Below are 72089 nucleotides of genomic sequence, written 5' to 3'. Positions count from 1 at the left end.
AAAGGTGATATGATGTGGCTACAAGGGGTGCCTCAAATCGAGGTTATATAAACGGAGGGTTGAGAGAGATGTAGAAGTGTCTCGCAGGGGTAAATTGGTCATTTCATGCGCGATTTAAATTTTTCCCTTTTAGATTTAGTGGTACAAAATACACTCTTAGTGGTACAAAATATAATTTTAGTGGTATTTTAAAAAAAGTTCAAATGTCTAATTAGACTGTCAAATAATACCATTAGAGCTCAATGGTACAAAATACACTCCCAGTGGTACTCAATGCGGTTTTAGTGGTACTTATAAAAATCCTCAGTGGTACAAAATATACTCTCAGTAGTTGTGGTCCCAATTTTTTTTGTCGTTTTTGCACGTGAAACCATTTCTGAAAAGTTTTAGTGGGGCCCACACCACCTTTTTCACTCTTCCTATCTCTCTCCTTCTTTCTCTCTCTTATTTTTTACTTTTATGTTATTTTAATGGTTGTGAGACATTTACATTTGTCTCACAACACTCCATTTGTACTTCCTCCCTCAAATCATTGGTATACCTTGTGCTTAGTTTGACATGGACTCCTTTTTTTTTTGGTGCAATGCAATGATCATATGTAAGGAAATAAATGCTCATTTTATTAAAAGGGAAAAAGAAAGAATCTACAAAATTAATACAAGGGAAAAGAAAGGTGCCTATGCTAAACTTATTGGGGAAAATGGTAAATAAAAGAAACAAAAAAAGAGGAGGTCACGAAATCCTGTCGTTGAAGCTCGCCTCTTGTCTTGTGTCGTTTGCTTTATCATCATTCGCTCTTCTTGTTAGCTGGAGGCATGGGAAGCTTCTTATTATCGATCAAATGTTGGATAGCCTCCTTTAGCTTCCAACAGCTCTCGGTAGCATGACCCCTACCTTGATGGTACTTGCAGTGTTCATCTGGATTCCAACTTGGATTCCAACTAGGCGATCTCTTTTCAGGTGCAGGATCTTGAATAGGTTCAATGGGAGTAATGAGTCCCTTAGCATGGAGTCGATCGAAGGCATTATCGTAACTCATCCCAATGGGGGTGAAGTCTTTCCTTAGTTTCTTCTTAGATCCTTGGTTATACGTGGCTAAAACTTCACAAGATCAAAGGTACTAACATTGTTACTAGAGTGGGCGTTTTTGGAAGAAGAAGGATTGTCGTTCTTCTTTCCTTTCCAGCCACTGTTGTTGCTATTGTTAGTAGCTTTTTGCTTTGCGAGGTCATCTTCGATCTCGATACCTATGTCATAGACGGCTTTGAAAGTATACAAGTTGTGTTGATATTTTAAGTGCCTTGAATACTTTTCTTGTAAGTTTTTGATGAACATCCTCACAGATTCTTTTTCGGTGGGCACCTCAATCATCTTAGCGGAAGTTTCCCTCCACTTATTGAAGAAAGAAGTAAAGCCTTCGTTCTCTTTTTGTCTTAGCATCTCAAGTTGTCTATAATCGGTTTCAACTTGAATATTACATTTATACCTATTAATGAAAGTGTTTACAATAGCATCCCAAGTAGAGGTTTTCTCTTTATCAAGAGAAAAGAACCATTGTTGACAAACAATTTCAAGAGATAAAGAAAACAAGGAATGAAAGACTTTCCTATCGATGCCCTTAGTGTTCAATATATTTCAAAGGCCCTTAAGTGAAGATAAGGATTATCTGTTGCCTTGAAGTTAGGGATGTCAGTGGCATTGAACTTCTGCGGAAGAAGCTCCTTGTCCACCAAGACCCCTTGTGAACTAAAGCCTTGAAACTTGTAGTCACTAGATAGCTTGCTCAAGCTTTATTGCATAAGGTCCATTTGTTGTTGCTTCATAGGGTCATTGATTTTGAGGGTTAAAGCCTTCAACGCCTCAGTCACGTCAGTCAATTGATTTCTAAGTTCGTTGACTTCTTGCTGAGTTGCCATTATCTTTTTAGCTTTCCTTTTCCAACTCACTGATTTATAGTTTTTAATTTTCTCATTGGTAAATTGACAAAAAAAAATCTTATTATCCTTGGTAAAATTAAATTAGTTATAAGTAAAAAAAAAGGGCCCAATTGAAATTACCACCTCAAGGGTTTTTTTTTTTTTTTTAACACTATAAGGAAAATTTGATAATTACTACCATCTATCGTAGGCAAAATTGAAATTACCACCTTAATTTTTTTTTTTAAAAAAATTAACACTTAGTTTTTTTCCAAAACTTTTTAAACTCTATCCTTTTTGACGAATGACATCATCATGGGGCCTAATTTCGCGTTTTCCCTCTCTCCTCCCTCAAATTCCTCTATTTCCTTGCCCCCCTTCACCCTTTTTTCGAATTCTTCTTTGAAATTCGATTTCAATAAATTAAATTAGGTTTACATTTCTGCAATCTTACTTATTTCGAATTGAATTGAATAGTTTAATTAGGGTTTGGGGGTAATCAATTTGGGGGTTTCGCTAAAATTGATAATTTAGGGTTTATGAAATGAAAATTGGACAATTAAACAAGTACTTGGGACGAAAACACAATTAAATCATGCAATTTGGGCAAGGGAAACAGGCTAATTCGAGGGAGGATAGAGGGAAAGAGAGGGAAAAAGAGGAAAAACGCGAAATTGGGGCCCATGATGACGTCATTCGTCAAACAGGTGGGAGTTTAAAAACTTTTGGAAAAAACTAGGTGGTAATTTTTTTTTTGAAAAAAAAACTTGAGGTGATAAAAAAAAACTTGAGGTGATAATTCCAATTTTGCCTACTATAAATGGTGGTAATTATAAAATTTTCCTAGTTATAATTATTCAATGGTAAACTTAATGAAATTATAAGCTTAACACTAGATAAATAAAGACTTAATAACTAATTTAGCCCTTATCCATAATTCTAGATTTCCCCCTAAAAGACTTCAACTCAAAAAGTACTGCCACCTACCATAGCCGCCGCCATCGCCACCACCACCGTCCAACGATCGACACCACCACCAACAACCGACCCAACTTCCGCTCACCTGAATCGCCCTAAACCCACCCGAAATGACCTACCCTCCATGTAGACACCTAAAAATGTCTCCCCTAAACCAAACCCGATGATGAACAACCTTTCACCGTCATTATTGGTCGAGTTGAGTATTTAATCTAGGATTTCTTAAATCCATATTTTCGTTTCATAAAAACAACCCAAATTCTAGCCCATTTCCTCAAACCATAACTTATTTTCCTCTTTTCGTGCCTTTAAACCCAAAATAATTCATTTCATGTCCTTTTAATAAAAACGTTTAGTCCTGTTTATTTTGGTCCATTATCTGGGTTCATTGATTGAATAGTTGGACGGAGCTTTAAAAGAGATTTCCAACGATATATTATAAGCCCAAATCCGAGTTATAACGAATAAGTTATGGCCAAAATATAAAACTGAGCCCAAACCGAACCTAAGCCCACCTTACCTACGACCCAATGATCATGGGGAGGGTCCAAATTTTTCAATCCCATTCCTAAACCAATTAGGATTAATTAGAAGCTTCTATAAGTTTCTAAAAGATCTTAATTGTCCTTTTTGAAAAGATAAGATTAAAGAGTTTGAAATTGAATAAAACTATTCTTTTTGAAAATCATATTTCTATCCGAATTGAAAGACGTTCAAAGATAGACAGATATTATTTTCGTGCCTCATATTTTTTATCAAAATTTTATATGGTTGGATATACCTTTAAATTATCTTTCCAAAGATATATTATAATATCAATTCCGAGCTATAACGGAAAAGATATGAATAAAATATCAAACTCTATCCAAAACTGACACCGTCTCACTATTTCGGTCATATCTTTTATTATATAAAATATTTTAATCTGATTTCAATTGGGATAGAAATTAGACTTCAAGATATTTCCAACGGTATCTTATTCATCTTATTTTGATTTCTGGATCAAAAGATATGATAAAAACAAAAACCGCAAAAACTGCTGTCTATCGCAAGAGTTTTTATTCTGATTCGAATTCTTATCTTTTCTTGTTTCTTCGACCCACTTTTTTCCTTATAAATAGAGGTCATATCTCCCCTTTTTCAATCATCAAAAATCTTGATCATCAAATCATTCTCTTCTCCCTCTTTAGCCTAAACACTAGCCTCCCTATTCTTCCAAAATACTTCCCTTAAACACTCCAAGGAGTCCATACTTAACCCGAGGTTCCGTCCTTAAACCAAGGCGTGAAAGGTACACATAACTGAGGGTTTGGACCAAATTAACTCTACTTTTATTTAATTTAATTTAATATTCATTTGCTTTATATTTTTATTGAAGTTACTAACAGTTTATTCATGATGTAGCAATTTAAAGGAACGCGCAGAATGTGAGTAATTAATTAATTTAATTACTCTTATTTTATTTTAATATTGCTAATATCGTGATTAGGGTTATTATTTATATTTGATTTGAGTAAAAATTTATTGTTAAATTGCTTCCAATATTAATATTAATTCTATTATATTTTTTATGATCACCATTTTGCATGTTTAAAGGGAATATGTAATTGAAAATCACGCCTAATAAGATAATTTGGACAACTGGTTTAGGTTCCTTTTCAATCTTGTTGTTTAATCAAGTGATCAATTATATTTTAGAATCATATATCGCATTAATATTTAACCAATTTAGCATAATTATAGTTGGGAGCGAATTGAGTATTTTGTTTGTATGCCTTTGATATCGCAGGAATCACTTTTCACTATAAGAATCAAGTAGAGGCCAATACGGACGAATGTGACTCCATGACTCACTTCGTACCATCATCCCCGGTCCTCCTTTTGTGGTTCCGAACCATATGGAGTTAGTAATCTCATGGATTATGAATGGGGTGTAACCTTCACGGGTCAATCGTTGTTGCCTATCGTTGTCGCTTTATCGTGGTTTCCTTTTATGATCCGTGAACGGTTTACAAGTTCCTTAAAAACATGTTGGCGGATCCCTACTTTCCTTGTCCCTAATCGTATATGTCAATTCCCACTTCCTAAGAGTGCTAAGCATATTCACACATGCTTTTACACAGGCGCACTTCGAACGACGCCTACACTCCCTGAAAACCACCAAATCGAAAACCTATCCTCCCTCGTCGGCCATCATAGCCCCTACCCCTCCATCGACGACCGTCTCAACCTCTCCCCCTCCCTCACTGGCCATCCTAACCCCTTCCCCTCCTTCGCCATGTGAGTTTGTCGCTGAAACCTCATTAGGAAAAAAATCCAGAGCTCCGAAGCATTTGCGATGCCCTCGTATTTCAATTGATTATCAACCTAATGTCCCCAAATACAATCACAAGAATCTTATTCAATTTTTTAGATTTGATTGTCTGATTAATTTGTAGGACAATAATTTAGTAATTTACCAAAATTTAACCCCAAGTCCAACACAAAGTAAATTACAACAATTTGAAGGAGGAATTGCAGAAATTGGGGATAATTTGAGCCGAAACACACCGTTTATGGAGGAGAGATTGAGGATTGAGGATTTGAAGGATTGTTTGGGGAGGGGATGGTGGTTCAAAGGGAAGGAGAGACGCGACAGGGGTGGGGGAGGTCGACGCATCGGCAAGGGAGGGCTGAGCGCCAGCGTGGGTGGAGGTGGAGGAGAGGTGGCTGACAGGTGGTGATTTGGTTGGAGCTTGAAAGTGAGAAAGGTAAGGAGGAAGAAAGAGAGGATGATAAAGATGATGATAGGCTGGGTTTGAGTGTATAAGTGAGGATATTTTAGGAATTTTAATTTTTTATTTACTACCTCCGGTTCATTTTAGTTGCAACAATTTCCATTTTGGGGTGGTTCATATTACTTGCAACAAATTTTTTTTCTTCCTTATTTGGTAACTTTTGGCCTGAAAAATTACATATATGCCCTTACTTTTTTCCTAATCTATTTTATTAACACTCCTAATTTCATTTGCTTAGTTTGATGATTTAATTAATTAAATTAACTACTCCCACCAAATTTACCCCCTTCCCCTTTAAATTCCTTCATCTCCCAACCACCTTCATTAAATCTGCATTCAATTCTGGAAAATGGTTGGGAGAATTAAATTCTGGAAATTTTTTCCAGAAATCACACCCCCTCTCAAACCCTACCTCTTTAAATCTCTCTCTCTCGTCCTTTCTTATTCTCTCTCCTCTTCGCCTCCTCTTTCTCCTCAAAAAAACTGGGATCTTTCCCCTTTCTCTCTCTTCATCTTCTGGGTTTTTTACACCGATTCACCCCATTTCACTCTTGAAATGTCTTCTTCTCAACCAAAAATAATAGATCTTGTAAGCCATGAGTCCCTTTCTTCTGGATCCACACGATCCCCACCTAAACCTGAGGCAATCACGTACATACCTCGTCGTGGTTCTGGGGTGATAAAGTCGCTCCGTCGTGCTTCTGTAATTGCTAGGAGGAAGATTGTTGGGGCGAAGCTTGCTGAATACATCTCAAGCGATGAGGATGAGAAGCCGACAAAGGTTTCTGGGTCCAAAAGGCCGGTTCCGCCACCTCACAGCCCAGATCTGAAGGTTGTTTCCACAAAGAAGGTGCATCTGCTGCTGTGATCGCTGTTCCAAACTCTTCACCACCACTAGACGCCTATTTTGAAACCGGGTCTTCTTTGTTCCAGGAGCTGACTGCCGGAGAAGTCCTTCAGCCACTTGCTTCCCATCCCATGATGGGTGGGAGTACTTCTGGGACTAGCGCTGGTACTAAGCGCTTGAGAGGCTTACCTCCAGGGGGGCAGGATCCAGATGACGTACTGGAGGCTTACCTCCAGATCTACTACCCCCAGTAGTCCCTTCCCCCATACTAATTGGGCAGCGTAATTTCTAAAACCCTAATCTTCTTCTTCTGTTCCAATTTATGGTTAATTATGCTATTGATGAGTCCCTTGTTCTTTGTTATGCCTAGTCTGATATTGTTGGTTGATTGGGTATGATTTGATGTGTTTCCTGTTATGTTTGGATATGTTGTTTGGGTATGAATTGTTGGTTGTTTGGGTATGAATTGTTGTTGTTTAAATGAATTGTTGAGTCCCCTGTTATGCTAGGATATGATGTTGGGGTTTGAGTTGTTGGTTGTTTGGATATGAATTGTTGATTTGGATATAAATTGATGAGTCCCCTGTTATGTTTGGCTATTATGCTTGGGTTTGAGATGTTGGTTGTGTGCTTCTGTAATTGTTTATAGAATATGAACTGGTCTGTTAGTTGACTTGAGGAGTTGTGATTGTGTGTTGGTTGGCTTATAGGAAGATTTTGTTGATGAGTCCCCTTTATATGATGCATTGAGTCCCCCCCACCCAAAGCTTGCATCAAATTGAATCTCATCCAAATGATGAAGGGACTCATCTGATAGCTATTTGAGTGTCATGGTTACTCTAGTTACCTCCGATTGAGGTTTCTATTGAGGTACCATAACTCATTGATGCCTTTAAAGAGAATTGTAACCCTTTCTGATGGATAATTAGTACCCAAAAAAGGTTGTGTTTCCATTAATAACAAAAGGTTATGATTTGTACAAAACCAAACTAAAGTAGCATACAAGACTGCCTAAGAATGTTATATGTGGTTATGTGTGGCAGTCTTTGGCTCAGATGGTTTGATTGTGCTTCCTTATATTCTTCAATCTGCATCTACTTCCATTTGAAATTCATTTGCACTTGTACTTGGGATTGTGATTGAATCAAGATAGGAAACAACCTCTGCAATTAATTCCTTGTCAACTTGAAGCAAATCTGGTAGAATACCTTGCCTGTCTAGACTTCTTTTTTTCATGTGTGGTGTTGTGTAGTTATTTCCTCCTTTTCTTGTTAATACCTCAATCATGCATGACTGAAGTGTAATCAACTGTATTTGTTCAACTCTGGATCAAATCCTTTGAATTCTATTTGAACTTCTTTGATAAGACCATCTAAATTCTAAGGGAATGACTGATACTCTAAGGGAATGACTGATACCGCAGTGATTGAATGACATTGAATAGTCCTAAGTCTAGAACATTCATGTCTGGTGATTGAGCTGGTTGAAAAACAAATTGTATGTTGAATCCATATGCTTGACATGCTTCTTGAAATTCTGCATCTTGTGGTATTTGGTGAGGCCTAGCATTGTCCCATTGAATAGTTATGTCCTTGGGAAGTTGTGGTGGCCATTGTTCATGTATTGTTGGCAACACATGATTAAGTAGCATGTCCCTTATTGTTTCCTTGTTAATACTCTGGTTTGCCTTAGCCTCTATGGTTCCCTTGTCTCTGTTTTTACTCTTTTTCTTTGCTTCCTCATACTTGACAAAAGGGAAAAGACCATACTTCCCATCATGTAATAATTGTTTGTTTACATCATATAATGGTTTCCCAATCATGCCCATAAACATAGCCTTTATCTTGAACCTTTTGGACTGTTGTGCTCTGTATGGATTGTCTTTTGCTGGAAGAAGATAGAATGTCCTTGTTTCTGGGTTTATAAAAAACCACTTTTCATCAATGTGTATCCATTTTGCATGTCTTCAAATGAAGGGTCCCCTTCTGCTGGAATTGGGTTATGTGACTTAGAACCCATTTCAATCTTGCTATTTTATGTTGGTTTGTTTGTGCTTGTGTGTGTTCTCAGTCTACCCCTTTTCCTTAACCTGTGAATAGCAGACTTAGACACATGAAGTGCAGCAGTATATCCTCTTTCAGTTTGTCTTTTGTACAAAGGCACTGATGTTAAGAATTCATCAGTGTACTCCTTTTGTTTTCTGCCAACATTACCTATTTTTTTGGTCCTAGCATCTACAGCATTGTCGTCTAACATGTGTTGCTTAATTACCTTAAACCATCTTGTTGTTGTTGATCTATGCACATGATGCTTTCTGGCCAAGCTGGATAAAAATCTTCTTGGCAAAGAGTCCCCCTCCATATTGAGCATGATCTCATCAACTAGTTGGCGCTTTTCTTATACTGTCATTTCTCTGCTTTGTCTGCCATACATATGCAGTGGACCATCTAGTTCACCATCATCATCTGCATCATAACAAGCTTCTTCTTATGAGTTGTTGTTGTCTTCTTCAGTTTCTTCTTCTGTGAAATGATGCCATGCTGCCATTGTCTGCTCCTCATTGTACAGTTGATTTTCATTAAAAAAAAAGAGTTCTTCAAAGAACTCTGTCATGAGTCCCTATCCTTTTTTTTTTCAGGCTGTCTGAAGGTGATGAAGTGGTGGCTGGAATTTTTTGGATGGTCTTCAACGGAGCCTAGAAGAACTGCACATGGATGCTGCTTTTGTTTAACTTAGCACTGTGAATTTAGGCTTATTATAAACTAATTGTAGGCTTTTGTAATTTGTAGGCTGGTGTTTTGTAAACAATGAATTATTCACCCTAAACCCCCCCTAACCCCTCCCTGATATGTCTTTTGGTTGATAAACAAACTGTTTGTGCATTGGAACTTCCCCTTTTTATAAGGGGAATTGATTTGAATTGTTAAGAAAACAGGTTTTAGGGTATTTTGGCATACTTTTTGAATTTCCCTTGAAAATTTGGGAGGGAAACTCATGAGAAACAAAAAAAAGGGAACTCCCTCTTAAATTGGCTGGAAATTCGGGAGGGAATTCTTACCCATGTGAAAAGTCAGTTTTTTTGGGTGGGAAAACTCCACCTCACCAAAATTTCCCACTTGTTTTACTTTATTAAAAAAATGGTACCACATGATTTCCCTCCTTTTTAACTCCCTTAATTACTTAATACTCACATGCATTAAGCCCCATAAAAGTTTTGCCTAGGTTTGCGTAAAGTTGTACTTTATAGCAACTAAAATGAACCGGAGGTAGTATAAAAAATGATAATCATGGTTAGAAATTACATAAAATCATCATTAATATTACCATTGAATTAGTAAAGATAATTAGGATTCACAAATGATAATAAGTCTTTTTTTACCTCTAAAAAATTAATTACGAGTTTACCAAAGAGAATTTCCCTTTAATTTTTAAGTTTAAATTTTAGAGCACACGCAGCGACCCAACTACTATCAATTACACAAATCATATTTTACTAATTTTTTTAATTATATCATACAAATATTCTTTAAAAAGATTTTGGCAAAATTTTACAAGTTTCGAAAACATTAAGGGAAATTCTCTTGGGTAACACTATAGTTTTTTATTTTTCTCAGTGGTAAATTGCAAAAAAAACTTAGTATCTTTGGTAAACTTAAATTAATTACTACCTCTAGTCCAATTTACTCGCAACAAAGGAATATTTTATGTCTCACAAATAATACCCCTTTGTTGTGAGTAAATTGGACGGGAGGTAGTATAATTTGTCAATGATAAACTTAACGAAACAATTTAGTTAATTCTTAACTATAATTAGGTTTTTTTTATAATTTTTTTTAACATTTAAATGATAATTTATTTATTTTTTTTTTGTGAAAAAGTCACCCCCTTCTCCTTATAACCTTCCATCACTCCCCCACTCTAACACAACCCCTTCCCTTGTCGGCCTCCCCCTCCCCTACCGTGGCGGCCTCCCTGCAGTGCCCACTCCACTCCGCCATCCCCCGAGCCACGACCCCACTTCCAAATACCTCGTACAGGAACTCCAATGACGAAGTCGGAGAACACCGTGCGCCATAGCAATAACTCCCACTTCAATCATCTATTTTCTTCTTCTTGCTCAACGGCGAATCCTCCACTCTCATTGTCCTTCAATTTCCCTTCATCTCCTCCAATTAGGGGTAGAACTTAACGCCATTTTCGCCATTATTACTATTTGAAGGAGAAATTGCAGAAATTAAACACCAAATCATTCAAAATTGTAAAAGAAATTAGGCTTTTAGAGGGCCAAATTGGGGAGATTTCAAACTAAATTAAGTGGATTTCATTTGAGGAGGAGAGATTTGTTTGGGGTAATTTTACCTTGACACGTGGTCCAGTCAGAGAGTGACACGTGTCACCTTAGGGTTAGTCCATATAGGACCAATCAATGTTTGACACGTGTCCTCCCAAAGAAATGGGAAAAAGGCGGCCTTTATGGCCCAAATCCCGAGAAAGTCGCAATGCGGCGTAGCCCACCAATGATTAGGGCTTGATGACCTAATAAGGGGCACAATTCCCGAGGACCCTATAAATAGGGAGATTTCCTCCTTTTGGAGACACGTTTTACCATTTATTACACACCTTTACTCTTTGATAGAGACATCTCGAGCTTGGAATCCGAGTAGATCCCCACCTAAATTTCCGCACCTTTTTACTCCTATTCAAGTTACTAACTTGACCGTCGGAGGCGGAGCTCCAACCACCCGGAGTCTCCATTATTTTACAGGTACAGCTCACGCATGACCAGATTTTGTGACGTAACTCTCCCGAGGGACTAAAACACCCAAAACATTTGGCGTCGTCTGTGGGGAGAGTATCTCAAAGATGGTTCAAGAGTCTGTGCCACCTCCTAGCGTCTGGGCGACGACCCAGAAGTTTTCACTGACTAAGAGGATGAAGATCCTCAGGTTGAAACTTATATAGCCGATGATGGCTCCCTGACAACCAAGCGCATCCGGCCCAGAGACACTTTGGAGCGGGGTGCCAGCCAGGCGGGTACAAATCGACCCCCTGGGCAGCTGGAAGGGGAAACCCATACTGCCAGTGGATCAGCTTCCGTCACTCGAGACGAACTCATGAAATTCATGACAAGTTTCAAGGGTGAAATTAAGGATCTGATCACTAAGAGCCAGGTTGGCCCAAGCAAGGGTCAGTCGGCAAAAAAGACTCCTCTTGAGAAGGGGAAGTCAGTCAGAGATCGGCAGCCAACTCCTCATCCAAAGGAGAAAGCAGCCGGGACCATTGATTGGTCCAAGATTCTTATGCCCAAGAGGAATGCCAACAATCCCCGCCGGACTCAACAGCCGGTGGGAAGCAAAAAATCAACTCTTGACGCCCGGGAGATCATCACCCGCAAGAGAAATAAGCAGCTGTTTGAGTCGGCTTCTACGTCAAACTTTCCAGACAGCTTAAACAACACCTCTGCAGGGAATGCACCTTCCTTGCATGAGAGCCAGACAGGCGGTAATACCGTCCATTCTGGTCCTCAGATGATTGGGACTGCACCGTATGTACCTTCTTAGGTCTACGGTCAGTATCCTCCTTATTTCATGCAGCCGGCCTTCTTCGGAGGTCAGGCGGCATACGACAACGTCCAGCCACTGGACTGGCAGCTTCGTCTGCTCCGCCTGGGTGAACAACCTTTTGCGTTCACCCGGGAGATAACCGAGGCGGCGCAGCCGGCCAAGGTTAAAAATGTGTTGGTGGGCACCTATAACGGTACCTCTAACCCGTAAGATCACCTCATGGCTTACACCAACCTCATGTACTTACAAGGGTTAGATGATGCCACTTGGTGTCGATGCTTCTCGGCTACATTGAAGGGCATTGCCCAACAATGGTTTGGCAACTTGCCAGCCGGGTCCATTGATAGTTTCAGGAAGCTTGCCTTCCTGTTTGCTTCCAACTTCTCGATGAACATCCCTGCGAAGAAAACAAGTCTTGACTTGAGCACCATTAAGTAGGGGGAGAGAGAAAGATTGCGCTCCTATGTCCGGCGGTTCAATCTGATTAGAGTTCAGATTCAAGGACTGTCTGACGAGGTAGCTTTTACTGACTTTTTCAAGGGTCTGCGAGACGGGTCGACTTTCAAGTTTGACCTAGTCAGAAAAGGGGCTTTCACTTTACAAGCGGTCCTTAGGGAGGCGGAAAGCTATATTCAAGCAACCGACCTCTGCTCGCCTGGTAACTAGTCGGACTCTAAGAAGTCTGAAAAACAGAAAGACAGCCGACCTACTCAGTCGGCCAAGAAGAAAGAAGAGAGCAAAAAGAGAAAAGAAGTCTGGGCGGTTAGTGACTCTGACCAGCCGACCCAGAAGAAGAAAAAAGAGTTTAAACCGTAAGTCCCCAGGTACGAGTTTAACAAGGACTCCAACTCTATCCTCATGGAGATAAAGGATCGGCTGACCATTGAAAAGCCGAATCCAATGAAGAGTTCCGTCCAGTCACGGAACAAGAATAAATTCTGCCAATACCATGAGGAAGTTGGCCATGACACCAACGACTGCTTCAGCCTTCAACGGGCGTTGGACCATTTGGCTGACAAGGGGATGTTAAAGTCCTATATCTCTAAGTCCAAAGGGACTAATAAGAAGCACCCGGGGCAGTCGTCTAAGATACCCCATCCTGCTAGTAGTTTGGAACTGATAAGGAGCCGATCTACACCATAGCAGGCGGGTTCTCATGCGGTGGCCCTACCATCCGGGGCACGAAGAGCCATCTTCGAAAGATGGACAAAGATGATGATGAGCAAGCGCCTGCTAGCTCCTCCCTCCCAGACGTTCTGATCACTGAGAAGGACAGGGGCAGCGTTCGCCGTCCGCATGACGACCCGGCTGTCATTTAATGTAAGGTTACCAACCAGCTGGTTGGACGAATCCTTATTGACACCGACAGCTCATCGAAAATCATCAGTCTCCAGTGCCTGCAAAAGTTGAAATACAACGTCAGCAGCATGCATCCGGTTACACACTCTCTGGTTGGCTTTGGGGGTGGAATGGTTTACACAGTTGGAAGAGTTGATTTACCAATCCGGCTGGGTGAGAAAGGAAAAGGACGACACCTGGTCGTCAAGTTCTTGGCCGTTAAGGAGCTGACCGCCTATAACATTACTCTGGGCCGGCCAACCCTCAACGAAGCCAAGGCTGTAATCATCCCTTCTCTCATGCTCATCAAGTATGAGAGGGGTGACGGCTCTGTTGGTTCCTTGAATGGGGATCAAAAGACGACCCGAGAGTGCTACCTCTCAGACGTCAAGGATAATGTGGCCCCAGACAGCCAAGGGAAGGAACCAATAGACCTTGACAATGTCAAGGATGCCGCCCCAGCCCCACCAGCAGCCGGGAATAAAAGAAAGGCCATTCTGATGGTGGAGGTGAAGAAAGAGAAAAAATAGCAATCACTAACCGGGGAACGGTCAGATCAGCTCCGTCCCCAACCGGATGGAGAACATATTGATATACCTCTAGACGACAGCCGTCCAGAGCGTACAGTTAAGGTTGGGATGGTTGCTTATTCTAAGTTGGGTGCAGATTTGCACCTTCTGCTGAAAGAATTCAAAGACATTTTTTCCTTTAAAGTGGAAGAGATGCCAAGCGTCAGCCCAGATCTTGTTGTCCACAAACTCGCCATGAATCCTAAAAAGAAGCCCGTCCGGCAAAAGAAAAGAAATCACGGCGAGGAAAGAAGTCAGGCGGCAGCTGCCGAAGTGAAAAAGCTGCTGGACGCTGGGTTCATTCGGCCATGTAATTTTCCCGACTGGGTGGCCAATGTTGTGCTTGTAAAGAAGCCGAATGGGAACTGGCGTATGTGTGTTTATTACACAGACCTCAAAAAGGCGTTTCCCAAGGACAGTTATCCGCTTCCAAAGATCGACAGCCTGGTCGATTCTACAGCCGGCCATGACTTGATGAGCTTTATGGATGCTTATTCTGTTATAATGTGATGTCGTTTGGCTTGAAAAATGCGCTTGCCACTTTCTAACGGATGATTAATACGGTCTTCATTAATCAAATCGGGAGGAATGTGGAGGCGTACATTGATGACATGATAGTCAAATCCAAGCTCATCACCCCAGGCGGCATAAGGTCATGTTGAATCCTAAGAAATGCGTCTTTGGTGTTGAGTCTGGGAAGTTTCTCGGATTCCTGATTTATCAAAGGGGGATAGAGGCTAACCCCGAGAAGATACAAGCGGTGATTGACATGAAGTCACCCCGCACTGTCAAGGAAGCACAGAGACTAACTGGTTGCCTAGCGGCATTGGGGTGGTTCCTCAGCCGGTCAGGTGACAAATGCCTTTATTTCTTCCAAGCAATCAGGAAGAAGACTAGATTTGAATGGGGGGATGATGATGAGGCGGCTTTTCAAAGGCTAAAAGAGCACTTGCACTCCTTGCCGAGGCTCGTTAGCCCTCTGCCTAGAGAGACGCTGTACATCTACTTAACCGTCTCAGATCACGCCCTCAGTGCTATTCTCCTTGCTGAAAGAGACGGCGTTCAGCTCCCGGTCTATTTCATTAGCCATGTCCTCAAAAATGCTGAACTCCGGTACCCCATGGTTGAAAAATTTGGCCTTGCTCTGTATATGGAATTCAAGAAGTTGAAGCCTTCTTTTCTGGCACATCCGGTAGTGATATACACCGATCAGCCACTCAAGCGGCCAATGTCTACCTTGGATTCATCCGGCATAATGCTTAAATAGGCTATTGAAATGCAAAGTCTTGAAATCATTTTCGAACCAAGAAAGGCAGTGAAGGATCAGGCGTTTGCCGACTTCATTGTTGAAATGACCCGTTCGGTGGCTTCGGATAATCTTGATCAGGTTTGGAAAGTGTATGTAGACGGGAGCTCAACAAAGAATGGCTGTGGTGCAGGCGTAATATATGAATCTCCAGAAGGAGATAAATATGAGTATGCACTACGGTTCAAATTTCAGGCCTCAAACAATGAGGTGGAATACGAAGTCCTGCTGGCTGGAATCCGCATGTGTAAGGCAGCAGGGGCAATCAAAGTTGACGCCTACTCTGATTCTCAATTGGTCGTTAGCCAGTACGAAGGTACATATGAGGCTACCCATCCGGCAATGATCAAATATCTTCAGGCGATCAAAGAAGAGGCTGGGACACTCGAAGGGTTCACTTTGAGCCAAGTGCCCAGGTATGATAACAACCAAGCAGATGCCTTGTCCAAATTAGCATCTTCCGCCTGTTGTGATATGCCTCGGTCAGTCTTTTGGGAAGTTCTGGAAAAAAGAAGCATTTATGAAGAGCCCATTGGAACACTAGACCGAAGCTCTACCTGGATGGATGGCATCCGAGCTTACTTGACAGACGGCACGCTCCCTGATTCGCCACAGGAGGCAGCCGTCATGAAAAAGAGAGCGGCGAACTTCGAGATGAGAAACGAAGAACTCTTCAAGGCAGGGTTTCTGAAGCCTCTTCTGAAGTGTGTTACCCCAGAGAAGGGGAAGGAAGTTCTCGAAGAATTGGACGCGTGGTATTGCGCCTCCCACATAGGCGGCAGATCCCTAGCCGTCAGAGCCAGGCGACACTACTTTTGGCCTACCCTTGAGACAGACGCCAAAGAGCTTGTGAAGAAATGTGACAAATGTCAGAAATTTGGCAAACTTATTCACCGCCCGGCTACTGATCTAACGGCCATCCACAACCCAGTCCCGTTTGTTAAATGGGGCATGGACATTTTAGGTCCTTATACGCTTGCTCCAGGCGAAAAACGTTACATTCTAGTGGCTGTGGATTACTTCACCAAGTGGGTGGAGGCGGAGGCGGTCAAGAACATCAAGACTAAGGATGTCATCTCTTTCATGTAGAAGAACATCATCACCCGGTTTGGGGTACCTATGTCTATGGTGTTTGATAATGGCCCTCAGTTTGAGACGCCTCATCTCAAGACTTGGTTGGGGGATCAAGAGATCTCCAACTGTTTTGCATCAGTCGGCCGACCCCAAGCAAACGGCCAAGTTGAAGCCTTCAACAAACTCATCTCAGAGGGCATAAAAAAGAAAATCGAAAGAGTCGGCGGCCTATGGGCAGAAGAATTGATTCATGTCCTATGGGCCATCCGGACAACAGCCAAAGGGTCAACCGGGGAAACCCCATTTCTCATGGTTTACGGTGCTAAAGCCGTCTTGCCCATCGAACATTACGAGCCTACCCTCAGAGTAATGCTCTATGATGAGGAAGCAAATTGGGAGGCCATGCGTCTGGCTTTGGACTCTCTCCCAGAACGCAGGGGCAATGCCGCCTTGCGTCACGAGATATACGGTTTGAGAATGACAAGAGCCTACAACAAGAAAGTGCACAAGCGCCCTTTGAAAGTTGGCGACATTGTGTTACGTAAAATGGAGGCAACCGGTAGGGCCAACGAGCTTGGAAAGCTGACTCCAAATTGGGAAGGCCCCAACCGGATCTATGAGGAAGTTAGAAACGGCACCTACCGCCTGGAAACCCCAGACGACAGGCGCCTGCCTAGGACTTGGAATGTAGACAATTTGAAAAAGTACTACTTCTGAGTTGTAAAATTTTGTAAGCAAGAAGTCTATTAATGAGAAATCACTTTTTGTTTTCAATTATGTTTTCCTTTTTAAAAGTATTAAGGCCGTCTGAGAAATTCACAGGCAGCCCAATTGGTGAAGTCTCTAAGTTTGAAACTTAGTAGACGATTCAGCGTTCATTTTACATGAGGCCACTGGCCGGATAACTAAACTAGGCACAGAACCGCTTAGTGGTTATACAGCCGGTCTCAACCTAGACCAGAGGCCAATGGCCGGATGGTGGGTTTTTTTCATAAAATCATTTGTCCCCACATGGACAATGGCTTCCAGCGACACCCCTCCGGGTGCGATCGTCGCAGAGAGCAGCTTACCTGCTTGCTCTACGTACCTATGCAGACGACAAAGATTGAACGACCAAATTGGTCAACTTATAGCCGCCTGACCAGAACATTCGAAAGAACGACTAATTTTTTGTAACACCGGATGTCCTAAGACATCAGTCAGTGACCGACCGAAGTTCTTACTTAGGCTTTTCATTCCAAAACTGCATAGACTCTCCCATTGGGGAAAAAAGAGTTGTGCAATGGCTATACAACCGTCTTGAAAAAGACATGAGGCCAATGGCCGGATGGTTATACATTTTTGTAAATTCGTCTGATCCAATTTGGAATATAGCGTCCGGCGACACCCCTCCGGGTGCAATCATCACAAGCATTATCAGAGTGCACTTGTATATACAGGCGACATGGCCCAACTCATAGCCGCCTGGCTTGGGTAAAATGAATCACCCTTTGTAGACACCCATTTGTGTCTCCCCAAAACCAAACCCAGTGATGAGTACGTTTCACATCGAATCATAATCGAATGAAGTGAAAGTGTGGAAAGTTTAGTGTTGCGGATAGTTTTCATTTCTTTTCTCTTTTCTCAGTTTTTGAAAACCTATTTTAAAAAAACAGTCAATCCAGTTTGGTTGGTACATGATATGGGTCCAATAATAGTGTATTTGGATAGGGCTTGAAAATACCTTTCCAACGATATATTATAAGCCCGATTCCGATGAATATTGAGGAAGTTATGGCCAAATTACTGAACTAGGCCCGGTTTGAGTTTCATATGCGGTCCAATGATCTAGAGGAGGGCCTAATATAGATTTATCATTCCTAGTGCAATTAGGAATGGTTTTAGTCTTCTAGATTCTTCTAGAACGTTCTTTTCATTCCTAATTCAATTAGCATTGATAAATTGACTTTTGTTGACCTTTTAGAGTTTTAATCAAAATAAAAGAATGTTTTTGAGGAAAATACGATTTTATCCTCCTGTACGGTCAATTTCTATCTGATTTTTAGAAAACGCGTCAAAAACGGGATTAGCGCCTAACGCCAGACATTGGCACCTGACGCTAGCCTGGCGCCTAGCACTAGCGTTGGCGTCTGGCGCTAATGTTAGCGTCTGGCGCTAATTGCCAGCGTCGGCGCTAATCAGGATTTATCCGCATCAGAACTCTGATTTGTTTTGTTATCTTTTTGGCTGATTTTCTTTATAAATAGTCTCCTAAAAACTCCGTTTTCATTCATCAATTCTCACCAACTCTCATCAAGATTCTCTTGATTATTCTCTCTCTCTCTTTTCTAAACTAGCCTTCTCACAAATATAAAAATTCCGCATTCATTAGATTTAGAAACACCTAGCATAATTCGAAGTTGTCTTTGCCCTAAACGTGAAAGGTTTAATTTCTGAGGGTTTGGTCCCAAATCGCTATTTCAATTATTTAATTTAATTGTTTTAATTATTATTTCCCTTGAAGTTAATAACACGTGTATTTTGTTATTAGAAAGAGATACGAGGCATCCAAGTAAGTGCTTTAATTGTTTGCATTGATATTATGATGTAGAAGTCATGCTTAGATTGTTATTATGATTCCTAGTATCATGTTAGGATGTTTTCCTTAATTTGATGTTTAGGGTGACAACAATGATTCCTTGTATTATGCTTAGGATAAAGGTTATAATATCAAATATGCTTATTATGATTTTTGTGATGCTTCCTATTTTCTTTCCTAATATTCATGTTAGTATCATGTTAGGATTAAAGCTTTGATTTTTATTGTTTAGTGACATGCTAGGATTTGTTATTAATCTTGTTAGTATCTGCCTAGGATCTTGATATTATTATGCTTTAACATGATTGTGAATATTATTATTATTATTATTATTATTACTATTATTATAATTATTTTTATAATTATTATGATTATGTTTTTTTATGCTATTTTTATTGTTATTGCTTGATCACGCCTTTATTGCATGTTTAAAGGGAATTTGTACTTGTAATCACGCTTAATAAGATAATTAATAATCTTGTTTAGGTTAATTTGATTATAATTCAAGTGATCGCCAATAATAGATTTATTTGTGCATTAATATTCAACCAATATAGATAAACAGGTTTAGGTTTAATCCTATTGATTGCATGTTAGTCAGAAAGCGCACATGAATACAATCAGAATAAAGTAGAGGCCTATTATTAAGGCAGGTTCAATCTCTTTAATGTTGGATTTGTACCTTCATCCCTGAACCCTATTTGGTCAAGACCTTATGGATTTGACGATCTCCTGGATCGTTAAGGGGTGTAACCTTCACCTCGTGAACGGTTTACAAGTTCCTAAAAACTTGTTGGCGACTCTTTTGCTCTATCTTCTTTCCCTTTGGACGCCACCGTACTTTAGTGTATGATCACAGTGGGGTTCAAGCTAGGGGTTAATGCTTGAAATATTCCCTACTGTTTTCGGCGACTCCACTGGGGAAGATTTCTATTTTAATTCCTGAAATTTATTTCGGCAATGATTTAGAATGAGTGGATGAGACTCGAAAAGTTCTAAGTATTTCATGTGCGTAATTTTGATTAACATTATTGTCATATGCATAAAAAAGATCTCAATGGAAAGACCATCTATAATGAGTTAAAACATAGGATTTTACACGTAGGAAATTTGAGGAATATTTTTCACAACTAGGACCGAAATAACACTGTGCGAAATTGGAAAATTTTATCGAGCACAGAAAGCTGTTGAGGCATGTAGGAATTAGCGTCAGCGAAAAGAAGATTAGCGCCAGGAATTTGATTGTAGCGCCAGACGATAGCTCTGTCGCCAGGCGCTACAGCCAAAATCCGGCGCCAACCTCTGCTTGCTGGCGCCAAATTCTTCCAATACCGAGCCAGAAATATGCGTTCTAATTTCGACCAGTTTTTAGCATTGTTTGCTCGATCCTACTTCCTGATTGAGTTTTTCTCACTTTTCTAAAACCCATATGTGTTCTACATATGGACATAACCCTCTGGGAATTCATGCTCCATCTACCTGATTGAACGCTCTGAGCAACAAAGGGTACATCCGAGAATGTTGAATTCACCAAACCATGGAAGCGAGTTTTTCTAAAACTCGCGATGTCCCATCCACTTGCGCCAACCCTTTACGGTTAGGCTTCCGCGCGGTGCATCCGGACAATTAACCATGGACCCTCTATTGACTAACCCGAACTTTGGAGAACTAGAGCCATGGTTAGGTTGCAAACTCATTGCATCATGTTGTGCCTACTTGACTAGTTGTGCATTATTTATTGTGCATATGGTATATGTTTTTCTTAACCGTTTGTTTGACTTGTGCTAAGATTAATTAAAAGAACTTTTCCTAATTAATTAATTAATTTGAGTAAATAAAGTCTAATATTTTAACCAGAACTGACCTAGTACGACTTTCGGCATACCCCTGTTGATTAATAATACCGAAAACCGCTTCAGATCGAAGCTCCAGCAATGGCGCCAAGGTTTGAACTATAGCGCCACTCTGTGGAGTGTGGCGCCTGGCGACAGTTCTGTCGTCTTGCGCTACATTGCAAAGAGAGGCGTCAGTCCTGTCGTTTTGACGACAGTTTGGATTATTGATCGAGTCATCACTTTGTGTCTAATTAACCAGTTTGCTAATTAATTCGGTTAAATTTTACTGTCAATAATACCTTGTTAAGTCATTAATTGAGTCTAATCACATAGTCCAGCCACATGGTCATGACACGAGTTTTAACATGTCACCTACACTCACTAGTCTTAGCACACACTTTGAGTATATAACACCATGACCATGTCTTAGATTCATGCATGAGTCGGTTTTTTCCGTCATTTGAGTTGGGGGTACATTCTACTCCTAATTTTCCACATCTCTCCATCTATATTCTTTCTCCATATCACCACCCTCATTTTTTCTACCTTCTTCTATCCATTGCATGTTGAATAAAGTTTGAGTCAAACAATTAACAATGAATATCCCTAAATTCCTTTTCCACAGTACTTGGTCGAGGAGAGAAGGGTGATTGATCAAGGATAACCTCTTTATTCAAGTCGAACTTTTTAATAAACCGATTCGTCAAAAGAGGAAGGCTAAAAAAATAATGGCAACTCAAGAGGAAGTTAATGAACTTAGGAGTCAATTAACTAACGTGACTGAGGTGTTAAAGGCTTTAACCCTCAAAATTGATGACCCTGTGAAACAACAACAATGAACCTCATGCAAGAAAGCTTGAGCAAGCTATCAAGTGACTATAAATTTCAGGGCATTAGTTCACAAGGGGTCTTGGTGGATAAATAACTTCTTCCGCATAAGTTCAATGCCAACGACATCCCAAAATTCAAGGCAACTGACAACCCTTATTTTCATTTAAGAGCTTTTGAAACAATAATGAGTGTTAAGGGTATCGACAAGAAGGTGTTCCCCTCTCTTTTCTCACTATCTCTCGAAACCGTTTTCCAGCAATGGTTCTTTTCTCTCGAGAAAGAAAAAACCTCCACCTGGGAGTCCATAGCAAACGCTTTCGTTGATAGATACAAATGCAACATCCAAGTCGAAACTTATTATAGACAACTTGAAATGCTAAGACAAAAAGAGAATGAAGGCTTTACTTCTTTCTTCAATAAGTGGAGGGAAACTTCCGCTAAGATGATTGAGGTCCCCACCGAAAAAGAGTTTGTGAGGATGTTTATCAAGAATCTCCAAGAAAAGTATTCAAAACACTTAAAATATCAACACAACTTGAATACTTTCAGAGCCGTCTATGACATAGGTATCGAGATCGAAGACAACCTCGCAAAGCAAAAAGCTACTAACAATAGTAACCACGGTGGCTGGAAAGGAAAGAAGAACGACAATCCTTCTTCTTTCGAAAACGCCCACTCTAGTAATAATGTTAGTACCTTTGACCGTAATGGTGTCTTAGCCATGGACAATCAAGGATCTAAAAGGAAACCCAGGAGAGAGTTCACACCCATTGGAATGACCTACGATGCTGCTTTCGATCGTCTCTATGATCGAGGATTAATCAAACCTATTGTTCTTACCGAGGATCCAACGCCAGAAAATAGATCTTCGTGATGGAATCCCAACTCTTATTGCAAGTACCATCGAGGACGCGGTCATACTACTGATGAATGCTACAGGTTTCAAAATATCATTCAAGATCTCATAGAAGTAAATAAGATCCCATTGCCTCTAGCTAACGAGAAGACTGGGTAATGATGAAGCAAACGACACAAGACAGAGGCGAGCTTCAACGACGAGATTTCATGACCTCTTTTTTCTATTTCTTTTTTTATTTTCCCCCAATAAAGTCTAGCATAGAACCTTTCTTTTCCCTTAGATTAATTGTGTAAATTCTTTCTTTTTCTATTTTTTATTTTTAAATAAAATGAGCATTTATTTTCTTGCATATGATCATTTCATTACGTTGCACAAAAAAAAAAAAAAAAAAAAAAAAAAAAAAAAAAAATCCATGTTAAACTAAGCACAAGGTATACCAATGATTTGAGGCAGCCCTTGTAGCAACATCATATCACCTTTCACCTTTCTAATTTACAATCCTTTCTTCATAAACCACTTTGAGCCTCGTCTAACAATAGACCTTTCATTTTTCAACCCATATCTACCTAACCTTGGGGTGGGATGGTGTGCAACTTATGCAGTTTTCAATTTCATAAAAATCTTGAGTGACTTCAAAAGATTAAAATAGCAAAAATAAGCAATAAATAAAAGTGTACAAAAAGGGCAAGTGTTCCAATGTCTTTGATATGAACATGCCTTTGATATGAACATGCCTCAGATTGCGTTTCTTATCGAGTGCTCAGTGCCGTGCCTAAGAAACATGAATGCCAAGTGAGTGATAGACCGCATGATCGGGATTGCCCACACTCATAAAAATAAAAATAAATGCTAAAGCAAAAAAAAAAAAAAAAAAAAAAAAAAAAAAAAAAAAAAAGAGAGAGAAAAGAGAAGCAAACCTCAAATATAAAATAATAAATATTTAAAAGCAAGGTTGCACACCTTGGGGGCTTATCGAGGGTCTTGAGTAGGGCTGTCAAAAGCTGACACGACACGAAAACCCGACACGAACCCGACGCGAAATAAGCGGGTTTGGGTCAAGTATTCTGGACCCGTTTACATAATTGGGTCGACACGAACCCGACACGAAATTAAACGGGTTAGGTTTGGATTGAAATTTTTCAACCCGAAACCGACACGCGTAACCCAATTATATAAATGGGTTGAACGACAACCCGCTAACCCGAACCCGACACGCTTAACCTATTAATAAAGTAGTAACAAAAACCGAAAATTTTGTTCTAAACTTGTAATTTTGTAAATTGCCTTGGCACCATGTATACATTTAGGTAATTTTGGCGGATAAAATAAAGTTCAAATTTTGTAAATTAAAATTTGGCTGTAAATTTGGGACAATTCTTATGTATGGTTGTGCTGCTAAAGCAACCAACTTTAAATTCTTGTAGTACTTTTGCTATAATTACTAAGTTTAAACTCTTGTAGTATCATTAATGAATTAATGATGTATGTCTTTTTAATTTTTGGGAAATTCTCAATGGTACTCTCAAGCTTTTTATATTTCTCAATGGTAAACACTAAAATATCAAATTATCAATGGTAATCCATAATTTATAAACTAATTCAGTGGTAACATTAGTTAAGCATTTTAAAAAATATTAACCATGGTTTATGTTTTTAAAAGGAGGAAAAAGAGAAATGTCTAAACTACCCTTTTTTACAAAAACCCACCACCACTTCTTTCCCCTGCCACCTCTGCCCGGCCAGCCCAATTCTCCTACTCCCAGCCGACGCCAGCTATGCCCACTAAGATCCCCTCCCCGGCGCCGGCGCCACGTTGAACCCCCTACCTCTTATCGCTGCAACCACTAAACCACCCATTCCCCAACAGCCCAGCACCACCGCTTTTCAACGCCCCTGGCGTCGGCGCAACCAAAACCTTCCTCGCCGTGCTGAACACCGAACCACCCAATCCCTTCGCATAAATCCATCTACCTCCCCCCATGAAACACCCTAAAACCATCAACCCGCCTTCGAAAAACCCTAATCGGCCCTCCCCGGCCATTGCTAGGGTTCCGGTGGGGGTTTTTCGAGAGTTGGGATGGTTTTTAGAAAGTTTAGGGTTCCGTGGAGGTAGGGAGGAGCTGGTGGTTCGTGGGCACCGACGCAAGGGGCTCTGGGCGCAATCGGCGCCGGGGAATGGGGATCGAGGTTGGGCTGGGCTTGGGTGATGGCTGGCGGTTGACTAGCTGTGGTGGCTGGCGATTGGGTGGCTGTGGTGGCTGAGGGAAATTGTAATGATTTTTTTTTTAAAAAAATTAAAATAATTTAATTGTTAAAAAAATAAAATAAAATCTGATTTTTAAGGATATATTTTTCATTTTGCCTTTAGTTAACTATAGTTAGGCTTAAAATTGTAGATTAATTTCATTAATGTCACCATTTTATTAATAACATAAATTGTTGATTACCAAAGATAATTCGAATTTTTGATGTTTACCATTGAGAAAAATAAAAAGCTTAAGAGTACCATTGAGAATTTCCCTTAATTTTTATATTGAATATTATAGTTTATTACATACTCTATGGGTAAAAGGTTACACGGGTAACCCGTTTAATAAGCGGGTTAGGTTTGGGTCACGGGTTTTCAACCCGTTTAATAAATGGGTTAGGTTTGGGTCAAGGGTTTTTCAACCCGTTTAACATCGACACGAACACGAACCCGACATGACACGACCCGTTTGACAGCCCTAGTCTTGAGCCTTTATCCCCTTCTTCTTCAAGCCTTTAGCCTAACCACGTTACAACCCTTAAAAAGATCTTTTGAGGCATACATACACTTGTGCGAGGTTCGGCTAGAGCTACGTTCGGCCTGATTCCTAACGGATACGTAGGAAACCTTACATCGAGGTGCGGCCGTAATAAACATGCATTCATATTCACATTCACACACTCACACCATGATCATATCAAGGGATCTCCTATGCTCATCCCTTTTCACTTAGAGCTAGACTTGGGGGCTTGATCCTTACATCATTAGCCTACCTAGCCTAAAGAGTCACCACCATCTGACTCTTTTCAATATCTTTCCACACACTTAGCCTTTGCGGCCTAACTTTAGTATCACTTTCACACACATCACAGATACATGACCAAATATACTTTCCCTTAGGAACCCTTTGTCATGAAATCTTAACACAACGCTGAAACATCCCTTGTCATGTAAATATCGCTCATCAATCATCATTGCATCACAAAGTATGAAGTACTTAGCCTCCGCGCTTAAGTCGCCTAAATACTTTCATTATCAAGTCAACTAGGATAGTCTAAGATGTTATAGTCCTTGTACTATGAGAAACAACATTTGACTAAGCTCATTCAACATGCACCTTCAAACACTTTGTTTCTCTTTTGCGTCTTTATTTTTCGGGAGAAAGTCGGTACCCTCCACAAAAATGATGGAAATTTTTTCTTTTTTGCATTTTCGAGTCAACACTATGCACACACGAGGCACACGAAGTGAGTCATCATTAAGTCAAGTTCATACCTCGAGTCACGACAAGTCCATTAGTCAAGAAACACTAAGTCTTAGGTCAACCCTAAAAAAAAGATAAGAAAAGTCCTATAGTCAAAGATATAAATGCAGGTACATCTCAGCAAGCGAGGACATTCCCGAATTTTTTTCGAAAAAAAACCGCGAATATGATACAGGAGATTCCTCCAAGATAAGAGGAGTTACATGGATCAGTAAATTAGAGATAAAGAGCTTTAATTTACAAAAGATTTGAGCAAATTTGGTTGAAAGGAAACGACCAAGCTCAGAGTTCGGAGCAAAACCAAGTATCCCAGCGGCAGCAAGAGCAGAATCGGGAAGACCCGACTCCAGCACCAGACGACAAGGCTGTCGTCTGGCAACAATATCTGGCGTCTGGCAGCAGAGTTCAACGCCTGACTCTAGATCCCAGCGTCTGGCGACAGAGCCAATTCTTGACGCCATAGATATTTCAGCAGCGACAGAGCTCGAAGCCTCTCAGTATGGTTATTTCGACCTTATACAACAATTTCGGGTTCCTTGGTACGCCAATTAGCCCATATAAGCAAATTGACATGGTTAGTAGTCGGCTCGATTACAATCATAGTAAGTGATTGACCTGACAAAAAATCGTCTCACTTAGCTTAAGCGCCTAAAACACTGGCTCATTACAAGCACCAACGTATCGGTTTAAAAGCAAGCACTTAAACGACAATATTTCCAAATATGGATTGTCGCGCATTCTTCTTAAACGATAATATTTCCAAATACGGATTGTCGCGCATTCTTATTAAACGACAATATTTCCAAATATGGATTGTCGCGCATTCTTCTTGAACGATAATTTTTCCAAAATTGGATTGTCGTCCCCAACTGACAATATTTCCAAAAATGGATTGTCGTGCATCTTCTTCAACGAAAATTTTTCCAAGATTGGATTGTCATCTCTGGCAAAGTTTCCAAGCGTGGATTGTCGTGCTCCTTCTCTGTTTGGCAATTTTTTCGGATTGTCATCGCTGGCAAGTTTTTCGAGATTGGATTTCCATACACCCAGTTCCTTATGGCAAAATTTCCCAAAGGATTGTTGTAGGTCTCTATTCATCATAAATTTCGGCAAAGTTCCTCAACGTGGATTGTCATTCATTTCAGTAAGTGGCAAATTTTCCCGAAGTGGATTGTCGGTCGACTCTTTTTTGTAAATGTTCCAAGACGCTAATTGTCATTTGTGGCAATATTTTCCTAAAAGGATTGTCGCATAGCATTGGCAAATTTCCTGGGTGGATTGCTTTCAAGAGTTATATTCCAAGATGTGGATTGTCGATCATAGCAAAATTCTTATGAAAGATTGTTACGAAGCATTGGCAACTTTTCCCAAAATTGGATTTTGGCAAATTTTTCCGAGATACGGATTGTCGCTTAGCTTCATCGTAGCAACATTTCCAAGGATGGATTGTTACAAAGCATTGACAACTTTTCCTAAATTGGATTGTCATACATCATACAAGAGAGTTATTTTGGCAACTATTCCCAAAGAAAAGAGGATTGTTATCACAGAAAAAGAACCGACATACTAGTTCACAAGCAGCAAAGCGCCGACGTACTAGCATAGCAACATTAAGGATCAACAAGCAGTGATCTTTTCACAGCAGAAATTGGAGGCAGTTACAGGCATAGCAGTCTTCAAGCGGTATTCTCTAGCTTGTGGAAGATCGTCACAACAAATCGGTTACCCTCCAGAGACGTGTGCTCGACGGTGCAAGATACGCGTTTCTTAACTCTTTTATCAGTTTTAACTAATGCTAGTTTGTAGGTATCGGCGTTACAAGAATGATTTAGGATCGCAGAACGTTCTGAATCATTCTTCGTCCCTATCGCTACTTTGACTTTTGTTTTCGAAACGTGCGTTTCACGTCGAATCATAATCGAATGAAATGAAAGTGTGGAAAGTTTAGTGTTGCGGATAGTTTTCATTTCTTTTCTCTTTTATCTGTTTTTGAAAACCTATTTTAAAAAAACAGTTAATCCAGTTTGGTTGGTCCATGATATGGGTCCAATAATAGTGTAGTTGGATAGGGCTTGAAAAGACCTTTCCAACGATATATTATAATCCCGATTCCGATGAATATTGAGGAAGTTATGGCCAAATTACTGAACTAGGCCCAGTTTGAGCCTCATTTGCGGCCCAATGATCTAGAGGAGGGCCTAATATAGATTTATCATTCCTAATGCAATTAGGAATGGTTTTAGTCTTCTAGATTCTTCTAAAACGTTCTTTTCATTCCTAATTCAATTAGCATTGATAAATTGACTTTTGTTGACCTTTTAGAGTTTTAATCAGAATAAAAGAATGTTTTTGAGGAAAATACGATTTTATCCTCCTGTACGGTCAATTTCTATCTGATTTTTAGAAAACGCGTCAAAAACGGGATTAGCGCCTAACGCCAGACATTGGCGCCTGGCGCTAGCGTTGGCGTCTGGCGCTAATGTTAGCGTCTGGCGCTAATGTTAGCGTCTGGCGCTAATTGCCAACGTCGGCGCTAATCAAGATTTATCCGCGTCAGAACTCTGATTTGTTTTGTTATCTTTTTGGCTGATTTTCCTTATAAATAGTCTCCTAAAAACTCTGTTTTCATTCACCAATTCTCACCAACTCTCATCAAGATTCTCTTGATTATTCTCTCTCTCTCTTTTCTAAACTAGCCTTCTCACAAATATAAAAATTCCGCATTCATTAGATTTAGAAACACCTAGCATAATTCGAAGTTGCCTTCGCCCTAGACGTGAAAGGTTTAATTTCTGAGGGTTTGGTCCCAAATCGCTATTTCAATTATTTTATTTAATTGTTTTAATTATTATTTCCCTTGAAGTTACTAACGCGTGTATTTTGTTATTAGAAAGAGATACGAGGCATCCAAGTAAATTCTTTAATTGTTTGCATTGATATTATGATGTAGAAGTCATGCTTAGATTGTTATTATGATTCCTAGTATCATGTTAGGATGTTTTCCTTAATTTGATGTTTAGGGTGACAACAATGATTCCTAGTATTATGCTTAGGATAAAGGTTATAATATCAAATATGCTTATTATGATTTTTGTGATGCTTCCTATTTTCTTTCCTAATATTCATGTTAGTATCATGTTAGGATTAAAGCTTTGATTTTTATTGTTTAGTGACATGCTAGGGTTTGTTATTAATCTTGTTAGTATCATGCTTAGGATCTTGATATTATTATGCTTTAACATGATTATGAATATTATTATTAATATTATTACTATTATTATAGTTATTTTTATAATTATTATGATTATGTTTTTTGATGCTATTTTTATTGTTATTGCTTGATCACGCCTTTATTGCATGTTAAAGGGAATTTGTACTTGTAATCACGCTTAATAAGATAATTAATAATCTTGTTTAGGTTAATTTGATTATAATTCAAGTGATCGCCAATAATAGATATATTTGTGCATTAATATTCAACCAACATAGATAAACAGGTTTAGGTTTAATCTCATTGATTGCATGTTAGTCAGAAAGCGCACATGAATACAATCAGAATAAAGTAGAGGCCTATTATTAGGGCAGGTTCAATCTCTTTAAGGTTGGATTTGTACCTTCATCCCCGAACCCTATTTGGTTCAAGACCTTATGGAGTTGACGATCTCCTGGATCGTTAAGGGGTGTAACCTTCACCTCGTGAACGGTTTACAAGTTCCTAAAAACTTGTTGGCGACTCTTTTGCTCTATCTCCTGGATCGTTAAGGGGTGTAACCTTCACCTCGTCTCATGCTTGATCAGGCCTTTTTCAGTTTGATCCTCAGCGCCTGTCACATGAGCGGTTGTGCACTTGGTTTGGGGCAATCACTGTTGTGATTGATTGACTTGCAAACATATCATGCTCTTTAAAGCATCAGACGTTTCCAAGTCAATCAATCGATTTAAAGGTGAAACCAACCACACAGCCGTCCAGGGACAAGTGCAGCCAGAATATCTGTTGCCGCATGCTTTTCTTAAGTTAGGTAAAATGCAAAATTAAAAATGCAAAATTAAAAATGCAAAATTCAAGCGCAAAATGATCAAAACCGACTCAGCCGAATTCATTAAAGAACTACCCAACCAAACGGTTGTGGTAGAACATTGTTAACCGGACCCCGTCCGGGAAGTGAAACAAATATTCAATTAAGCCGGTAAAGACAACTAATACTCGGCACGCAGGCCGGAAAGAAAGTAATTTGGCATACAGCCGTTGAATAAGAAAATAAAAAAAAATGGCATACTGCCGCAGAAAGTCACTGTTGAGCTGCAGACGGGTCCACCTGGTCATCGCCCCCCTCATCCTCAGCCTCCTCGTCAGAAGGAACCTCGTGCACCTGGTTCGGGACGAGGTGACCAGGTTCTGGAAGCTCAGCTTGCGCCCAGGCTTTGAACGAATCCGGCTCTGGCTCGCCCTTCTCCCTCAAATATACAACTTCCTCTGCGTATTTGTGAGCCAGTGCCCAGATGCCATACTCCTTGTTTGGATACAAGGCGTTCCATGCAATCTTCATTCGGGTGTCGTTTTCAGCCTCACTCTCAGCAACTAGGCGGTCTTGTTCCGCCTCCAAAGTTGCTTTAAAGTTTAGCTGCGCCTAGGCCGCCGCCTCCTCCAGCCCCTTGACTTTGGCCTTGAGGTTGTTATTCTCTTGGGAGATCCCCTTTAGAGAGTCCATCTCCGTCTTGGTTTTGTCAAGCTCCTCTCTGGCCTTTTTAAGCGTCGTCTCAGCATCCCCGGCTTTCTGCTTGAACGCCTTCAGGTCCTTCTCTAGCTGATCAATCTTCGACGCTTGCGTCATCATTGTGGCTTTAGTCTCAAGTTCATTTATTGTACAAGAGTATAGAGCAACGTTTTCAGTGTCACTGGCTGATTTGTTGGCTCTCTTTATCGGGAGTATGGACGTTTGAGACCGTCTACCCGCAACAGAGCCTGCATAGAAGGAATGAGGTTAGATATGCAAGCGGGATAATACTTGAAGTTCACTTGTTATTTACTTACACCTTACCTCAGCCAGAAGGGATAGAATGGGTTCTAGATTGAACGTCTCTATCCCAGGGATGTTTTCTTTGTCCCTCTTCCGGACGGCGTGAAGCATGGCCTTGGCATGCTTCTGGACGTTTGGCCAGCAGGGAGAGACATCTACACCACAATCAACACTTGATGAGTGCGAAATATAGGCGGCACAAATCTATTGCCGACCGTATGAGGAAGAAGTCTGTTGGGAGTGGGATTTCACTCGCAAAGGCCACCCCAACTTAGGTGGGGACTCAAATGGGTTAGCCTTACCTTCAGAGACGGCCTGGCGAGACCGCCTGCAGCCGCTGTAACCCCTCTTCCAACGGACAAGGGGTTGACGAGATCCAAGCCAAAATCGCCGTCTACCTCCGTCATCCTGCCCTCAAGGCGCATTACGGTTTTCCCGGCTCTGGCTCCAGGAGTCTGGGAGGAGCCAGTATTTTTCTTGGAGGGGGTAGAGGCGGAGTCATCCGTGGCCCGTTTGAGAGTCTTCTCAAACGTTTTTGGGATTTCGCCTCCCTTCAAAGTGGATGCAAGTTAGTTATGCATCCGGAGATTAAACTTGTGAAGTTAAGGAAAAAGGGGTCAGGCGTCTTACCTTGGCCCTGATAGCTGCCGCCTGCTTTTCCGCCAGGTCTCGACGGATGGCGGCGGAGGACCTTTTGGGTGTTTTCTCGTCTGGGAGCATGGCTAAAGCTTCCTCTGCAAAAAAGAACGAAAAACATTAGTAATTGCCAAATTCGGCATGAAAGTACCCTAGACGGTCTTAAGGTCAGGCACATACGTTTGGTGAACATTGTGCTGAGCCCACAGGAGGATGAAAAGGCCTCGTCTCTGAACCAGGCGCTTTTTGGAATCCAGTTCTTTGGAACCTTTATTTTTTCCCCGGTTGACAGGGTAGCATCTTCAAGACCAAAAAAGTTGGTCTCAATTATTTTGTCGTAATCTTCTTCTGGAATCCGAGGAAGACAACACTTCCGACCCAGAAGGTCGGGCTTCTTATTGTACCGGCGCAGTTCAAAATTTTCACGCTGGTTGGGCGCAGAAAGCAAGTAGAAGCGGTGCTTCCAGCCGTCGAACTTGGACACCTTGTCCAAGGTCATCATATACTGAGGGAAGGTGGTCAGTGTATACCACGCCCTCCAGCCGCCTGGGTTTCGACTTAAGTAATGCATGTGGGCAAAGGCCTCCCAGCCGGGATGCATCCCTTGGAACTCACAGGCGGCAACGTACCCCAGAATGTTAGCCCAAAAATTGGGGGGTAAGTTGCCAGACTTCCAGGTCATAGCCTCTCAAAATTGCCTTCAACGCCCCGTGAAGTGGATATCTGAGCCCAACCAGGAACACCGCCTCATAACACCCAAAGTAGGCGTAGGCGTTGGCGTTCCTCTCGTCGTCTTTCCAAGAGACGGTTCCATCTGCAAGAGGAACCCGGATGGTATAATTGCCGGCTAGGGGGCGCATGAGCTTGAAGTTCTCCAAGTCTCTATCCATGTTTGCCCTATCTTTGGCAGAGACGTGGATTTGGAAGGGATCATCCTTCTCACTCCATTTTTTCCTCTCCTCCACCTCACTATCTTCAAGCGTTGACATAGGCTCGTCACTGCTCTCGGAGCTAGAGGCGGAGCTTTCCCCGGATGAGTGCTCATCTTGCGAGCACGACATAGAGACGGCCTCCTCACCGTCTCCCTGATCGCACTCATCAAGGAATGAATCCCTAGGGGTTGAGGGGGCACCCGGGGGAGACCTCTCAGCAGCCGTCTGGTTTTCCCTACCTGACGTCTCCCCCTCATGCGGTTGCCCGCCTGAGCCCTCGCTCCTATAATTGGGATCTCATGCCGTCTGCATTGTCCGAGCCATTGTATCCTGCACAGACACATAGACGGTCGGATTCCAAGCATAAGGGTGGTCCCAACACCCCGAGGCGGCACTCCCAGTCCTAGACTCAGCCGTACCAAGTGACCGGTTGGACTCTAACCTAAGCGTGCCGTGTGTTTTGGTGATGCCTCCATTTATTGCAAAGAGTATATACAAGCGGGAAAGGAAAAGAGCTGAGAGAGACAGAGGCGGTATCTTTAAAAAGTTGATGACTGAAGGTTAGGCGGAATCGTCTGGGGCAGGCGGAAACGAGCTTGATTGCTTGCGCTTGACTCAGACGTGAAAGCAGACTCTCTCTCTAAAAAAGTTTATCTCTCTTAAATTTTTGTAAAACGTACAAAAAGTGAGGGTAAACGGCTACATATAGGGGGTAAATTCAGGGGTACCCCCGTAATTTCCGCATAAGGTGAACAGTAAAAAAATTGGCGGTAAAATCACCCCCAATGGAAGAGTGACACCTGTCACAAATGCCACGTCAGATGTCACGTCACATCTGTGAGGGGCAAATGTTTGGGGTAATTTTACCCTGACACGTGGTCCAGTCAAAGAGTGACACGTGTCACCTTAGGGTTAGTCCATATAGGACCAATCAATGTTTGACACGTGTCCTCCCAAGGAAATGGGAAAAAGGCGGCCTTCATGGCCCAAATCCCGATAAATTCGCAATGCGGCGTAGCCCACCAATGATTAGGGCTTGATGACCTAATCATGGGAACAATTCCCGAGGACCCTATAAATAGGGAGATTTCCTCCTTTTGGAGACACGTTATACCATTTATTACACACCTTTACTCTTTGATAGAGACATCTCGAGCTTGGAATCCGAGCATATCCCCTCCTAAATTTCCGCACCTTTTTACTCCTATTCAAATTACTAACTTGACCATCGGAGGCGGAGCTCCAACCACCCAGAGTCTCCGTTATTTTGCAAGTACAGCTCACGTCGGACTAGACTTTGTGACGTAACTCTCCCGAGGGACTTAAACACCCAAAACAAGATTGATCAAGGATTTGAGGGATTGTTTGGGGAGGGGGTACGGTGGTGGTTCAAGGGGAAGGAGAGATGCGGCAAGGGTAAAGGAGGCCGACGCACGGTGAGGGAAGAAAGGTAGATGGCTTTTAGCGAAGGTGGCAATTGGGTACGATTGAGAAAGGTGAGAAGGAAGAAAGAAGGGAGGATGAAGATGATGATCTTGATGATTGAGGGCAATTTAGGAATTTGAGTGTTTTAAGTGATGCGGCAAGGGTAAAGGAGGCCGACGCACGGTGAGGGAAAGGTTGGGCGTGGGCCCGGCGTGGTGGGGGCAGGGAAAGGTAACTGGCTTTTAGCGAAGGTGGCAATTGGGTACGATTGAGAAAGGTGAGGAGGAAGAAAGAAGGGAGAATGAAGATGATGATCTTGATGATTGAAGGCAATTCAGGAATTTGAGTGTTTTAAGTGTACTAAGTGAGGATATTTTAGAAATTTTAATTTTTTTTTATTTTTAAAAAATGTTAACCATGGTTGAGAGTTAACTAAAATTTTTCATTAAGTTTACCATTGAAAAATTATAACTAATTGAAGTTTATCAAGAATCATAAAAAATTTTACAATTTACCACTGAGAAAAATAAAAACTATAGTTTTACCAAAGAGAATTTCCCAAACATTAATTCTCTTTTTATTACAAACCCTCTCCTATGACTTCATTTTGTTGCTGCATAAATGAAGTCATAACAAGCACCTCCTATGTAGTGATAGAAATCTAAAATCTTTGATCAGTAGTAACAGTTGGTTGTGCATCACGATTCTTTTCTGCCAGGAAAGGACCCCGTTTAACAGCTTCCTGCAGCTGGTAAAAAAAAAAAAACAGAAAACAATACAAGAGTCCACAAGAATGAGTAATTAGTCCAGACATTACCCACTTACATTAAATAAATAAATAAAAACTTCGTATATATTTTACTATTATTTACAAGAATTACAACCTAAAGCTCTGTAAGATTTTCATGCAACTTTATCCTTAACTAAATTGATTATTCTAAGGTAGTCTTATAACTTTTGACTACCAGAATTTTTAAAATGGACGGTTCAGATTGTTTGTTTTTTTATTATTTTTAATTTGTAATTTTAATTAAAAATAATTTTTTTAATTATTTTAAATATATAATTTTATCTTTCAAAAATTATTCTTTAATATTTTCGAATGGAAATAAAAAAAATACATAAAAAATTAGAAAATTAATTTTAATTAAAATTAAAATTAAAAATAAATCAAAAAACAAATAATCTCCGCCGTCCATCTTAATAAATTATGATAGTCAAAAGTCATAAGACTACATTAGAATTTTCATAACTAAATAGCACAGCCACCCTAGAACTCTGTTCTAAGAGAACATCCATGTACAAAGTATTAGTTTGGTGTTGGTAGCATTAAGCCAACTTCATAGATTGGCAAATATAAGAGCTACGGAGACAGTAACTGCATTTTTCTAGAGCTGATGTGTCAACCATGAAACATGCAAATTGACAACGGTATTGGTTGACATCCATCATGATTTTAATACAGTATCTGTAAAGGGCCATTTAGCTCAACAGGTAAAAAGGAAAGGAATTAGGAAAGAAGGTAGATGTTAGCCCCATTAGGTTGTCCTAATAGCCTAATAGTAATAGGAAACAAAAATTTGGAAAAGAAATAGTTTCATCTAATTGCATATTACTCTGTACATGATGATACAATATAATTGAAACTATTTATTGATGAGGGTGGTTATGCAAGTGGGGAGATAAAAGATCCTTGAGACACAGAGGAAAGTTCGATGGGGAAGATATGGACACCTTAAAGTGGAGGGTGGAATCTCAGTACATGCATACAAATTAATAAGGTGTCAAATATAATACCTTCCTAGATATAGCAGCAAGTGCAGAATCACTCTTAGGGTTTGTATTAGCAAGAGCCTTCTGAATTGCGAAGCAGCAGTTATATTTAGCCTCCATGCCTGCAAAAAAAAAAAAAAGAGAAAAATTTGATGTCTAGATGATGACGGTAATAGTAATGATGATAAAGAAGGTGATAATATTGATGGTGAGCTGAATGACGACAATCCCATAGCTGCTAAGCAACAATGAATCACAAATGCTTTGTGGTTAGTGTAGATGCTTCTTAAGAACATTTCTTGACAACCAATCAGGCAAGGCAAGGCAAAGGCACAATGCACTGCTTGAAAACCAACCAGGCAAGGCAAAGGCACAATGCACTGATCACTCCACAATACAAAGAGCTTGGATGCATATAATTTCTGGCTTAATGGAACATAGGGGGCATGTGATTTACTCAATTCTGAAATCAGGTATGGGTTAGTAATCAATATATAACACCCTAAATGAATACCCCAATCCTCCTTAATTCTGTCCTGCTCCCACTCAGAATTCAAACTACATACCTCAAACCTGGGGAAGGTCGGTTTAAGCAAAGCCTTACCTATAGAGCCAAGATTTACAATTCACATGCACAGGCCACAACTCTCATCACCTCCTCTAACCACCATAAATACACTTACCACCAGCAGCAGCAGCAGCAGGTTCATCACCCCTTGAATCAGATATGACTGCAGTGAGCATGTATGATTTTTCATATCAACCAAACAACTGGAATCTGGTATGAGCATCCCATAAACTTGATACCCAACCTCAACCCCAGATACCGGGAATTAGCCAAACTGGCTTTTAGAGATTTTCTTATACATACAACTTCCAATCAAATGATCTCAGTAATTAGGGGCTACTCTAAAGAATATACATTAGCTACTTGGAGGCTAACCACCTTGTTAAGTGAAGTATTCCTTTAAAATCACAGGTTCTACTAATGTGTATTGTTGAGCACCATCATGTCAATGTAGGCACAACCGAGGAAATTGTGAAAAAATAATCGCCCAACCATAAAGATAAGGAAAACCATGATAACAGCCTGAATTAAGAGCTAGGATGACAAGGGGGGTATTACATGAGAGCTCTTTCAGGATAACCAGAGATTTGAGACCTAATCAAACTACAATTAGAGCCAGATCGAATAAGACCTGATGCTTATCTTATTGCAGATCATTTAGGAGCAAAAAAGATGAAAACGTTTAAAAAAGAGAGAGAAAAGAAGAAAAGGCTGAATATACTATGAGCTGAACAAACCTATTTTAGTGGTTTCCATGTAAGCATCAGTAACAATACTTATGATCTCTTGCCTTGAGCAGACTTCCATCAAGCACCATTGACGACCCACCAAACTGGATATCAACCTATAACCCTGAAAAGAAGGCAGAACAATCAAATCAAGGGCAAACAGAATCAAAGCAAAATAGGAGCATATAAACTTGATATGCAGAAGTTGAGCAGATAAACCATGAAATGAAAGTAATTATAGCAATCAGAATGGTCTCCAACCAAAGTGATTCCCTTGTAAACTTGAATTTCCCCTTTCCCATTTTAATACCCAGCCTTCCTTCAGCACTACTTATGAGGTCTTTGTCTTTTTAAATAAAAGTGTGCTAAGAAAAAGAGAATGAACGAACTGATTTCCAATAAAATAGTATATTACATAGTATTTATTTCCCGTTGTAACTAAGTAAGAAAAAAAGCAACTTCAACTATTGTACATTTGGTGTCGCTTTAAATTTAAAAGTCATTCATTCATCAGATCAAATAGTACATATTTTCTACGAGTAAAAGTGCAAATGAATCCCCTTTAACAGGCCTGGTTATTCACAATTTTTTTTTCCTGGTTCTCAACAAGTGGATTCAGTTCCAGCTTTAATTCTAAAATGCAAACGGTAAACCATCTTCAATGACTAAACAAAACAGGATAAATATAGTAAATCAGAATTTAATGTTAACTAAAATACAAGTGTAGCTGAGGCATTGCATGTGTAGGTTCCGAAGGAATATAATTGTAAAGAACCTAAAAGAAGATTTTTCCACTTACTGCCAAACGCATTTCTGAATCTTGCTGGAGAACTGACAAGAACAGCCCCTGCAAGGAAAAAAAAAAAACCCTTCAATTAGACAAGGACACAACTGAATATGAGCATAGAATATTTAGTGCAGAATCGAAAATTTTTCCCATACAACTTTGTTTCAATTACCAGCATGGACGCACCTAGCAGAATATTCTTTTATATAGAAAAGCTCAAGAGATAACTTACTGATGGTGTCAATTTTGAAGTCTTGGACGCGATTTCATAAATCAAGCGACGAAGGATCTCTTCAGCTTCCCCTTTTAGCAATATTCTGTCTTCAGATCTGCTAGCACCAACAATGTCCCCAAAAGCATGAAGTGCAGCCTGTGTTGGACAATATAAAACTATTACCAATAACTCTTACAAAAAGAACTGACAGATCACTCAACAATAAGAGTCTCAAAGCTGAGAGCATCCAAGAAGAAATTAATTCAATGATGAACAATGGTCCAGCCATTAAGCAAGTAGTGGAATATTTTTAGTTTATATCTTGACGTATGCTGAGGAGTGATACTTTGACAAGTCAAGCAAGCACCCCCTATATTAATGACAAGAGTCATGAAACTACAGTAAGTAAATAAAGTTTACACATTTTTTACTGGAACTCATTGACCAAAAAATGAACATCACTTATGCTTTTCCATTTTCCTAAGCCCACTTTCCTAAATCTCTCTAACAAAATTTTACTTGCCGCACAAATGTAGATTTAAGCATAAAACAAGGGAAACAGATTCCACTTCAATTTAATCTCTGATGAACTATCCATAATGAAGAAAAAAAAAACTTCTAGTAACAACACAACTTTTTGGAAGTGCTCACCAGCTGCTTACCACCTTTATGCCTGTCAAAAGCAGCTTGACCAAGAAATCTTGCAGCTTCAAGAGATCTTAAGAGTAAAAACTCCGCTCCTGATTTAGCTGAAAACATAAGCCATAAGATAAAGTTAATATCTTAATTTAGTGTAGGGGCCATATCAAACCTTCCAGTTGTGTCATATGAACAGAATATGTATGTATGTGTGTGTGTGAAGGGTTTAGTAATGGGGATCCTTCAAGCTCGGATTGTCACCACAGAATGAACAATAATCAATCATAACATTTTTTTAACAGTTTGCTAATCCAGATAATATATTTCAATGCAATAATTTCAGAGATTAATATTGATTGCAGAGACTATTAGGTTCAACACAAATCCCGCAATTCCACATAATGGATGTGGCTATTTATACCAGTTGGTTTGTCACTGATACGCTCTACAATGGCCTAATCTCAATACATACATAAACCCAAGCTCAGCTCAACAATCTTATTTATTTTGATTAACAATTTTCAGAGCTGTTCATCAAATACAAATTACAAGTCAGCATGGAAAGGAAAATCTAAATAGGCCAGGCAATGATTACTTGATTAGTCTGTTTCATATAAGCCTACAAGTCAATCACGCGCAACAGAAATATTTATCTGAATGTCTTATCATTCTTTCGAAACCAAAGCACAGTTAATTCCAAATAATTGCTGAATTGTCAAGTATGCGAGCCACAATAAAATTGACAAGCTACTTACATGAGCCGATTAGACCAACTGTTTCAATCGCTGATTCACATTCATTGTCATCTATGGTTTCAGGTGAAGTGAGCCTCCCGATAATATCTGACAAAATTGCAAGAGCACCTGAACAAGCAAAAACAAAATCAGTAAGAAGAAGATGCTTGAAGAAAACCAGCCTGCATCTCTCTCCCACCCTCTTTTACTTCTGGTAGTTATGAATCACGATGCTGGAATTTGAATCACATGGGTTATGTCCTACCAACATATGCCTGAAAGATTTCTAGACATGAACACAACAATACAACATGTTGCACTTCTCCACATGCATAGAAAGTAGTCACCATTTAAATAAGCATCACAATTCACAACTGAATAAAAACTCATGAAGGAACAGGAAGAAGCCTCACTGGTTTCATCAATGAACGTAAATATGTTTTCTCTGGAAAGCATTCTTCCACTGATCACCACTGCTCTTGATCTTAACATTGACTCCAAAGAAGCATTTCTGTAAAGTTACACAAGAAAAAAATATATACGTAGTATAAAATAAAATTAATAAAACTTTAAAAATAATTATATAAAAAAGAAAAAGCTCTCTCACTGATTAGTGAATACCTTATAATACTGCCAAGAATTTGAAGAAGACTGGTTTTGGGTAAGAATTCTGATGCATGTTCACTTTCTGCTATCTTCAAACATCAAATTCAAAAAGAACAAATCAATAAAAGAGGGAACCTTTTGCTAAGAACTTAAAATTAGTAACAAATGAGAGGAAAATTAGAAGCTCCAAGCAGTAATTTACAGGGAAGAAAATCTGAAGCTTCAAGTGAAGATATAAAATTCATTACTTGACCTTAACTACCAGCAGCAAGTTAATTACAGCACTATATGACAAATGATACAAAAATATGATAAAGGGAGTGCTTTTGCATCTTTAAGATGCCACAATACCGTCACCACATATACATAATGAGGGAAGGACCTCAAGCTACCATGAAGCAATTTATCTACAAAATCAAGGAACGCCGAGTGTTTCTCAGTGACTTGAAATTCTCAAGCTATACAAAATTCTCAAAATCAAGCAAATCTTCCACACCTCAACAAGATAAATCTTTCTTCATTCTTTTTCCCAAGCTACTAGAACATCTTTGACAGTACAAGACTGAACCAACTCACCAAAACAAGGCTATAGATGAGAGCCAAAGAGAAAGGACACAAGGACCAACGAGAAAGGACCCAATGGTTTGCAATGTAAAAACTTCCATCTTAAAGAGCAGATTTAGCTGGGATATTCTCTTTGACTGCCATCCATTGAAAAAATAATGCGGAGTTATTGCCTTCCATGGAAGGGAAGAGTAAAGACCATGGACAGATTTCTTTCAAGGAAGCTACAGTCTACAGAACCTTTAAATAGAAAAGGATACTCTCAAATAGCATTGTATTGGAAAAGTTCATGGGTAGATAACCGGACTTGAACAGTTGAACCATCTTAAATGCAAAGGATTGATGCTTTCTATGATGTATTTCACATATTAGGGACAGGTGCCAAACACAATTGCAATATGAGAATCTGAAAGGATAAACAGCTTTTATATTTAAGTCAATCGCATAGCCCCTTCCTAAGTATAAATACAATATGTAAAACAAATGCCTCTATTCAATACCAAATCAAAGCTGCACCTCCCACTTAAGGTTTCTACTTAATAATATCTAATAATAACAGCAGAAACAACCTATGAATCTCTGATAAGGGATGGTTTAAAGACAAACACAATTGAATGTCAGAGTTAAATCTAAGAAATCAATAAGTTATGTCGCTACATTAGAAAAATAATGCCTTGTTCTAGGTCAGCATGTGCTTAAAATACGAATCCGGTATCAATTGGCTACAATCTAAAATTAAGATAAAGCTTTTCAACGCAAAAAATCCTGATCCTGTTGGCATGTAGAGGGAAAAAAAAAAGGTTCATAACCCTTTTAGGTGTCAAGTGTAAACAGAAGTTACTACATATAAGTTTGAAATTTTTCTCAACCAGTTGTTGTGGCTGCATAAGCACATATGTGACATGCATTCTGTAAATCAAGCATATCATGCATAACAACATATATATATAAAAGAGTGGGGTAAAATCAGATCATATAAGCACCTCAAATAAGAGCTCCAGAGCATTTAGTGTTGCAAGTGTGTCATCAGTTTTCCTCACTTCTGCCTCTATTAAACCAAGTAAATTCAAGCTAGCAATTACTTCTGCGACAGCACGAGAGACTGAGAACAGCTTCACTATTAAAGAAAGAATTCGTACACGCCCCTGTCACATGAATGTTGTATAAATTGACTGAAACAATTCAAAATATTACAGCTCTCTGATTAAGTAGCATAAAAAATAAATAATTAAATGGGCATGGAAATGGGAACAGATAAGTGTCAATTCTCAAATATTAGGATGCATGGATACATCGATTAAAATTTATAAAAATTTATATACATTTTCCCTTAGAGAATTTACAGATAAAATTTATCAACAAATAAATATATACAATTTGAGATTTATCCTAGGCTAATGTCTTAGTTTTGGACTAAATCAGGAAAAGGAAGGAATAAATTCGCAAATGAGTGCAAATTCTGCAAAGCTGAAAGATTATGTTGGCATATAATACCAACATATAAAGGTTTGTTTCAAATGTAGGCATAAAGTTTATACTAGTGATATCTGGAATAATAAGTCTGTAATTAACTTCAAGCAAATTTACTCTTCATTAGCACATTAAGAAAAAGTTGCTTGAACTTAATGTATTTTTAAAATCTAATAATTACTGAACACCACGAACTAGTAGATAGAACAGCTTACTCGCTGGGATCCAGCTTGCTTTTTTCATAATATTGACTCTTTACTAAACTCCTTCTATACACTCCAAAAATATTCAAAACACAGCTACTACTTTCAGTCACTGCTTCTGATGTTATTCAATTTAAAGGTTCTTTACACCAAATATAGCCAAGGTGCCACCAGTAACACAATCTAATAACGCAAAATTTCCAGAGTTCATTCTCCACTTCAATACACATATCAAAGTTCATTTCAGTGAGATATTTCAATGAAAACTGACACAAGAGCATTAGCTTATGTCATAATATAGTTTCAGTTATTTTTTGTAAGCTTATATAGCATATTAGCATTAGGTCATTAGCTTAATTTGACAAGTTGGCATGATCATGGATGTTAACACACTCACTCGTAAACAAGTCCCCATGGATAGATACATGATTATGTAGTATAACAGACTCATGGTGCAACAATAGATATGAAAAAACAATTCATTTTGGGAAAAAACATTCCAAAAATGAAAGGCAAAATTGGCCGCAACAACACCAAATATAGCCAAGGTGCGACCAGTAACACAATCTAATAAGGATGCACCCAACAGCACAATCTACATAAATGAGACTGGAGAATCAAGTTTCCACCAGAGTACGGAAATATTAAATACTAGATGCCTTTTAAATCCCACCATTAACGATTTTAAGGTTGAATTGAACTTAAATATACACCATTAGCTAATAAACTAAAACCTATTGATTAAGAACATTACAGAAACTTTTACTGAAATTGTAACTAAAAAAATTGGTAAAAATCGTTTAAAATGGAGAATAGGTCAAGTGAATGAGTTGATAAATATAAAATTTTGAAGGAAATTGATCTTTTCATGTGCAAAATGTTTACTTGACAGAGTTCGTTAATGGTAAAGATTTGGTTGGGTCGTTGACTTTTTGTCATACCTTTGCCGGCTGCTCAAAATTCTTTGAGAACAGATAGACAATATATTGATTCTTGTCACATATGTGTTTCAATCTTCAAATATTAAAAGGGTTCATGGGTTGCTTTATTTTGTTAGCTGAAAGTGGTGTTTGTGGTTGTCTTCCATGGAGTCTAAATAGAAGATGAACTTTTTTCTTTTTCTTTTTTTTTTTGGGAAACAGAAGAGAAAATGAACTGAAAGAGACAGAATGATAACCTTTTATTTTAGAAATTCCAAATCTTATGCAGGGAAATGTTTATGAGTTGCAAATTACATTAAGGCCCCGTTCACTTCACCTCATTTTTGCTGAATTGAAATTATTTTTATAGACCTGAAATTATTTTTGCTGAACTTAAATTATTTTTACTAAACTGAAATTAATTTTACTGAACCGTAATTATTTTTGTTGAGCTGAAATATTTTTACTAATTTTTAGCTATATTTCTTCTTTAAAATTACTGAATTTTATTGAACTAAAATTATTTTTACTGAACTGAACTTATTTTTACTGAACTGAAATTATTTTTATTGAATATTATTTTTTTAAGGTGAAGTGAACAGGCCCTAAATTTGGTTAATTATCATAATCAACAAGATTGAGAAAAAACATGTGAAATAGCAAATTTTTTGCTTGACGATGAAGAATAGGGCTGATGAACAACGGTGGAAAGCGGGGAGTTAGAAATGACGAACGAAAGGAGAGGAAAGCAAGGACCAGAGGAGTTGGGACAATGGAAAAGTTTTTTTAAAAAAAAAAAAGTATTAAAGATTCACTAAATTCCAACGAACCATTTTTCTTCATCATCATGTATTTCACTCCTTTCACCCTTGTCCACAGGTTGCGGCAGCTGGTGCACCCGCGTTAGGTTTTGCTGTTGCACTCAGCCATAATTAGTGTCTTCGCAGCAAATTTTGCGACTGTAAAAAATACAAAGACTCTTACATTATTTGTTGTACATCAGAATATCTTCTGAAATGAATCGTGGAAGAAATCCACTATGAAGACGTTTTAGGAGTTACAAAAACAACTATAGACTCATATTGGTCATGGGTTGAGATATAAAATAGAACCCTGTGAGATATATTTCCTTCTTGTTCTTGAATCTTAAAGGTTCATTTCTCATATTAAACTTATGATCCATATGAGCTCAAAACTTCACAGATAGGAATATATCAATGCCTCTATCAGCAAAGAAATTCAGGGAGACTCTTTTATGTAATTTGGGTTAGATAAGATTTATATTTAAATCAGTAGGACAAATGGTGTATTTGGAATTGGATATAATAGTTCTCATCAAGTTAGTGGTAATAATAATAATTAGCAAGGTCCTCTTTTTTCAAGTGATAGAATCAAGATTTTGTTTGAAGCCTTAAATTTAATGTGGAATTTTCACGAGATAGAGCATAGAATCCTCAAGAGTTGAACCATCTAACTCTGATTTTTGGCTACTTCTATTTATTTATTCGTTTCTCATATATAAATTTATATTTAGCATATAACAATCAAACCCCAAATTACCAGTGAGGTCGTCTTGATAAGTGTACCTTAATGATTTTAAATGAAATTTTCAAGATATTGGAGTAGAACTCCTTGATAGGAACCACCCAGCTTTCTCATATATACACTCTAAGTAAGCTTTTAGCATATGCGTAATACGATAATATAGCACCATATTTTAGCATGTTCCTAAGAAGTATGAAATTCCCAATATTTCTACCCATGGTGTCCTCAATATGCATAGTTTAGCTATGCATGATTGCATGCTCTTTGATTTATGTCTAGGCCATAAATTGAATTCTTTATTTAATTTTTTTCGATCATCAATAGAGCCATTCTTGGTGCCATTGTCTATACTATGAGAAGGTTAGATCCTGCCAATTATAAGGAAGCTAATTACTCAATCTGGCAAGAAAGATGTAAGACAGACTGAGACACCCACAAAGTTGCCTTCTGATAAAACTCCCTACACCCCACAACAAAACTTCTCATTTCTCTTTAAATAATTTTACCACAAATACTTCCCATTTCTCTTGACTTGGGTGTACATAATATAATGATATTTTACTTTTCCTCAATTTCTTTACATTCATTTCCTCTCTACTTCTGTAAAGCATTACAGCCCCCCCCCCCCCCTCTTTCTCTCACAGTCTCACCACAACTGAATTAAATAGAAAATTCCCACTTTTTTTTTGGTTCACTTATATTTAACAAAACCCCACCACAAACACTCCCCTAAAACTATGTGCCCAAGAGAATCGAAAGTCTCTTGTTGGATAAGTAATTCATGCGATATATATGAGCTGATCAAAACAAGCCCGGCCCGCTGGCCCGGCCCAGTTTTGGGCAGCATTTTCCGGCCCGAAATCGGGTTGGGCCGGCCCAACCCGAATTTTTAATTTTTGGGCGGGCTTGGGAATGCATTTTTAAGCTATTTTAGTTCATTTTTGGGCCGGCCTGAAATGGCCCAAAAAGCCCGCGCGGCCCGTCCATTTTGGGGCGGGTTTGGGCATGAAATTTTTGGCCCAAAGCTAGGCCCGACCCGGCCCGAGAAATGGGCTATTTTTATGCCTCGGCCCGACCCGAACCTGGCCCGGCCCATTGATCAGGTCTAATATATATATATATGCTAACAATAAACAAAGAGTACAAGATAAATTACTATGAATTTACTTATGGGGAGTGAAAGGAGAAGAAAAATACACTCCATCGAACATTTTTCCGCACAAGGTAGAAAGCATTTGGTTTTACTAAAGGAAAACATTATAGTATACACTCTGTCGAATGAACAAAGAGAAAAAAAGTAAAATAATAGCTTCATTACCAGCGAAGAACATTTGGCAGCCAGATGCTTAAGGTCTGTAGCTTCACTGCTCTCAGCTGGAAATATAGTGGCCTGTATGGTACTTCTTGGTTAATACAACAGACCATATGATAAATGATAAAACACAATACAATACCCATACATTATAGATATTATAAGCTAAAATGAACTTATAGTCAATTTCTTACAATTCCTTCTGAAGAAGAAGCAATACTCTTGATAGCATCCATCGAAGCAGCTGCCACACGTTCATCACTGAAGATCACAAAAAAGAAAGTATGTTGAATGAAACAGTGCAATGTCCTTACATCTGTAAGAGTTTAATTTCTAAAAAAAGGTAGGGTTTGAGAGAGCTTTCTCACTTCAGATTATCATAACATAGAGGTCTTACAGAGGACTAATCCTTAATTTTTCTTATAAAATATTACCTCTGTTTTGGAATAGTAACACTATTTCCTTTTAGCTAGGGATGGAAATTAAGTTCGGGTCAAGTCCAATTGAAGAAAAAAAAAAAAAAACCGAGCCGAATCCGAGAAATAATGATCCGACTAACTTTTAATGTACTTATATATATTTTATTATTCATCTTATGGATTTATACGTCTTTGACATAGATTGATTATACATTTGGATACTATTGAATTGGGTCAAAATAAAATTGAAAGTAGGAGTCGGATAGTGGGATTTTTAGTCAGATCGGAGTAAGATTTGCATAATCCGAGCCGAATCCAACGACCTGTTGTCATTCCTACTTTTGGCACAAGGGAGGGAAATTAAAAAGCATGTGAAATGGTGCAACTATTATAATTTTAGTAAGCATATGGGTGATAGGGTACTTTAATGTTTTGGGGCGGAATAAATAAGGTAATTCAGACATGTTAACCAAATAAAGGTTAACCAAATAAAGAGATGGTGCAATTACTATGATATGTTTTAAGGATAGGGTTCAACTATTAAAATAGTCTTGTTTTAGGGAAATGATGCATCCATTATAATAGTTTTGTTTTAGGGAAATGATGAATCTATTCCGAAACAGAGGAAGTACGAGTTAGGAATAAAAATTCATTGATGCTTCCCATCAAAGAATGAGTAAAAGGAGAAGTAAAAAGGTGAATAGAATATAGAATATGAGGCCATCTAAAAACAAACGAAAAGCAAAAGAAGTACTCCTCCTAAATTGCCCATCATTATGGGAGATAGTTTTGAATAAAGAACAAAAATAAATAAAAGCAAGCTGTAATAAAGAGCCTCTACTACAGCATTATAGTAGGCTTAGCAGCATCCATTAACAACAACTATATTGTGAAGCATAGGCCTCGAAATGACAGGTTAGCTACACCAAGCATATCACTCAGCAAACAACAAAAAGAACAATCTCAACACAATCATGCTTCTCACCAGATCATTAAGTTAACAGTTTTAATTTACGGTCACTATGTTTTATTAATTTTATATATTTGTTTTTATAAAAACTATACGGCAAGATTCAAATTTAACAAACACATAACAATTGAATTAAATAAAATAAATTGAATCAAATAGAACTTCTAATTTGCAGCGCTACTATCAATGCAAATAGAGCATTCTCCATCCCTATTTCATATCACTTAGTTTTACGGACTTCTTCGGTAAATCAATTTGTTATAGCAGTGGTTTCATATTATTGTATTCTAAGGATTAACTTCTTTTTCGATCTCACATAAATCTTTACCAAAGAAACAATTTGCTTTATACAAAATTAAAATAACAAAAAATAATAATAAATTAAAGGAAAATGGTCATAAATAGCAAAAAAATTCGAAGAAAAAAGAGGGAGAGGAAAGGGCTTTAAAACCCTGATTTAAGTGTTAATTAAAAGAGATTTATCATACAGAAAATTTGTGTGTGCTACATCATTGTGTGACAAAAATATTGACAATAATATTAGGGTGAGATATATGAAACAACCTTGTAAACCATAAGGCACCCAAAATGGAACAATTTTGTAATCCTCGTGCACCCAAAGTGGAATTGTCAAAACCTCCATTATGGTTTTTATTCCTTTTTTGTTCCACTCACCCTTTGTTTATAGTTGTATGTTTGTTTTTATTTTTATTCTACTTCTTTACTTATATTCCATTTTTGGCACATTATTTTACCAATATACCACTCTTCCACAATATTTACACATTTCCACACTATATCTCTTACTTTATCTTATGCCCACCTATCTTTTTGAACTCTCTACTTCACTTTATCTTAAACCCACACACATTTCTACATACCCTCTCTTACTTTTTCTTACACCCACCCATCTTTTTCAAAGCTTTCTGAAACAACACATCCACAGTAAGTGGTCAAAGAAAAAAGAAAAAAAAAAAAAACTTTTGTTTGTTTCATATTAAAATTTCAACTCAAAGAGAGAATAAACTTAATCTTGAAATTTTTGTAATTAAAAAATAGGAAAATTTGTCAAAAACAACCTTTTAAAGTGTCCACTTTATTTAAAACAACCTTTTAAATTTTTTTTTGCAATTTAAGACCACATTATAAAATTTTTTTATCAAAGATAACCAAATGTTACTTTCCGGCGTTGACTCAATTTTTGCCGATGTTGACCAGAGTGTGCGAGTCACGTGACCTCCTACATTGCTTAATACACCCCTTTTTCCTCCAATTAACTCCTATTAAAACCTCTGCTTCTCTTTCATCCCTCTTTTAGTACGAGTGAATTGGAGTGAAAATTGGTGTATTAAGCAATATACGAGTTCATGTGCGTTGCACACTAGTGGTTAACATCGGGACAAATAGAGTCAAACGCCGGAAAGTAGCATTTGGTTGTCTTTGATAAAAAAAAAATTATAATGTGGTCTGAAATTGCAAAAAAAAAATTTAAAAGGTTGTTTTAAATAAAGTGGACACTTTAAAAGGTTGTTTTTGACAAATTTTCCTAAAAAATATAAGCAAAAACATATTAATGTGTGATCTTGTTTAGTTTGTCTCACTGTGTAGTTTCAAAATAGAAACTGTTTGTAATTTTAATAATACAGAATTGGAATATACTGACAGTCAAATGTGTACACTAAAAAAAAGGTCAAACAAAAAGGATTTTCTTATGTTACTTGAATAATTAAATAGTACTGAAAATTAAAAAAGAGTATGCACTAGTGGTACCAGTAGCTACAAATATCATATGGTACTTGGGAGACATAACTATTAGAGATAAAAAAAAATAAAAATAGTATTAGAATTGATTGGATGACACATTTAATTTAGACACACACTTTTAGAAAAGTGAGATAAACATGTGAAAGACAATAATACCCCTACTTAATCTCCTCTTTCCTTCCTCCATCTACTGACCAGCCTTGTGAGCTACCATCAGCCCGTCCCACCTATATCAATGAATTCTACTCCACCACCACCTTGATGTACTTTTTCGGCACCACCCATACATTCGTCACCATCTTCATCACATAAAGCCCACAAAATCACATAAGATCCAATAGCATTTACAACCTCAAGTCCCAATCATCAATTCGTCACTTCGTCACTGCTACTACCTTAAGATCTCAAATCGAAAAAGTAGACTACGACAAAGGATGAAAAAATTGATGTTGCAATCAATGTTTCAGTAATTATTTTTTTTTTAACAAAAAAAAAATAAATAAATAAAAAATAAAAACCCTATATCTACACTTTGTCATGCGGGGATGAAATTACTAGTCCTACCGACTAGTAGTGATGGTGGTGTTGACAAGGGTTCTATAGTGTTGAGGCAAAAGAGGAGGTTATATCCAGCGGTGATGGTCGTGGTATGATGCGGTGGAAGGAGGTGAGAGAAAGAGGCGATCGAGTAGTGGTGGTGGTGGTGAGGAATGAGGTGCAATGTGGGTGATCTGTTTATGGGTCAGGTGTGAGAGAGGAAAGAGATTAGTCTAATATGAGGGAGGAGAGAGACTAAGAATAAGGGTAAAATTGACCATTCACAATAGAAAATATGCCTAAAATAGAAACATGTCAACTAAAAAAAAAAAATCCGTAAACAGAATGTGTCAACTAAAAAAAACAAAGGTAGTATGAATATAATAATATTCCATATTAATATATAGGAACTTGATTTAAAGTTGTAAGACCTAATTTAAACTTACTGGACTGAATTAAACTAAATGGAATTTAAATGACTTGATAAGAACTTCTCAAAACTTATTAGACCCAAAACCTTTTTTTAAGGTAAGGAAAATCCACCCTTAATAATACTTTATATTTTTAGGAGAATATATAACCGTATTATTGTAAACAATAACGCAAAGCTAGTCTTCCATGTCTAGGGATTTAAGTTATAGCCACTAGTGCAATGATACCAAGGTAACCAAAATAAGGCATAGCCACATAGCTCAACAAAAGTTAAGTGACAACAAATAATACCAAATAATTCCCTTAATGTCCTTAAATTCCCTGCTTAAAGCTGGAGATGATTTCCGATTCATAGGCATGAGGGAGTCATATCAGAAAAATAGCTACTTGGTTACCCACTATCAACTATATGAAGATGCACAAAATATTTTCAAAACAAGGATTAGCAATCTCCAGTTTACTTAAACTACTACTAAGCCCAGCGTAAATGAAGAAGGTACCATAATAACATTAAAGAAACACTAATCTCTATGACAAAACACGATAAGATAAGATGGGAACAACTATGCCAAGTGGACTAGCAATTCAGAAAATTACACTTTCCCAGTGAGCATAGGTTTCTAGGTTGCCCCTTTTAACTCCAAGATTAAACTGTTTTCTTTCAAATTAAACGAGTTAGAATAACTCTGTCACACCTCACAAGTATATGGATTCCTAACTTTGGAAATAACCAAGCCTTTTCTGCGCATGCTAACTTTGCACATATAGCTAGAGCTATCATCCATACCATTTTGGCTACATCTCATCTAATCTATAAGTATATTTTCCACGCATCTCAGTATAAATGAGTAAATTTCCAACACAGAAATACAGGTGGCAATAACAATTGCTATAACCATATATAGATAGCTTACCCATTAACAAGGCAAAGAAGTAGCAGGGGATATATATTGTATGTAATTATCAACTGAGATGGGTGGACAGATTTGTCATTTAAATCCTCAAAAAGAAAAGAGACCTGCATGAAAATCGAGGAGCAACATTCATTGATAGAAAAAGTATACTTGAAATAAAAACAATCCTAAGAAAATTTAGACACCACCACAGAGATAAAGATTATAATAAAAGATTATATATTAGTGCCTAAGTTATTCCAATTTTTTCAAAATTTCATCCTGCAAACACAGCTAGTTCCAAATTTTTGTTTTCCACATATACTAACAGACAGCAGCCAAACAGCAAAAAAAAAGAGTCTGCTTTAGAATTGAAGAAGGGAGGGGGGAGGGGAAGTGGAGGTTTACATACTATTTTGCAAGTCAAACATCTAACTGCTTCAGAATCTGCTTGTAGACCGACTTGCAATAAAGACTGCAGTAAAAGGAGTCATATTAAGTGTAAATAAGGATGCCTAAAGAGCTATTAAGTACAAAAATTACCAAGCAATGAATCAAGGATAACAAAAACAGCTTGAGCTTATTACACGATCAAGTTCTAAGATCAATGTTGAAGAACAGACTCATGGATAATTCACACTAATTTTGTAGTTCCAAACAAGTACTAACTCTGTCCCTAATTGTTTGCTCCACTAGTCCACTTTCCTTTTTAAGGTGTCCCCAAAAGATTGCCCCATACTACTTTTGGCATGTTTTCCCACTTGCACTCTGTCTATCTCTCTCCTCATTGATATTTGTGACAGCCTATGTGCATCATTTTTTGCCCAAAGCCTTAATAAAGTGAATTTATGGTTTGGGGCAAACAATTGGGGATAGAGGGAGTAACAGGTAACAAAATTAAGGGAGAACTTTGTTTCTAGAAAAGCCACGAGTTTTTCTTTGAATGCCTAGTTCACATAGTAATTTTCCGAGGATTTGTATCTATACCGGTATCACCTCAATTTACCATAATTTCTTCAGAGATATAAGCGGATTTTTGTAAAGACGGGTAGGGAGCCCCACTCCCCCCTTTAAGCCTTCATCCCAACTGGATAGTCCTAGTGATGTTAACAGGCCTGAGTTTTAAAAAAATGGGCTGGTCCCACCAAGGTTTGGTAAGAAGAAAGCTCCCCGAAAAAAAACAAATTCCAAAAAAAATTGCACTAATACTTGCCAGCTGCCACAACAGATAAACTTGAATTACTCAAGCCTATGCTTAGTTAAAAGAACTTAATCTCTCCCTAAGAGGAATATCCAAGTGAATTAAAAACAATTAGAATGAAACCAAAGTCTGAAAAATGGAAGAAGATGCACAATGCCACTTTTCCAAGGCTTCGATTTATTTTTTGAAGTGCCAAGTACCCAAATTCCTGTTGCATCTTTCTCTGCATTACCTAAATATCTTGTTTGTCCATTTTTGTTTTATACAAGGAGTGGCTATTCCTGCTAGCAAGGCCTGAAGCCAGAGCTGATCCTCTCAAGGGCTGGCAACAAGAATCAAGTCTAAATTTCTATATTTAGCATGTAATTGTAAAAAATTCCCTACAAAGTTGGGAAGTCTTGTTGCATGCACATGATGATTTTTAATGCACACGTACCATATATTGCGGGATAAGAGAGGAACCATATTTTGTTCTAAATATTCTTTCTAGACAATTAACCAAGGCATTTTCCAATCCAGGCACCACCGCTTTAGTCTGCAAGGCACTGCATTGAGACGGAAATAATATTAATGAGCCTACATGGAAAAGCTATTGCCCCTATCAGAAGAATAGATCAATAAGATAATTATATAGAAACATAAAATAGACTCCGGTTCATCTAACAGATCAAGTGTCTTTCATCACCACCATTTTGACAAGTAAAAGATGTACGGTTATAAACAATTCAATTTGGACACCTTAGGTCAGATTTGCTAAAACTACTTAAACAGGAAAGTCCCCACAATATTCAACCTATACAGAAACACACATACATACACACTCATCACCCTACAGCATATCCTAATCTTAATCACAAGTTCAACCCTTTATTCCAAATCACCTACATCCTATCGATGGCTGTAAGAATTTATGTATAACTAATTCAATTTTATTTTCCTATGCCCCCTCAGTCCCTCACCTTAGCTCCAAATTCATACCAAATATTGTAGTAATTAGTGAATAAACTTCGTCAAAGAAACTTTCAACAATCAGCTCAACAGTCAACACGCTATTCTTCTCACAAATCCAAAAGGAAAAAACAAAAGGGAGAACTTCAAAAATCCGACAGAACGAAATTCAAGCTGTTACAGGGCCAACATCAAATAAGAGTTATCCCTCCATAACTCCATCCAAAGTTAAGCTTATATGATCTTACGATACGAGCATCAATATTTACACCATCATTCTCTTAAATTATTAGCATTCAGCAAAACCAAATAAATGACAACTTACATAAAAAAATAAAGTACTTTTTCAAAACAAACCTAACAATGGTATATTTCATTACATTGTAAAACATAATAATATTCATAAACAAATTTATCATTCCCGAGTATAAGCTGTAATGGCTATATAACTTAAACTAAAAAAATCCAAAGAGCAAATACATAATTTTACCCTCTTCTGATTTTTAATTTTTTAAGGCATAATTGCTTGATTACCAAGAAATCTATACTTAGTATTTAAAAACACAAACCATAATTTTTCATATGACACGTGTCATCACAACTCACTCACTACCACATATGACACATGTCACCCCTTTTGATCTTTTTGTTTAAGTTTTAATACATTCTATAACTAGCAAATTCAATTAAGAAAATGAAGTGTTTCATTTCCATCATAATAAAATAAAGTTGAACCAATTAATATATATCACATAAACATATGAATTGAATTATATAAAAATTGTCTTTTCAACCAATAGACTTAAAATACTACCTCCGTTACATATTATTTGCAACGATTTGACATAAACTAGAGAGGAAAAATGTCTAATTGTTGCAAATGATATGTAATAGAGGTAGTATAACTTAAACCAATATGTCATTTCATATCCTACAATCTTCATGTATATATACGTATCTAAATTCCTTTATCTTTTTTCACAATTCTACCCTCATTCTTTTTTTCCTTTTAAGTTTTAGTAATAAAACAATTACTTCGTATTTCATATCAAAAGTTTCATCCAAATTTATCTTAATTAAGTAAATAAGCAAATTTTCACATCACTAATTATTAATTATACGTCAAACACGTGTTAAATTAAGAAAAGGAATTAAGAAAAGGAATTATAACCAAAAAATTAAGAATTAAAATAATGAAATTCAACCAAAAAATTAAGAATTAAAATAAAAAAATTATAACCAAAAAATTAAGAATTAAAATAAAAAAATTCACCCGAAAATCGATAAATTAAGAAAAGGAACAAGGAATTTAGTTATTAATTCTTACTTAATGATGAATGGAAGAGGAAAACGATCAAGAAATTCCTTCACTGAAGCTTCGTTGAGTATACCTGCATTCAAATTTCGAAATTTGTAATTAGACGCAAAAAATAAACAAAACAATTTAGGAGCAAAATTATAGAAAGCAGAAATTACCAGGATAAAAGGCGAAATCAGTTGCTGCTTCAAGAAGTTGGTTTGTTTCTGCTGCTGAAAGTTCCTTCATTGTTGCACAAGCTAGAGGAGAGCAAAAACTGGGGTTCGAAACAAAGTGTTAGAAAAAAAAAAACGTTGGATTGCGGTGGAAGAAAACGTTAAGGTTGGGGTGACACTTGGGAGTGACTTGACACGTGCTATAGGGAGATGCCTTTGGGCTTTGGCCTTCTTTGTATGGTTTGAGAGTTAGGGCCGTTTCTAATTTATTGAAGTAAATTGAGTTGAGTTGAACTGAACTGAAGTGAGCTGAATAGAGCCGAATCTTGTAGTCAGATCACGAGACATCAATACTTAGCATTAGCGATTGTAGTGGTTTAACGGATGATGGGCGGAATGGGTATAAAATGTGTACCTCCCATGGTGAATGGGGCGGGTATTGATGTTAGAGTAGACCCGCTCCACCTCGCCCTATACCTGGCCCATATAAATTTTTACCTACATTCCTATGTAGGTAGCACTGCCTGCGCCCCCTTTCTGTCATGATGATGTCATCGTGTTGTTTTCAGTTTCAAGTCATCATCTATAAAATGTTCATTTCCATGGTAGTAAATGTTCAATTTTGTATCCATACATGTTCAATTGTGTTAATACATAATATAACATCTAAATTAATTTATTTTTTGTATTTGTGATTCTAAAATGTGTTTTTAAATTACAATTTATTATTTGGTTAATTTACACACTATTTTGATTGAATATTATTGACTCAATCACAATAATAAAGTTAATAATAACTCAATCACAATAATGAAGTTATTCTAAATATTATTTATACGGCTATTTCACCAAATGCCACTAACAAATTTAAAAATTCACCAAATGTCATCGGACTTTTCATAATTCACCAAATGCCACTCAGCTTTTAAATAATTTACCAAGTGCCATTAATGACTAACGGTCGTTAACTCCGTTAGTCATTAGGGTCTAATCATGACACATGCCATGATATGATTAGTCTATTTATTTTAATTCATAAAATTAAAATAAAAAAATAAAAAATAAAATAAAAACAATATTTTCCTAGCCACCTTCCCACCACCGCCAAACCCTAGCCCCCTCCCCTTTTCTCGCCGGAAAACAGCCGGCCACCCCCTTAACCACCAAAAAAACGGTCGATCGGCCCTTAAGTACTCCACCTGACCCACCGCCGACTCCCAAAACCACCCACACAACCAGCCCCGACCCCAAATACCACCAACATAAGCTTTGATTTAAACACCCAGCGTTTTCCAACCACCACGCAAAACCACTCCTCCTATCCTCCACCCTTGAAACGATGAAATCGACCATAGAAATCGACCATTGTAGAATTCCATGGTTGATTTCGGTCGTTTGAGGGTGAAGGGTTTCCACAGTCGGGTTCTATTCTGAATTTCCATGGTCGGTTGTGGTGGCTATGTGATGCGTCGTGTTGGTGCGTGAGGTGGTTGCGGGGGTTGGGGTGGGCATCAGCGCAAGGTCGTCGGGTAAACAGCGTTTTGTGGGTCAGTGTGTGGGTGCTGGAGTCGAGTAGGCAGAGTTTTGGGCATAGCGTGAAATGGTTGCGGTGGTTTTTCGGGGGATTAAGAGGAGTCGACGGTTTTGATGGGGTCAAGGGGTTCCAGCGGGACGTCAGGGGTTCCGGCGGGTTCCGACGGAAGGTTAGAGGGTTCCTGCAGGAGGTCAAGGAGTTCCGGCGGTTGGCTTTGGGTCGTCGGTTGGCTTAGGCAGGTGTTACGGTGGTGGGGTTGGGTTGGGTTGGGTTAGGAATTAGAGTTATTTTAATTTTATTTTATTTATATTTTTTAAACCAATAATCGATTGTCATGTGTCATGATTAAGCCTCTGGTAGTCATTAATGGCACTCGGTAAATTATTTAAAAACTGAGTGGCATTTGGTGAATTCTGAAAAGTGCGATGGCATTTGGTGAATTTTTAAATTTGTCAGTGGCATTTGGTGAAATTTTCGTTATTTATAATTGTGTTTTTAAGTGTAAAAGGGAACATACTTGTCAATTGTACATACATAGTTTAAAATTAAATACATTTTATAATATAAAACTATCATTCTTGTTGCACCCTTAATCTAATGTTCTCACACATTTTCCTTGAAAATTTTGAGCTTAGCATAGTATTTGTGTCAGTTTTAGCTTCTTTAATTAATAATTCTATAAAATAAAATATCAAAAAATAAATCAGAACAAGTATGACATGCTATAAACAATTATAAACAACTCTCAATACAATAATGAACATTTATGGATGTAAATATGATCATAAATCACAATCTAAATGAACATTTATTTATTAATAAGTGAATGGCCATAAATCAGTATTCCCTCTAACATCACTAGAGCAAGATTGCATATGTATCAATATTTTATACAAAGGAACTAGAGCTCTACTAAATATCTATGATGAATGAGCAATATGTGATCGGTTTCTTTTTTAAAGATGGTAATAAACAAAATATAAATTATTACTAATAAATCTTGTGGTTTTAGAGGAGGGAAATGCAAAGGATTGAGAAGGGGAAAAAAATGAAATTTAAACCACAATTGATGATGAAACTTACTTTTGGTTTTAAGGAGAAGTACATAATTATTTTTCATTTTTTATAAAGAGCATACTCGTAAAATTTTTATTATTGAACATATAATAATTTTAAAATGAACGTATTTTTTTTAATGGTTGTAAATGAACATATAATTATTTATAATCGACCATTTAATGGCAAAGCATTATTATAGAAGAAAAAATGTATAAATGTATATTTTTATTCTCATTATTGAAAGTAATTGAGAGGAATGACAGATGTTTATGGAAAAAATATTGATTACAGCTGAAATTATCATATACATGTTCAATTGTTCATAACATGTGAAAATGATTGAACATTTATCATTATTATGAAAATGATCATGTCTCAATATGAAAATGAACATTTATCATTATGCAAATGAACATAAATAATTTTGAAAATGAATTACCCAATTTCTTCTTAAGATACCTGTTTGGTTATTCTTATGAAGATAAGTCACAAAGCGACATTTTAGGCACTACTTCCCCTAAAGATAATCAATCCTAATCTACCTACTTTATTCTATTCTTGGGATATCTTATTGAACATTTAGGTTTTTGTTTATGAACATTTTGCATTTTTAATATGAGCATTATATTTATACTACTAGCTAGTTGTCTATTTTGTAGGATGTGGGTTACCATAGTGTTTTGTGTTATTTTTAACATCTTTCGGTAAAAATATGAACATATAATAAAATTTAATACTACTTCCAGTTCATATTATTTGTACTTTAATTTGAAATTTATTATATCTCACAAATTATTTACCGAAGTTGCATGAAATACGAACATAAGGAAGTATATAAATGAACTTTTATGTAAATTAAAATGAACATTCATCAAAAAAATTTTACATCGTGAACTAATTTTAGATTTCTATAATTAATCCTAAGAAATTGATCAAGCTATATACTACTCGTAGTATCTTTGTGCACAATTTTTTTACTATTAATTTTAAACATAATTTAGTTTTATAATCAACATTTGGTTTCCACAAAATAAAAGTTCAATAATTTTCAACACGTTATTACTTAATACGTATTATCATTTGACATTAAAATAAATTAACAACAAATTATCTTAAACCGGACATTAAGTTATCTCAAAATGAGCATTAAGTTATCTCAAAATGAACTATAAGTTATCTCAAATTGAACATCAAATTTCATACGATTAAAAAGTAATTGACAGATTATGCAAAGGTGCTCATGAAGCTCATAAAGAAAAAGTGGTCATTAATCACTTTTTGTAATAAATATGAACATTATATCATCAACTAATGAACATAATGCCGCTTTTTCAATGTGAACACACATGATTTACTTGAACAATTATATATATACTAATTTGATAAAAAAAAAAAAAAAAATCAATCCAAAACAACCAGAAAGATATAATAGTATACCAAATAATTATATCACCAAAAAGAAAAACTTAGCAAATACAAACAAATAATCCTTTTACAAAATTACAAATAATTAAAGAGTACAAAAACAATAATATAATCAAAACTTCTATTGCAAATTCATTTTATTTTACTACAATTTTTACCATGAATAATTTTGCTACAGTTAAATATGAGATTGAGATGCTTCAAAAAAAGAAATTAAAACAATTAATTTGCTGAAATTGCCTCCCGTTAATACTAACTTTCTCGAAATAAAAAAATAATCCAACATGAAGTAGACTAGAAGAGAGAAAAGGGGAGGAGAGAGAAAATTTGCTTTGATTGTTTGATTTCGTCTACAATGTCCAGTTGTCCACTATTGTTGAAGTTTTAGAGTTTAGGATGAGAGAGAAAATTGGAGATGAAGAGTATAATTTTTTATTTTATTTTATTAATTTATACAGTATATATATATGTGGGGTTATCTAGAAGGGTCATTTTGGTAATATAGTGGGGGGTGTAGGCATGTTTGGCTAAAGGGGAGTGTAGCCATAAAGAATTATTCAGAATAACTTAGAATTTATGAAACTTGATACCCTTTAAGGCCCAATTCGCCCAAACAATAAGAGTTTCAATTTTTTAATCATAATTTGATATAATTGTCATTAATGTGATACAATAGAACATCATGACAGTGGGTTTGGGATGGTTTTAGAGCAAATATGGGGTGGGTATGGGGCGGGGATGGATCCTATCTTGTACACGGCGGGGAGGATATGGATGTGGATATTGTACCCGTTGTTATGGGGGTGGGGTGGGGATGGGTGTAATACCCCTCATGATTGCTTAAAGAAATTTACTACTCATGCCAGCAAAATGCATGCATCTTCTTTTTTATAATTTGCTTCCTATTTTGGAGCATATGTAAATACGAGTGTCACCTTCTTCTTCTGAATTGTTCATTTATTTGAAATCCAAACACATAAACACAAACCTAGATATAGCTACCTTTTGAGATCTAAACAGTTCTTGAGCAATTCCTACCCCGAGTTCGGATATACAAATTACATAGGTTGTTGTGTCAAAAACCTTGGGGGTGTGTCACTAGGATATATGTAATGGTAGTGGCACGACACAACTGAGGGGGATGAATCTTGATTAATATGCTACGGTAACTCTTATTGTCTTTGATTTCAACATGTATTTTTTCCAACAATTTAGAAGCAAAATATTTATTATTAGATCTACTTAGGGTCTGTTCTGATTTACTAAACTGAACTGATTGGAGCTGAACTGAACTGAAGTGAAATGAATATTGTATGATAGAAGGAAATTAGAAATTGAAGTGAAATGAACTGAACTGAACTGAACTGAACTGATTAGAGCTGAACTGAACTGAAATTAAGCTGAAGAGAAAAGGCCCTTAGATCTGTCTAAAGTTGAGTTCCTTGACTGTACAAATTATAAGAGATGGTCACAAAGAATGCTGATTACTTTTGAACAAATAGAAGTTGATTATGTTATGTTTAAGGATGCTCCTAAATCTATTGAACAAACCAAAACTATGATTGATATTCCTAGTACTCTTGTTGGTGGGGGTAAGAATCTGATACTTCCCAGAATATAACTATTATAATTGTCAATGAATATGAAATTAAGAAATATGATCGTGATAACAAATTCGTTAGGGGTCATCTTTTGAATCTTATAATGAAAAAACACATAAAGAAGTTAACTATGTTCCGTTTAGCTTTGCTACTAAACTTGTCTAGTCAGTGCTTTGACTATTTACAATCCAATCTACACATGGTTCCCTTTGCACAGATCGAGGAGCTAATGTAATAGAGGATACCTAGGGTGTAGGGAGAGATACATAGTCTAAAAATGACGTAGTATAGTATAAGAGGGGGAGTAGGGAGAAATACATAGTGTTGGATGTAGGTAAAAATTTGTATACTTTTAAACCTCCTTTAATTTGAGCAGCTATTCAAATACTTTACGTATAAGGCATTGGGCTATACGTAATAATTGGGCCTCCTTTGGCTTTTAAGCCTTTTTTTTTTTTTTTTTTAAGTCCTAAAAGGACACTAAATTTCATTAATGTAAGTCATACGGCATCTACAATTGACAATGAACAATAATGAAAACGAATTTAACAAAATCAAACAAGAATTAATCGGGGAAGGGCTAAGAATACAAATACATAAATATAACAATTCGGCATATTCTCGATTCGTTGTCTCATACAACTTTTTGAGTGGATTCGTCATCACTTCGCAAATTTGTGAGAAAGTAAATTCTTGTGTTGATTCCGTAACCCGAATCTGAGCCACAATCAATAGTAGCCCCACACAACCGGAGACCAAATTAAGCACAAATAAAACCTTGTATTTCGAAGGAGTACGAAAAACCTTGTCTTTCGAAAGAGATCGAAAAAACCTTGTCTTTCGAAGGAGATAAACCCTTTCTTTCGAGGGAGACATTATTGTAACCTAAAACAAATTAAAAAGCTTACAGGAAAATAAAGATTGGGGCTTTCCACCGGTGAAATCCGATGGAAGCCCCTTAAAATTAACAAAGGAGACTAGGTTTAGGAGAGAGAAGAGAGAAAAGGAGGCTAGGGTTTTTTACTGGTTATTATTTGGCTATTAAGCTTAAACACACAATCAAGACCTTATTTTTTTTTAACCATGGGCTTGTTTGGTAAATGGTTTTTCATTGGCTTTTTGATTGACTTTTGGCTTTTTCATTTGGTCAAACATCCAAAATTTGTGTTTGGTAAATGGTTGAGACAGCTGAAAACCTGGATTTTAAGCCAAAATGAAAAAGCTACTTGGAGTAGCTTTTATCTTTTAGCTACCTAAGTTACTAATAACATCCAACAACCAATTTTACCAAACATGTTTTTAGACTAATAAAAAGTCAAACAGCCAATAAAAAAGTCAATACAACTAACCAATCAAACCAGTCAATAGCCTTGTCAAACAAGGCTCGTATCATTAGAGGAGGCCTGCCTAAGCCAATACTCGAACAATGGAAAAGCCACATTGGAAATTGTGGGGTTAATAAATTTCACTTCAGATCCAACAATTAGAGTTATATATACTCCCTTGTTCCTAATTTTTTTACCCCATTCTTTAAATATGGGTCAAATTTTAAAATTTTGACCATAAAATACTCCTAATCTATAGTGATAGGGTAGTCATGTGAGACTTTGTTGGACTTATCTTATTGTATTCTTCCTCCGTTTCCTTTTAGTTGACACGTTTCTTTAGTCACGTTTACCAATGCACAACTTCAACCATTTATATCTTTATTTACCGATAAGTAAAAATTATGAAAAGTTGAAATTTTAAAAATATATATCATGACGAATCTAACAAGATCCCACGTAACTACATTTTTCATTACGTACAAAAATCAAAATACGGTCAAAGAAAAGTGTATGAATAGTGCTAAAATCAAAACGAGTCAACTAAAAAAAACAGAGGTAGTATATTTTTATTAATATTTAGTTTTAATAATTTTTCCATGTATGAAAATAGAAAAAACCATTTTGAGATGAGTCTTGAAGACCGCGATAAGTTAAATGGGACAAAATATTAGGGACAGACTGATGGAGGGAGCACATAGTAAAGTTTCGTGTATTTCTAAAAAAAAATTAATTTATGATGACTTGACCCAAATTAAAAATTAATGCATATTTTGGACCCGCTAAATGACTAAATACTACCTCCAATTTTATTATTTGCAACTTTGGGGTATTATTTGTGAGATATAAAATATTTTAAAGTTGTAATTAATAAAAATCGGAGGTAGTATTATTTTTGGTTTTGCCACTCCCAACTTAAGTGCCATATTTTTTTGAACTGACATATAAGACGATATTTATTTTGTTCAATGAAAAATTTTAGTGGAGCGAAGTTAGCCTATTAGATTAGATATAACATACAATCTAAGTAGAAGTGTTAATTCAAATCTGAATTTAATTTTTTTGGATCGATTTGAAATCAGATTAGTTTTTGACACCTCTAAATACAAATCCATACATCACAGCATTATCAATTGGATGGGGTTTTATATGACATTTTCTTGTCTAATTGATGCATGATGGAATGACTTTAGGGTGGTCCAAGTCGTCCAACACAAAACAATGATAATATCACTAGCTCATGAAAGATGCAACCTGATGAACTTACTATATAGACAAACAACAGCCAATGGCCCAAAAGTCTTGGATCATTATTGCACTTTGCACCTCAAACATAGTACAACCAAAACCCTCAAACCTAGCTTTTGGAATTTTGGTTCATTTGCTTTCTACTTTCTTGCATAATTATGTTGTACATTTCATAATACACAAACACACAAAAAGTTTCTGCGCAAAACAAAAAGAAAATCCAAAATTAGAGTTCTTGCAAGGAAATTGCTACATTTAATATATTAATCCGTATTTAAGTAATTCGCCTAAATGATACAATGCTACACAAACTAAAAACAAATTATTTTTGAAACTTAGTTGAATTGCACTATTATTATAAATGGTACTGCATTACTAATTCACTAAATGAAATCTGCTACAGTACTAACAATTTTTCCTTCATATACAACATATACTTCATAAGTTAAATTACTTATATAATTATTGTACTCATGTATATGTTCACTTTATATAAAAACAAAGAATTTTAAAGTTATGTGTATGTATTATATGGTGTTACTCATGTATATGTTCACTCTATCTAAAATTAAATAGTTTTAAAGTTATGCGTAATTGACTGAGAGTGTATGTACGTATATATTATATGGTGTTACTACATTAAAGTTATGTGTGATTGAGTGATTGTGTATATATTATATGGTGTTAGGACATGTTCTCTTCAGGTTATTTTCAGTTCAATTCTTAATTTCCTTCTCTTATAAAATATTCAGTTCAGTAAATAAGAACAGGCCCTTACTACACGTTGTTTTATCCATCACTCGAGAATGTTTATGTTATGAATTTCGTGCTCATAAATAAGGCTAATTTTATTATCTTCTAAATAACTTCCATTATACCATTTTAAGCAAGAAAAAGAGAGAACACTAGGAGTTTATTAGACCCTTCTCACGAAATACATTCACGATGCGACTTTCTCTTTTTGATCGATTATCACATGATTATTAGAAGTATTCGGCACCAAAGATGAATAGTACATGAAAAAATCTATTGTAAACATATTTTCGTGACTTTATGACAAATATAATCCATAAATATAATTGATCGAAGAGTCAAGATCTATAACAAGACTATAAATCCTAGACGAAAAACATAAATCAATATCTAATTTTAGGTAGATTAAAATGACATAAAGATACAACAAAGAATTCAAAAAATTAACCTTACAAATAATATATAGTACATGTAATTGGATGGAAATTTCCCAAAATAAATAGATGCAGAGAGACGTAGCTAGTATCGTTTAAAACTGAGATTGCAATGCTGAATTTCTCAGAGCACGCGGCTTATATTGTAACCTAATTTTAGCTAAGTCTTATTTATTTTTTTTTATTTTATTTTTTGGACCATCCTTTATTTCATGTACTATTAAGCTATCGTCATACTTAATCATTATAAACTTCAAACCACTAGCTTTTTGTCCCTATTTATATTTTTTTGATACGAATGGATTATTTGAGACAATTTTAGAAATTAACTTATAATGAGAATTTTAGGTTTCTTTCAATTTATTTACTTTTTTTGATATATATTAAAAGGGGACCAGCGTTTATAACAGTAGATGAAATAATAGTTGTGATGTTTGTTGAAAACCACATATTTTTGTTGGTTAAGTAATCATTGGGTTAATATTTTCATCATTGTATGGAATAGCTGTTTTGGTATGTGAGGGTTGGAATGTTGGAGGCTCTAGTTGAGATAATTTGATCATGTATAAGTGTGGTAATATGACAGTTAGGGATTAGGGGTTATAAAGAGCAGATCGAGTTAAACCTAATACGAGTATGAGTTTGGTTTAGCTTAGCTCGGTGTGTTACGATAACAATCCTAACTCAAACAATGTTCGAGCTTGTAGAGTTTGAAAATGTCATGTTTGACAAATGTTTGTTACAACTTAATTATGGCCGAGTTTGAGTTTAGCTTGAAATCAAACTCAAACCAACCTAACTCAATGCTATGTTCATTTAGTAACTCACTAACTTTCTGATCATCTAATTTTCATTAGTTATGAGACTTATAACTTAAACTTAAATTTTGAGGAAGCTAAGTACACCATTTTGATTAATCTTAAATTCGAGATACGTAGGGAATTGAATAAATTATTATATTGTACAGTGTAGTACAAGTACAACTTAGCTTTGTATGCATTGATAAATGTCATATCATTTCATGTTTTTTCCTTGAAATTCTCCGTAATATATTTTTGATTGTCGTTAAGCTAACTTAAAACGTAGTTCAACTCTTTTTGCTTTAAGGCATTTTGGGATCTCCAAAGGCCACGACTTAAAACGTCCAAGTGCCCAACATCACACACGATTCTCTCACTCATCCTTAGATAAAGATTTGATCTCAAGTCTAAATACTACACGGAAAGATCGAATAAAAAGTGAAAACGTCTACCACCACCACCACTAGCCACTAGGCTAGAATCACTCACTACACACTTAATAAGACATAAAAGAAGAGCATTTATTACTCACATCTCAAACTATAGTAGTACACCAAGGAGGAATTTGGTAGAGGTAAATGAAGGTTGCACAGCAGCACACAAGTGAAAGGCAAAAAGAAAGAGATAAAGAAAAGGTTGGATAAATAATAATAGTGTGATAGGTGAACCCTGGCCTTAATCCATCCCCAAAATTATGCTGACATTTTAAGAAATTATACAAACTAAGGGCCACCAATTGTATTTGAAAAGAGAGATAAATTACATGTTGCATTTATTATACATGCTTTCACCTCCCTCAACTTATACATCTTACTGAGAGAATGGAGACAGACCGACCTTTGTCTGTCTTCAAGTTCAATAGTCCTTTCAACACTTTAATTAAGATAGCTCTTGTGCAACCATTTCGCTTACTGCGCCATTGTAGTTGTCAAGGCTCCAAGTGAACTTTTACTCCCTCTATTCCAAAATATAGTTAATTTGTATTATGTATTGTATTAATTAGTTCACTTTTCTTTTGTTTAGGCTTTTGAACATAGTTCGTTCTACCATGTCATGTTATGCAATGTTAAACGGTCATTTGTTGCAGAATAATTTTCCTTATCTATCATTTTGAATTTGTTACACTTTATGAAGCGAATATCACTTTAATAAAATCTAACTATGGATTAGTCACTTGGTAATTGGTAATTGGTACTATTAGTCACTTTTTTCTCAAGTACCCTACTAACTTTGATTTCAATTTCAATTAAATCTTCCAATTGATAATAATACAATGGAAATCCTGTACCCCTTCAACTCATATTATAGCACTTGTTAAGAATGCATACACTCTTTCTTTTCTTTTTTTTTTGACAACCAAAATGCATACACTGATACACCTAGTTTTGAATGTATTATTTCAACTCCTAATTCTTGTTGTACATAAATTTATTATCCGCCAATTACTTTTGTTTGTGTTGATTATATTCTACCCCCGAAATTACCCTTTAATCTATTTCATCTAATTAAAACATGCAATATCAATTAATTACAGAAATCGAAGTACTAAAATAAAATTTCAACACCACACGATGAATTAACCCATATAATGAAGACTTAAAAAAATATTAATAATAATCTATCAACACCATGCACAAACTACTTAATTAATACAACAATCTAACAACACATAAATTTAATAATATAGTACAAAACAAAGATTCCACAAAGTACATAACACAATCATACAACAACAATCACTAGCTAGAAACAAAGTTTTTTTTTTTAACCCTAATTAAAAAAGAAATACACAAATAAACTTACAACAACAATAAATAAAAATAAAAACAAGTAGTAGAAACTAACTCATAGTACCAAACAACCTAGATAACATACCATAGTACCATACCATAACCCTACTCACATCAAACTCTGATTAACACACACATAGAATAGCCTACCTAAAGCTAAAGCTAAAGGCCCCCAAAAGTCAAACCCACTCAGACAAGCAATGCAAGAACACCATGCAGACTGATTAGCAAGCCTTGTCATTATCAGTAACTCCACATGCAGTCTAGCTCACTCCCACCACCACCACCACCACCACCTATTCCCACCCTTCCACCACCAATGTAATGATCAAACCTGACCCCGCCACCGCCATTGCCACCACCCCATGTTGCATTAGTACCTCCCATCATCACATCTAATTCACACCCGCCTTGGACTGGTGTTCCCCCACCGACCCAAGGGAGGTGGAGGTTGTCCTGGAGGGACCTTAGGCTAGGGAAAACCGGTAACCCTACCCCGGATAAGGTAAATGAGTTACTACTACTACTAGTAATACTCCTAGGAGGTGGAGTGCTCATCATTGGTGGTGGGGGTGCAAATGTGAGCTCAAAAGGGTTAAAGTTGCTAATAATATTATTAGTACTACTAGTGTTGTTTATATTTATGTTGTTGTTGTTGTTGTTGGAGAAACAGGACACGTGCTCTTTCTTGATTGGATTGTTGGTGGTATTGTTGGATTCGCTCCCATCGTCGTAGGAGCAAGCCTCATTCAAGGCTCCGCCGTAAGGGGAGGAGTCCAGGAGTGGTGGAAGCTGCTGAGAGATTGAGATTGAAGCTGAGGAAGGTGAGCTGCATGCATCATTGTTACTACTATTGTAATTGTAGAGGCTGCTCATGATTCCACTGCATCGAGTTTTCTTTCCGCCTCCGGTGTTGGTGGTGCCGGTGCTTGTTGTTCCGATTCCGTTACCGATCTTTTGAAACACCCTTGAGATCACCCACTCATCCTATTAACAAAATTTCATACAATTCAAGTATTAACAAATGTGCCCTAGTACAAAATTAGTGACAATTATCATGTTCAAAAAAAATTAGTGACTTATCAAGACTAATACTCGTATCAAAAAAACGTTAACCACATGATACAAGATTACAAGTATACAAATATGATCTAATTTAAAGACAAAAATAAGTTGTTAAGATTATCTCATGATTTAACTCAAAAAAAAAAAAAATCCATTAATTATTTACATTTATGTACTTGATTTTCACTACTTTAATTTAGTACCATAAAATATAGTCTCAAAATCTTTTGATTTAACTAAGTCATCATAACATTGTGAAAACTACAAGGTAACAAAATATGAATATAATTTCACAAGTCATTCATGATCTTCCTGAAATAAAAGATATCATATCAAATGTCAATAATTACTACCTGATGAGAATACTCAAGTAGTGTTTTGCTTATTTCACTGAAAATGATTGTACCATGAAAAATCCTTTCAACTTCTCTCATTTTTCTCATCAATTTATTCACACAATGCAATCATAGTAGTACTTGCTAAACGCATGCAAAACAACACATCACAATTTTTTTTTTAACAAAAAAAACAATTTAACCATATTAACTAATTCTAACACACACTTCATATGTAAAATATCAACACCTACACCACGAGTAACGAAATTTAAAACTAGTAACGTGACAACTAAATACGTACCTTAGAGGTGCGAGAAAGGTAGTGGTAAGAAAATTTGCCTTCGAGGCGGTACTCATGCATAACCCAGTTACTTTTCTCACCCTTAGGAGCTCTTCCCCGGTAAAACACCAAAGTCTTCTTCATTCCAACCAATGCACTTGTTTTGGAACTGTAAATTTCCCGGTCTTTCCCGGTTGCCTTCCAGTAACCAGCTTCTGTTGCCCGGTTAGTCCGTAACCCCGTTGGATATTTCCTGTCTCTTAAGCTGAAGAAGTACCACTCCTTCTCCCCCATCTTCGCCTTCTCTACACTCATCACATAATATATAGTTTAACTTTAACATTTACTTGTATAATTCTTTGGAATATTAAAATTCATGTTAATATAATGTTAGCAAAAATAGTACACTACGAGTAGTAAATTTTTTCATTAAGTTTTATGTACACTAGATGAGAAACTTGTACATTATATATGATCATGAAATTTTATTAAAACTACAAAAAAGAAAAAAGTCAAAACATACATCAACGATGATGAAGCTAAGCAAGGTAGAAAAGTTAGTACTTGGTAATACTATAATAAAAGAAATTACCCGGACTCAACCATTACGTGTTACAAGTTTAAATTACACTATCAACGAGACAACAAATTCCGAACAAATAAAACACAAAATAAGAAAAGAAAGAGAAATACCAGGAAGTTCCCAAGGCTCACACTTGTTAAGATCAACTTCAGCAATAGCTCTACCACTAAAATTACCATCAAGAACTTTCTTAAGCAGATAATAAGAAATAAGTTCTTCATCAGTTGGATGAAACCTAAACCCAGGTGGTAAATTCGACTCACTGTTATCAAAATGAAGAAAAAAAGGTTGGTCCATTTTCAAACAACCCACAAAACCAAAAATAAAAATAACCCAAAGTTTTTATGAGAAATTTTTGAAGCAAGAATTGTGAGAATTTGAAGGGGTGTTAAAAAGGAAGAGTTGTGGTATGGTAGGGGCCCGAAACCCAATATACTGTGGTTTTTTCTGTTCTGTCCTGTCCTGTTTTTTTCTTTTTTTTTTTTATTTTAATTTCTCTAATATTTTTATTTTAGAGTATTTATTTATTTATTTTGTTATTATTGTGATTTTTTTTTTATTTAAAAATTTTGTGTGCACATTTATGATTTCCGTTGGCTTTAGGTAATGATGTATGACATGAAGAGAGAGAAAGGGAGTATGCGTGCGTGTGTTAGGAAATTTGCAGAGGGTATTCCTATCTGTCAGTGAAGAAAAATATGAGCTTTTTTTTATTTTATTTTATTTTTTTGTATTTTTGTTAAATTTATTTTATTTTCTTGAATTTATTTATTTAATTTCTTAATTTTTTAAGTTTTGGGGATGAGGGGAAAATGAGAGAAAGAAAGGGAGGAGATTTTAGCAAAAATCGATAAAGCTGAAACAATATCTCAAAAATGTCAGCATAGTACACTAGGATTTTTTTAATTTTTATTAATTATAAAATTTTAAAATATATATTTAAAAAATAAAGAAAATAAAAATTGAACGATTTCCCTTAATATTATTGAAATAGAAATTAATTCTCATTATGCTTCGTTTTAAAAATAAATTCTCAAAGTAGTGTCCACGTAGGATTGGTTTTTGGTTCAGCTTAAAACCGCTAACGGTATTAGCGGTTTTGCAATTTTGGTAAAATAAAGTCAAAGAAACCTGTTTTTATTGAAAGGCGGTCTCTTTGAAGTTATAAGTGTAATTGTCGGCACTCTCTTTTTTTTGTTGTGGGCTAAGAATTAACAAGGACGCAAAGAGACCTGTCGCTGACAATAAAGTCAAATATTTCTTTACACAAATATTATAGGAAATCGTTCAATAAAAATTTGGTAAGAAGTGAAATCTTTTAGATGGGAGCAGAGGAAGGCAGGGCTAGTGTGTAAGGGGGGTAAGGGGTAGTCTGAGGTAATGTAAGGTAACTTTAAATTATTAGATAGGTGAGGTAAACTTAAGGTAAAATATTTGTCTTTTGAGTGTATAAATTTGATGAGCTTGGGATTTTCAATTAATTTTTTTTACTACTCCAATATTTTATCAGTAGTTTGCATTTGCATTGGAACTTTTGGAAATTTATTTTTGTCCCTTATATTGTTTATTTATGTCTAGAGTTATTTAAAAGCCGGTTCGAAATGAAAAAGAAATATTTGTGATCATACTATAAATAGCTAATATACCCTTATTTTTTAACTTTTACTTTTTATTTTTATGTACAATCATATGGACAACTTTGTATTTCTACCTTTCTCTCTCATTTTTTTTCACTTTCAAATATTTTGTGTCAAACGCTTACGATGCAATAATAAAATAATGAAGGAAGTATTAAACTTAAATCAAACTATATTCACATCTTAAATTTCTTACGTAGGGCCTGTTCATTTTAGTTTAGCTCCAATCAGTTCAGTTTAGCTTCAATCAATTCAGTTCAATTCAGCTTTTAACTTCCTTCTCTCATAAAATTTTTAGTTCTGTTATGCTCAGTTTAAAAATGTGAACCGACCCGTAGTATGCAGTACATGTTTGAACTATGAACCATATTATTCGCGGCTTAATATGTGAGAATAATCTTGCTTTATAAATGAAAATTGATGGAACAAAAAGAAAATATTTACTATATATAAATCTAATTATTCCAAATAATCTTTAATTTTTACTTTTAATTGTTTTAAATTAATTTATTTTACTATTACTTTTTTTTTTGGTTTATAAGAGCCACGAAGGCGGGGATGAGAATCGATCCCAAGAATCGGGACTTCGGGAGAAAAGCTCTAAGCCCTCTTATCACTTGAACTATACCCCACCTTTTATCACTTGAACTATACCCCACTCTCGTTTTACTATTGAAATAAAACTCCAATTGTTCACGACTTCACGTGCATATAAGTATGTGACACTCTCAAGTCTCAACTCTTAAAGTCTCCACCATTCATGTTAACAACTAATTATAATCACATAGTTTGATATCTATTTTATTTTTTTTCATCTCTATCGACCAATAATTTAATATTTCATACATATAGATCTACCTAATATTCCCTTGCTACATTATATTGTGCAAATATATGAAGTTATTTGTTTGAAAAAAAACGTAGAATTTTATACATATAACAATTCTTAAAAGTTTATGAAATTGTTTAAAGCACCGTGATTTTGTCAAAAAAAAATTTATGAGAAGTTTAGTTTTCCATGATCCATCAAACATTAAAAAATAAAATAAAATACTTTTATATGTTACAATACTTGTTACATATAAAAAGTGGTATTTAATTGATTTTTAATTATTCTTCACGTTTTTTGAAGCTCGGTAACTTGTATTATGTTCAATTTTCTTTTAAAAAAAGTTTAATACTCTGGGTGCGTTATAGTCACCTGATTTTCACTAATCTGAACTTATTTGAACTTAACTTATCTGAACTTATTAAAACTTATTTTAGTTGTAATTTGAACTTGCACAACCTTTATCAGAACTTATTTTTCCTGAACTTAACTTATATTAACTTATTTGAATTTTATTTTGACAATTACCACCTTCTGTTATGTCCATTTTAGCAATTACCACCTTCTATTTTTTTTATTTAAATTACCACCTTCTATTTTTCAAAAAATCAAAAGTTACCACCTTCTTGCCTCCCCAACTACCACATGACGTCATTTTGGGCTCATTCTTTCCCTTTCCTCCCTATTTCCCTC

General features: G+C 36.7%; 2 protein-coding genes across 2 annotated transcripts; both read right to left on the bottom strand.

Annotated features, from left to right (window-relative positions):
- Positions 1-34440: 34440 nt before the first annotated feature.
- On the bottom strand, positions 34441-54925 carry LOC110686963. The gene is made up of 17 exons (XM_021863587.1): positions 54699-54925; positions 54550-54613; positions 52711-52819; positions 51486-51548; positions 51095-51198; positions 46253-46319; positions 46065-46136; positions 41592-41753; positions 40060-40133; positions 39852-39949; positions 39460-39567; positions 38717-38814; positions 38084-38221; positions 37864-37911; positions 37074-37188; positions 35793-35890; positions 34441-34743 (listed from the first exon to the last, which is right to left on the bottom strand). Exons 1-17 carry the CDS (start codon positions 54766-54768, stop codon positions 34657-34659), a joined length of 1575 nt encoding a protein of 524 aa, XP_021719279.1. The 5' UTR covers positions 54769-54925; the 3' UTR covers positions 34441-34656.
- An 11089-nt stretch (positions 54926-66014) lies between these two features.
- On the bottom strand, positions 66015-69966 carry LOC110686961 (protein CUP-SHAPED COTYLEDON 2-like). Its single transcript, XM_021863586.1, has 3 exons — positions 69041-69966; positions 68369-68652; positions 66015-67651 (listed from the first exon to the last, which is right to left on the bottom strand). Exons 1-3 carry the CDS (start codon positions 69225-69227, stop codon positions 66908-66910), a joined length of 1215 nt encoding a protein of 404 aa, XP_021719278.1. The 5' UTR covers positions 69228-69966; the 3' UTR covers positions 66015-66907.
- Between the last annotated feature and the right edge of the window lie 2123 nt (positions 69967-72089).

This window comes from Chenopodium quinoa, unplaced genomic scaffold, assembly GCF_001683475.1.
Source record: "Chenopodium quinoa cultivar QQ74 unplaced genomic scaffold, ASM168347v1, whole genome shotgun sequence".
NCBI lineage: Eukaryota > Viridiplantae > Streptophyta > Magnoliopsida > Caryophyllales > Amaranthaceae > Chenopodium > Chenopodium quinoa.
This window is presented reverse-complemented; position numbering and strand designations above follow the sequence as displayed.

Excerpts from the sequence above, each read along its gene's own strand:
- LOC110686963 (XM_021863587.1), bottom strand. The coding sequence starts at position 54,768 with ATGAAGGAACTTTCAGCAGCAGAAACAAACCAACTTCTTGAAGCAGCA. Across the intron at positions 54,614-54,698 it reads TGATTTCGCCTTTTATCCTG|GTATACTCAACGAAGCTTCA; the intron begins GTAATTTCTGCT and ends ATTTGAATGCAG. Across the intron at positions 40,134-41,591 it reads CTCTGGAGCTCTTATTTGAG|ATAGCAGAAAGTGAACATGC; the intron begins GTGCTTATATGA and ends TGATGTTTGAAG.
- LOC110686961 (XM_021863586.1), bottom strand. The coding sequence starts at position 69,227 with ATGGACCAACCTTTTTTTCTTCATTTTGATAACAGTGAGTCGAATTTA. Across the intron at positions 68,653-69,040 it reads TGAGCCTTGGGAACTTCCTG|AGAAGGCGAAGATGGGGGAG; the intron begins GTATTTCTCTTT and ends TGATGAGTGTAG. Across the intron at positions 67,652-68,368 it reads ACCTTTCTCGCACCTCTAAG|GATGAGTGGGTGATCTCAAG; the intron begins GTACGTATTTAG and ends TTTTGTTAATAG.